Here is a 67379-nt window from a genome sequence, read left to right on the forward strand (position 1 = left end):
GTGGCCGAGGATGATGAAGGCACCACAGGCTGCCTGGTTCATGCCCCTCCCCACGCACAGGTGTCCTGGGGGCCCCACTCCCCCACAACCCTTATGAGGTGTAAGTAACCATTGCTTTGAAAAGTTGCAGGAAAGCACAGTTACTTTGCTTGGAAAATAAACCCACTGAGGTGGACTTGGAGTGAGCCGTGCGGTCTGCTCTGTTGAGCCGGGTCCAGTGTTTGGGTTGGGCTGGAGTCACAGGCCTGCATGTGCTGGGCGAGCAAGGGTGGTCCCTGTCTGCTTTCACTTCCTCTCCTGTGACTTGGACACCAGACTTGGGTGGGGCAGGCCAGCAGGTGGGAGCTGCTTGGAGGCTGGGGGCCCTGGCTGTTCACAGGGAGTCATGGGTGGCACGCAGGTACCCAATGCTACTGCAACTGTTACTGCTGACTTGTAGGATCAAAAGCTCACTCAAACTTCATTTCCCACTTCCAGAGCCACGTCTCAAAGTGTTCTAACATGTGGAAAACACCTGGGGGCTCCCCCAACGCAACACCCCCTGCACCTGGGTTTGCTGTGGGTGTGTGGAGCGAACCCACAACAATGCCCCCCTCAACCTTGCTGGGTGCTGCAGAGGGGCCCGGTGCCTGGGTGCTGTGCTCCTGGTGTGTAGGCGAGGCTAGGGTTCGCCCACCTGTTCAACATCTGGGGCAAAACGGGGGATTTTCCCGAGACCAGCAGAGTGACGTCATGCCGGGGAAAGGGTTTGCAGGTGGCTGGCTGGCGGCATGTGTCTGTGGCCTCGTCTGCCCCGCCCCCTGGACACACTGCTGCTGGCGGAGGGTGACACAACCCTCCCCGTTCCCTGTCACTCTGTTCCCGCTTATCTCTCTCCCGCCTTTTCGGCGCCACCACCTTCTTGGAAATGAGTTTAGGGCAAAGGGGTGGGGGCTCAGACCACTGCCTCCCCCGGCAGGCCCCATAAAAGTGACTGTCACTGACCCAGACACCAGAGCCAGCCCTAGACCCGACAGCAGGACAGCCAGACGACAGACAGCCCAATGGCACTGAGCGCGCAGACTCAGGCTGCCTGCCTCCTGCTCCTTGTTCTCACTGGCCTGACCAGCGGCTCGGTTCTCCAGCAGCAGGTGAGAGCCTCCGGGACCTGGATCCTGGCAGGACACTGGGGCAGGATAGGGAGCTGCCGGGCGCAGCTGGAGAGCCCCCGGCACCGGGCAGAGCTCAGGACAGCTCAGGGTGACTGGCAGCTGCTTAAGGTATGCAGCATGGAGTTGCATGCGCATTTAAGTGCCACTGTATACACAGTGGGGATAGGCAATGAGCGAGGGAGATGGGAGAGAAGGTTTAGGCTCTGGCGGTGCTGAAGTCCTGGTCAAGGAATTAGTCAATGAACAATAAAACAAAAAAATCATTGTTTTGTGAATGCTATTCACGTACAACATGGAAGATGGTGGTAGATACCCGTGGGTGCAATCAAGGGGCTGGCAGACAAGCGAGAGTGCTTTTGGGGGAATCGGTGCTGACCTTGCTTTGGAGGATGGGAGACCCAAGCACACTGGGCCAGAGGACGCACGGTGTACTGGATGGTGATGAAGGGCTGGGGGTCGGGGGGGCTGGGGACAGATCACGCTACATCCGGTGGGCGACTGTGCGGCACGGATTCTTCTCGGAGGGCGGGGATAGGCGTGCAGGAGTCCAGAACCGACTGGCATTGTTAGAGGCCACTCTGCTATGTGGCGAACAGATTGGATGCAGGGGGCAAGAGGCAGGGAGACTGGCTAGGAGGCTGGCGCTGGTATCTGGGCAAGGGAGAGTGATGTCCCAAGGAAGAACAGATCTGGGCTGTTTTTAAGAATAAGACTGGGGTGGGGGAGGGGACTGGCACTGTGGCATAATAGGTTAAGCCTCGGCTTATGGCACCAGCATCCCACGTGGGCACTGGTTCAAGTCCCAGCTGCTCCTCTTCCTATCCAGCTCTCTGCTCTGGCCTGGGAAAGTGGTAGAAGATGGTCCAAGTCCTTGGGCCCCTGCACCCCCATGGGAGACCCGGAAGAAGCTCCTGGCTCCTGGCTTCGGATTGGCCCAGCTCTAGCCATTTTTGTGGCCATTTGGGGAGTGAACCAGCAGACATAAGATCTCTCTCTCTGTCTCTCCCTCTCTCTGTCTATAACTCTGCCTCTCAAATAAATAAATCTTAAAAAAGAAAAAAAAAAGAATAAGAAGAATAAGGCTGCCCTGAAGCAAGGCATAAAGAGCAAGACCGGGAGATGCCGCCTCGGGGCCAGCTGAGCCGTGGCTCCGAGCACTGGGGCGGCACAGGCTGGCAGGGCAAATGCAGGCGCTCTGCTGCCACCCTCAGTACCCCCTCTCTTTCCAGACACAGCAGCTCGCAGCCCGCCAGCCGCAGGACACAACCGGAGCCCAGACCAGCTTGATGGTGAGAACACGCGGACCCCCTGCCCGGCCCCCCAGCCCCTCCCTCCCACCCCACGCAGGCCCGGTGCCCGCTCACTCTCCTCCCTCCCGCCCCACAGCCTGCTGCCCACAGCCTCAGCCGGCGAGACACCCACTTCCCCATCTGCATCTTCTGCTGCAGCTGCTGTAGGAATTCAAAATGTGGGATCTGCTGCAAGACCTAGAGCCTGCCCGCCTGCCCGCCCGGCCCCGGCCCCCCTCCGCCCTTATTTATTCCTGCCGCCTTCCACATTTGTCTGGCAATAAAATGGATGGTTCTTTTATTTTCCACATCAGAATCTGAGGTTCTTTCTTCCTGCCAAATGCCTCCGCCAGGGGCTTTTTGTCCCCTGCCTGTTGGGCTGGGCAGGGTCGCTGCGACCTGGCGGTTGCTGGAAAGCTTGCTGAAGCCAATTCTGAATTCCCCGTCTTCCCCTACTTCAAGAGACCCTGAATTTAGATGAAACTTAAAGTTGCGTCTCTTTGAAGACAACTCAAACACCTACTAAGCCCTCTTATTAAGGGATTGGGGGGGGGGGGAACACACCTTCTAGGGCTTGACAAAGTGGAAACTACTAAGGTATTAGCTGAGAGACCGGCGCTGTGGTGTAGCAGGTGAAGCCGCCACCTTCAGTGTTGACATCCCACATGGGTCTTCCATCCGCTTGTTCACTTCCCAAATGGCCGCAATGGCTGGAACTTAGCCGATCTGAAGCCAGGAGTCAGGAGCTTCTTCCACGTCTCTCAAAGGGGTGCAGAGGCCCAAGCACTTGGTTCACCGTCTACTGCTTTCCCAGACCATAGCAGAGAGCTAGACCAGAAGTGGAGCAGACGGGACTCAAACCAGCACCCCTGTGGGATATTGGCCCCGCAGGTGGAGGCGTAGCTCCCTGTGCCACAGCATATTTCAAAGCAACTGTAGATACAACACACAGAAACTTGAAGACTCTTTGGGGTCCTGAGTTTTTTCAGAGTGTAAAGGACTCCTGAGACCAAGAGATCTGGGAGCCAGCGGCCACCGGGAACCCAAGAGCCACTGTAAACCAATGAGGCATTGGCTTTCCCACGGGAGATTTCAGGTTGTTTTCTGTCTGCAAGGATGCCCTTTGTGTGTGAAGTGCATGGGAGCACTGTCCACCTTCACAAGGAATTCAGTCCCCTCCATTTTCCTTTTCAAACATTTTTATTAATTTAACTTGAAGGGGGGAGTGGAAAGAGAAAGAGATCTCCCATCTGCTGGTTTGCTCCCCAAATGCCTTAATTTTAGGCAAAATATCCCGATTATTAAGATATTGGCAAGTGTTAAAAGGAATCTGAGTTTTTAAATCAACATTCTGCGAGCCAAAATAAACACAACGGGGAGCCAGATCACCCCTGCCCACTACCAACTTTTGCCTTCTGTCTCAGAAGCCGCTGCAGGCTGGTGGTGTGGGAGGAGCTGTGGGGAGCTTGGCCGCCTATCAGCTCCGCCCTCTTGCGATTGGCTTCTCCCCATCTGAAGCCCCGCCTCCTCAGCTATAAAAGCAGAGACAAGCCCTCCCCAGCCTTGAGCTCATCTGGCTGTTGAGCTACTCAGCGCAGGGGTGAACTCGAAAGTGTTCCGGAAACTGGCAAATGCCTCTTAAATGTGAGGGGGTTTGTACGGAGCGGGGAGGGGGGGACCCAAAATGGCTGATTGCGTTTAATGACAACAGGTGCTCTTCTCATTTTCCCAAGCAGGCCGTCCAGGGTGAGGGTGGGCGTGGTCCTAGAGATGTTGAGGCTGTGAAGCAGAGGGACTTGAACTTCAGCACTTGAACTTCACCTCTTGGCGAGCCCGTTCAGCTGCAGATCGCTGGGTCTGGTGGCCAGAGTTCCTGGGCGAGCAGGAGTGGGCTGGGGCCCTAGAACCCCTATTTCCAATAGGCTCGCAAGTGATGCCACCGCCACTGCTGCTGGCTCAGGTTGTGTCCTGCGGGGTGAAGCCTCCAGCCCCGACAGAGGGCGGCCAGTGGCCAGCTCCACTCCAGACAGCACTGGGCTGGGAGTGGGCTGGAGAGCGTCATTGTCCCAACAGAGCAGTTTTGCTTCCTCACTCTGCACATTGCTTTAGCTAAACCTGGAGTCCTAGCTGAACACCAGGATGCTTCACTAAACACTCGGGAAGTTCCGGATTGAGCTGAGTCCCTCAGCCCACAACCGCAGAATGCCATCTCTTACGGAGGTGGTCAGGCTCCAACGAAGCCTAGTCCAAGGTGAAAACGTGGACAGAGACGCAGACAGGTGGAAGCCGCGTCGATGTGAAGAACCAGAGACAGGGAGCTCCCACCTGCTGGCTCAAGTGCCTGCAGCCACCAGGGGATGGAGACCTCAGCTCAGGCGCCCTGCAGCTGTGGCAGGAACGCAACCACTTGAGCCATCCCTCTGCCTCCCAGGCTCTGTCTGGGTTTGCAGGGTGCTGGGATTGGGAGCTGGAGCCAGGAGTGGAGCCCAGGCACTCTGAGACCCAGGCATCCTAGCTGGTGTCTTAACCACTGGGCTCACGCTTTTTCTTTTAAAAAATTATTTATGCATTTATTTATTTGAAAGACAAAGAGAGAGAGAGAGAGAGAGAGAGAGAGAAAGACATAGAGAGATAGACACAGAGAGAATATCTTCCATCTGATGGCTCACTCCCCCAGTGCCTGCAACAGCCAAGGCTGGGCCAGGCTGAAGCCAGGAGCCCAGAACTCCATCTGGGTCTCCCACATGGGTGGCAGGGACCCAAGCACTTGGGCCATCTTCTGCTGCCTTCCCAGGCACATTAGCAGGAAGCTGGATCAGAAATGGACTAGGCAGGACTCAAACCAGCACTATCAGCACTCAGATATGGGGTGCATGCCTCCCAGATGGCAGCTGAACCCTGTTCCTGCACCGCCCGCTCACCCGCCTTGACCTGGCTTTGAAGCCACCAGTGTGCAGCCTTAGCAAAACAACACCCCAGCCTTCTCTAAAGATCAGGTGATCTGGCTGGGTCAGCCAGCAGCTGTGCCCTGTGGGCAGAGCACCGCCCCTTCCCCTCCCCTTCTCCACCTGTCTCCCTCTCATGGGTGGAGACCAAGCCTGCAGCACTCAGCGGGGGTTGTCAGGGTTCTCTGTGCATCTCTCTGTGCACCTGGGACAGCCTTAGGCCACACCCACAGACTGCACAGGTGCACAAGCCCCATGGGGCCGGGGTTGATGCTTAGGGCTGTGACATAGGAACCCCAGGAGCTTGGTGTCCCCTCCGAAGTCCATGCACCAGGCCCCTCTCTTCTCGGGGACCCAGGCGTTCAAGCCCCACCCCACTCTCAATGGGCCTTTGTCCCTGGCTGGGAAAGGCACGGGCAGAGTCTGACATCATGAAGCAGAGGTGGGGGTGGGACTCCCCCCACACTCCAGCCTCCCGCCCCCCCCCCCGGCTGACTCCCCACTCCCTCGTTGCAGGGATTTCCCCGCCCCTCACCCCTGGGTTCTCCCTTGGGAGAAAGGACCCTGGCTCTCCACTGCTCGGGTCTGAAGGAGGCTGAACAGCTGCTGGGCAGAACACTGCTACCCTTGGTCACCCCTCCTCCAGCACCAAGGGCCACCTCATAGAGGCCATGGCCACTGGGCAGGACACTGTGCACGTGAGGGTCCTCACCCAGGCCAGCACAACCATCTGCATAGCAAGTGCTGCTCTAGGGGACACAAGGAGCCCAGGACGGAAAGGCAGACAGACAGACAGACAGGTTTCTGCTGTGGCCCTGTCCTCTGAGACCCCATGGGCTGATGGGAAAGCAAGGAGCCACATAGCACACCCAGAGGGCAAATCAGCGAGCATGCTGAGGGCCAGGGAGAGGAGGGCGCCGAGATCAAGGGGTTTGGCTTGGCAAGGTGGGCGGGAAGTCTTCCGGGAAGAGGTGGCATCCATGCTACTGAGCCCACAGGGTGAGCAGGCTGTGGCCGGCGTCAGAGTTGGGAGCAAGACGGGGAGGGGTGGGGCAGCTTTCCAGGACAGGATGTAAGACCAACACCTCCAGCCACCTGCTGCTTGTTGGCGAAGCTTAACTCTGTGCCTGGAGCTGGTTCCGAGCAGAGATGGATGGAGAATAGGGCAGACGAAGCCTGGGCCCGTGTAGGGAGTGAGTGCTCAGGGTCAGCTCAGGTATCAGGAAGCTTCCAGAAGAAACTAGACCCGGATGACCGGGGGACTGGGGCTACAGAGAGGGCAGAGGTGACATGGAGGCTGACGGTGAGAAAGATTAGCCTCACCTCCTCCTCCTGCCCACACCAGCCTCTCCTGGCCTCTCAGGATCCAGGTTGCACCTAATATCGCCACCAAAATGCACTGAAGACAATGCCGCCCGTCCTTGAGGCTGGAACTTCCAGGGAAATTAGGCCACGCCCCCACCAAGGCCCAGAATCAGGGTGCACGGTGATGAAGAAAGGGGAGCAAGCAAGGCAGCCACCCCCCATCCCCTCCAGGAAGGAGCGAGTGGAACCCAGGCATCAGGCTGCCCGGTCCGAGCCCTGCGGTGACAAGGGCCCCTTTGTGCCCCCTCCCCCAGGGGCAGGGAGGAGCTGGGCCCTGGAGGCAGGCGGCCCCTGGCACCCAGAGGGAGGGGAGGGGCCAGCAAGTGGGGGCCTAGACCCTGGGAGGCCAGGAGACTGGGAGCTGGGCCTGCGGAGCAGAGGGTGCAGAAGGCAGAGCATCCAAGTGAGTACTGCAGTGGAGACGGCCAGGGCGTGCGGGGGAGGGCAGAGCAGCCTGGGGGCAGGACGAGAGGCCGGGAGCTCGGGTGGCGGCGGTGCCCAAGGCTCGTGCAAGGCGAGGCGCTCCTGGCTGCAGTGGGTCACTGCAAGTGGCCACTCCTTTAGGACGGGGGACGGTGTTGCTTGCCAGTGCTTTGGTGGGGAACAGAGGTGGGACTTAGAAAGAAGCCACAGAGAGAAAGAATAGGCAGACCGTCCTGGGCACCCCTCCTGGCTGCAGGGTCCAGAGGAGTGGCTCCCCTGGGGCTCCCAAGTTTGGGGCCGATGGGGTGGCAGTGCTGTGGGGCTGGACGAAGCGCAGAAGGGTGCCCAGGTGATCGGTCACCTGGATGGGGGCCGGGGTCCGGGGTGTGTGGGTGAGCAAGCTGCTGCACCTGGGCGCACGCCAGCTGCGTTCGCTCACGCGTGCATGCACGCCTGCCCAAGCACCTTCCTTGTGTGTCTCCAGCAGCGCCTCTCGGCTTTTGTCCACTACACTGTGCTAAAGAAACCCTGGAGCTGTTTTTCCTCACGCGGTCGCGCCTCTGAAATCCCACCCTGGCAACCACAGGCTGTGGTCCTTAGAGAGCCAGAAGTCATGTTGACAGATTGTTTCAGGCGCCGCCCCCAGAGCGGTTTTTACCGCATTCTACGGAATGCATGGTCTCCGCGTTCTTTTCACCTGCGTGCCCGGGTCTCAGGCTCGTCCTCGCCTGTGCCCGTCTCCTGTACCCTGCTGATACGGGTGCCGTGCTGGCAGCTGCTGTGTGGTCTGGGTGGATCCGTCTAGAGTCACGCCCCGATGCGGGGCAGGGCGGGGAGTGGCTGCAGGTCCCTGAGTGGGAGCGATGCACGCGTACAGGGCCATGTGTGTGCCTGAGTGCTGGGCCCAGGTCTGGGCAGGTGTGTGGTGGACAGGAAGACGGACAGGCCAGGGCTGCCTCTGAGACCAAGGGAGCCACGGGCCCAAGGCGGCTGGGTGTGTATGCCTGGCCCCGTCCCGCGTCTGCACGAGTCGCTGATGTGTGCGCCTGCTCCTTCTGGGGGGTCAGGATCTGTCACATTTCCTAGCAGCGTCTGCGTGTGCCTGAGCACGCGTCAGCATCTGTGGGACGAGGGTCGCACAGGCTGGGAGAAGCAGCCACTTGGAAATCCTGGCTCCAACCCCGCAGCGCGACCCACAGGGCGGCGGGGGGCCAGGGGCTCACTATCCTGCTGCCGGCCGCAGTCCATCCTGGCCCCACGCGTGCCGACCCCTCTCTTAGTTCCCACCTACCCGAGAAGCCCCCCAGCACGAGGCACCCTCTCCCAGAGGAAACAGGGCTCTTTTGTGCGGGGTGCCGGCCTCTGGTGAGGGTGGGGACACCAGCGGCCGCCTGTGGGGTGGGAGAAGGCGGCAGGAATTCCCGCGGCATGTTGGGAATGCTGATGCCGTGAAACCCAGTCATTGATGGGCTGGGTCCCTGCCTGCCACCCCCAGGCCTCGGCCGGGGGACATCTGCTCCCTCGCCCCACTCACGGCACAGCCCTGCCTCGCTCGCCCTGCAGCCTCTCCCCTTCCCTCCCCACGGTTCATCCCACATCTACTTGGGGGGGTTGAGGAACGTCAAGGTCGTGTGGGACGGTCCCAAGTTTCCTCGGGGCAGCAGAGACCTCGAGGGCAGCCTGGCATCAGGCCACAGGCCAGGGGGCACTGAATGCTTAGGCCCCGCCCCCTTGCACCTGTCTGACTTTTGTTCCAGGTTGACATTCCCTACTCAGGGAAGCTGAGGCGTGGGGCAGGTACCAGCCTGCACTCTGTCCTTAACTTTCATCGACGGTGGTGGCGATCTGGACGCACATTGTCACGGCCACAGGGAGACCAGAGAACTTGCTGGTTGAGACTGTAGACCTGCCGCGGGGCAGGTTGCGTGATCTCGCTGGACCTCAGCTGTAACAGGAGATTCATCGTTGCACCTGTCTCAAAGAGCTCATACGGGCTTGCACAGCAGAGCCAGGCACGGAGGCCGGGCACGTGGCCAGCGCCGTGGCAGTGTTTGCAATTATAAATAGCAGCAACACACATCTGGTCGGGGCCCCTTCCCGAAGCCTATGCAGAGCGCCCCTGCCTACTTTGCTGACCTTGAACCCTGTCTTCTCCCTCTCCAGCTGTCACTCACTTGCCGTACACAATGATATTCCTCACGGCGCTGCCCCTGTTTTGGATTATGATTTCAGGTAATGACTCAGGAGTGCCCGGGACCCTCGGCTGCGGCCCACCCTGAGCAGGCTGGGGGGGGGGGATGTCTGTGGCTCTCAGGACCCCCAGAGCAGTGGGAGAGGGAGTGACGCGTGGGACGGGTCCTTCAGCTGCCGTGGTCCTGCCTGCCCACAGCCTCCCGTGGGGGTCACTGGGGTGCCTGGATGCCCTCGTCCATCTCCGCCTTCGAGGGCACCTGTGTCTCCATCCCCTGCCGCTTCGACTTCCCCGATGAGCTGCGGCCCGCCGTGGTGCATGGCGTCTGGTACTTCAACAGCCCCTACCCCAAGAACTACCCGCCGGTGGTCTTCAAGTCCCGCACGCAAGTCGTCCACGAGAGCTTCCAGGGCCGCAGCCGCCTGCTGGGGGACCTGGGCCTGCGCAACTGCACCCTGCTCCTCAGCACCCTCAGCCCCGAGCTGGGCGGCAAGTACTACTTCCGCGGGGACCTGGGGGGCTACAACCAGTACACCTTCTCAGAGCACAGCGTGCTGGACATCATCAGTGAGTGCCCCCCCCCCGGGCCTGGGGCGGCGCTGGGGAGGGCCGGGGCGCAGCAGGCAGTCCCCCCCCCCAACCCCTTCCCCAGGAGGCCTGGGCGGCAGGTGTGGGAGGCGTGGCCGAGACCTGGGTGCAAACCTCAGTGCCCACACGGATCATGCACCCGACAGAAATGAGCAAAGCGGGGGCCAAAATAGTCGCGCTGCCCTCAGCGGATAGCAGGTGCTGTTGGAGGCCGCGGGGCCCCTCTGGGGCAGGGGCGGGGCTGGGGGACCTGGGGCAGCTGACTCCTCTGGGCCTTGGTGTTCTCTTCTGTACAATGGGAATGCGGACGGCACTTAAAGTGGGCGAGGGCAGAGCTGGCCACGCCAGCCATGCCGGCACAGAAGGCAGGACCCCGCCTCCCCGCGCCCCCCCCCCCCCGCCGGCATCCTGCACTTCCAAGAGAAAGCGAAGCGCAGACTTTTCAGTGCAATCTCATTCTTAAGTCTCAGATGCTGATTGAATGGGACACAGCTCCGGCCAGACTTGGCAGTGGGCACAGGGCCCATGGCCATTGCAGCCCTGCCCTCCGCCTGATTTCTCCAGAGGCCCTCCTGGCTGGAGCCCTTAGGTTCAGGTCCCCCAGCAGCATGGGGGCTATGAGGAGCATGACTAGAGCCCTGGGGTAGGAGATCACACAGGTACACACACACAGCACACACACAGCACTCACACATACACACACACAACACACAGCACTCACACAGCACACACAAACTATACACACAGCACACACACAGAGCGCATACACAGCATGCACACTACATACACAGACACACATAGACCATACATGCACACACACAGTACACACATAGACCATAGCACACACACAGCACACATACACTACATATACAGCACACACATAGACCACACACACAAACTATGCACACAGAACACACACAGAGCACACACACTATGCACATAGATCACACATGTGCACACAAACTACACACACACCACACACATAGACCACACACGCACACACTACACACACATACTACACATACTACACACACAGACCACACACACACAAACTACACACATAGACCACAGTGCATGCACACACAAACTACACACACAGCACACCCACATACTGCACACATAGATCACACATGAACTACACACACACTACACACGTAGAACACACACAGCACACAGACCACACACGGACACACACCGCATACGTACACACACTACCACACACATGTACATACTACACACACGGCGCACACATACATTAGCACACACAGCACACATACAAACTACACACACAACCACACACATTATACACACACAGCCTACACACAGACCACAGCACACACACAACCATACACATTACACACACTACACACAGTACACACACAGCGCACATACACACACTACACACACATAGATCACAACATACACATAAACTACACAGAGCACAACACACACACTACACACACAGCACACAAACTACACAAACAGACCACAGCGCACACACACTACATACATACATAGACCACAGCCACACACATTCACACATATAGCACACACACAGCATACACACACAAACTATACACACAGACTGCACACACAAACTACACATGCACACATACAAACTATACACAGACCACAGCGCGCATACTCCACACACACACATAGACCACAGCCACATACATTCACACACAGCACACACATATAGTACACACACAAACTATACACACAGGCCTCACACACATGGAGACTGTAGCCATATATACACACATTCACACACACACAAACTATAGCCACACACACATTCACACACACACACACTACACATATGTGGTGACTTTAAAAGTTCATGGAAATTGAATTAAAAGATAAGTTTATTTGGGTGCACTTTTTAAAAAAAGATTTATTTTGATTTATTTGAGAGGCAGAGTTACAGAGAGGCATAGAGAGAGGGAGAGAGCTCTTCTATCCACTGGTTCGCTGCCCAAATGGCTGCAATGGCCAGAGCTGAGCTGATCCGAAGCCAGGAGCCAGGAGCTTCCTCTGGGCCTCCCACATGGATGCAGGGGCCCAAGCACTTGGGCCATCTTCCGCCACCTTCCCAGTCACATTAGCAGGGAGCTGGATCAAAAGTGGAACATTCAGACTTAAACCAGTGCCCATATGGGATGCTGGCCCTGCAGGTCAGGGCTTTAACCCACTGCACCACAGTGCTGGCCTCTTGGGTACACTTAAAAACAAAAAAAAGTTTATTATTTGAAAGGTAGAGTTACAGAGAGAGGAAGAGACAGAGAGAGAGGTCTTCCATCTGCTGGTTCACTCCCCAGATGGCCGCAACAGCTCCGAGCAGGGCCAGGCCAAAGCCAGGAGCTGGGAATTCCATCCAGGTTTCCTGTATGAGTGACCGGGACCAAGCAGTTGGGCCTCCTCCGCTGCTTTCCCAGGCGCATGAGCAGGGCGCTGGATCGGAACTCTGTACCCATCCAGGATGCTGGTGCTGCAGGCGGCGGCCGAGCCCGCTGTGCCCCACCCGGCCTGTTGGGTCCACGTGGTTGTGGAATCCACGCCTAAAGGTGCATTTCTCACCAATGTCTCTGAAGACCTCTGTATGCACAGCTTCCAGAACAAATTTTTGCACCAAAATAAACATCTGATTCCACGTCCCACGACCAGTTTGAAGGATGGCAGTGCACCGGAGACACACACGCACACTCACATGCCCGGCCAGAAGGACGGGAAGCAGGAAGGTTCCTTAGGGGATCACGTAATGTCTGGGGCGCAGGTGCTGACCGAGAGTGACAGGTGTGACGGCTGGGTTCTCGCTGCACCGGCTGTGGTCTCAGTTTCTTCATCCGCAGAATGAGCAAAGCGACAGCCGCTGCGACCCCTGAGACACTTGGTGTCACTTTGGTCATTACTGCTTCCTGCCTGGGTCTGTGGAGGGCTTCCAGGGGGGGGGGGGGGGCTTGTGTTGGAAGGGAATTCGGTACCCAGGGGCGGGGAGGGGACAAGGTGCCAGGCATGGAGTTGGGCAAGGCGAGGCTGCCCGGGAGCCCCAAGCCGCTTCCTTCAACCCTGCTTTTCTCCCAGACACCCCCAACATCGTCGTGCCCCCCGAGGTGGTGGCGGGCACGGAAGTGGAGGTGAGCTGCATGGTGCCGGACAACTGCCCAGAGCTGCGGCCAGAGCTGAGCTGGCTGGGCCACGAGGGCCTGGGGGAGCCGGCCGTGCTGGGGCGGCTGCGGGAAGACGAAGGCACCTGGGTCCAGGTGTCGCTGCTCCACTTCGTGCCCACCAGGGAGGCCAACGGCCACCGGCTGGGCTGCCAGGCCGCCTTCCCCAACACCACCCTGCAGTTCGAGGGCTACGCCAGCCTGGACGTCAAGTGTGAGCCCGGGTGCGGGCCGGGGCGGGGCCTGGGGCGGGGGCGGGGGCGGGGTCAGAGAGCTCGGGCGGCGCCTGCAGGCTGACCCCGCGCGTGTCCGCGGACCCCAGACCCTCCTGTGATTGTGGAGATGAACTCCTCGGTGGAGGCCATCGAGGGCTCGCACGTCAGCCTGGTCTGTGGGGCGGACAGCAACCCGCTGCCGCTGCTCACCTGGATGCGGGACGGGACGGTGCTGCGGGAGGCGGTGGCCGAGAGCCTGTACTTGGAGCTGGAGGAGGTGACGCCGGCGGAGGACGGCGTCTACGCCTGCCTGGCAGAGAACACCTACGGCCAGGACAACCGCACCGTGGAGCTCAGCGTGATGTGTGAGACGCTGGCGGGGGGCCTGCACCTGCGGGGCGAGGGGGAGGGAGAGGAGGGGAGCCGGGCCCCACGGTGGGGGGGGGGCGGGAAGTAGACGTCTGCAGGGCCTGGGAATCTGCATTTTAATGAGCCCCCTGGGGTGGGCGTTTAGCTTAGCAGTTAAGGTGCCTTCTGAGACACCCACTTGCCTTCTTCCATCCCTGGCTCCGGCGCCTGACTCCAGCTTCCCGCCAAGGCAGTGCCTGGGGGACAGCAAGGATGCCTCAAGTAGTTGGACCCCTGCCACCCACGTGGGAGAGCGGGGTTGAGCTCCTGGCTCCCGGCTTCAGCCCAGCCCATCCCCAAATGTTGCAGGCACAGTTGAAGAGTGAACTGGAGGTTGAGAGTTCTGTGCCGGGGGGGCCCCAACAAAAAAAAATGCAAAATAAGCCCCTTGTCACTCAAGTGGGAGGGTGGAGGGAACTCCAGGCCTGGCCCAGGCCCATCTGGTCCCCGTGAACATTATGGGGCCTGGGGTGGGGCCATCAGAACCAGAATCTGGGCCAGGAACCTGGGAGAGGCCACCCCTCCATCCCTGCATCCATTCACAGATGTTGATCCAAAGTGCTTAGGCTGGGGATAACAGCAGTGGCAGATCCTGGTGCAACACCTAAACTCTCCCCTGAGGTGACCCCCTCACCTCCCCCACCCCCCACCCCCCACCGAAGCCTTCCCTCCCCGCTCTAATTAGAACTCACCGCCCCTTTATTTCTGTTACTACCTTTATTTCTGTTACCCCCATGTTGCAAAGCGTGTGTTTTGCCGATGTCTGCAGCGTCTCCCCACCGTGCCTACGTCTCAGCAGATTCCCAGTGCAAGGTGTCTGGCGCGTAACAAATCTTCCCAGGCAGACGAATCAATTAATTCACAGGCTTTTATTGGGGTTCCGCTCCCGGGCGAGGTTCCCCGGTCCCAACAGAGCAATGAGTGGGGGCCGGGGAAGTCGCGCGTCAGAGATTGGGAGGGCTCCTTTTATAGATACAGGGCGTGGGGGTTAAAGGTAGAGGCGGGTCTGATCCTCACTGGTTGACCTTTAGGCACCCGCGGGGACCTTGACAAGGACTTTTCTTCCCCGGAAGTATAGGCCTTCCCTCCTTGCGGCTCCACCCAGGGAGTGTTCCACAATCACCCCTGAGAGGTTGGGACTCTTACTAAACCCATTTCCCAGATGAGAAAGGTGTGGCACAGAGAGGTTCAGACGTGAGGGCACACAGAGCTGGGGAGGGCGAGTCCCAGGATCCATAGAGGAGCGCTCTGTCTGCAGAGCCCACGTGCTTGTAAGCAAGAGAGCCAGGCCTCAGCCGACCGGAGCCACCCTGAACTGCCGTGGCCGTCACACGTGGGGGTGGCAGCTGGCTGGCACAAAAGGCCCCTCCTGGTTTCCGCCATCAGCCCCTGTCCTGTCTCCCCTACAGATGCACCCTGGAAGCCGACAGTGAACGGGACGATGGTGGCCGTGGAGGGGGAGACGGTCTCCATCCTGTGCTCCACCCAGAGCAACCCAGACCCCATCCTGACCATCTTCAAGGAGAAGCAGATCCTGGCCACCGTCATCTACGAGAGCGAGCTGCAGCTGGAGCTGCCGGCGGTCACCCCCGAGGATGACGGCGAGTACTGGTGCGTGGCCGAGAACCAGTTCGGCCAGAGGGCCACCGCCTTCAACCTGTCCGTGGAGTGTGAGTACCCCCCACCGGCAGCCCACTCCCCCCTGGGACACGGGAACTCCCCCGTGCACGCCGACCCCTGTGGCTTCCTCGTGAGTCCACAGCCAGAAACTGACGGTCCTGTGTGTGAGAAAGTGCGGGGTGCACTTTGGGTAGGGAGAGTTCTGGATCCTGCGGCCACTGGCCGTGTGCATTAGCTTCAACACTGACCCAGAGAGCTGGCCCTTGTGCTATGCACCGGGCACTAGTGGACGCCTTGTACAGGGACCCACTCATTCCTGATGTCCTTGCGAGAGGGCTTCTATTACTACCTGTAGTTTTCAGAGAAGGAACTTGACGCCCAGAGAGTTTGTGCCACTTGGCCAAGATCACACAGCATTTGAGAGTCAAATCTGGGCAGTCTTCAGCTGTGTGTTACACTAAAGAAGCAGTTGTTTGCTTTTTAAAGACATCTGTTTATTTGATAAACAAAGTGATGGGGGAGGGGGAGAGACAGAGAGAGAGAGAGATCTTCCACCCACTGGCTTACTCCTCAAATGGTCACAATGGCCAAGGCTGGGCCAGGCCAAAGCCAGGAGCCAGGAACCAGGAACTCCATCCTGGTTTCCCACATGGGTGGCAGGGGCCAAAGGAGTTGGGCCATCTTCTTCTATCTTCCCCGGACTCATTAGCAGGGCTCTGGATCAGAAGTGGAGCATCCAGGACTCGAACCAGCGAGAAGGGAGGCTGGTGTCACAGGTGGTGTCTTAAGCCAGCGTGCCACACTGCCAGCTCTGGGGAGCAGCTGTTGTGTGCAGGGGGCAGTGCACTGTGTGTGCGTGGTGGGGAGAGGGACACAGAGCTTATGGGAAGAGACAGCACGGCCAGCAAGAACAGAGGGCGGCCGCTGTCTTGGACTTGAGCTTGTCACCGCTCTGTGACCAGTGCCTGTCTTGCATCCCCTCTGCTGTCCCATCAGCTGGGCTCCGGGTTACAGCAGCCAAGTCCCAGCCTGGACTCCCCCTCCTCAAGCGACTTGCTCTGCAAGGTCACCTCCGGGCTTGCATTTCCCCTGCTTCCTCCTGGCCTGGCCTCTGATCCACAAGCTTCACCTCTGGAGCCCTGCATGGGCCACCTGCCGTGGCTCCCCTGGCACGAGTCGGCTGCACGGCCCGCGGCGGCCAGATCCGGGTTATTCCTGGGCTGCCGACTTCCACGCAGAACTGTGGCCGCCCACTCCTCCACTCACCTATAAACCGAGCGAGCTACACCCCCCCCACCCCCCCACCCCGTCTTGGTTCCTTGGCAGCGCCAATGCCATCATGGCGGATGGCTGTGTGCGGCTCCGCCCACTCCATCCCTGCCCCCCCCACTTCCCCCTGCTGCGGCACCCTTCCCCCACTCTACCCTAAACCTGTGGTTCTGTTGCTTTCTTATGCTTATTTACTTATTTGTTTGAAAGGCAGAGAGACAGAGACAGAGTGCTTGCAGCATCTGGTTCACTCCCCAAATGCCCACGCCAGCCTGGGTTGGACCAGGTCACAGCCGGGAGCCTGGAGCTCCATCTGGGTCTCTCCCATGGGTGGCCAAGTCCTTGAGCCAACACCGGTGCCGCCCAGGGTGCCCATCAGCAGGACGCTGGAGTGGGGGTGGAGCTACTCTGATGCGGGGTACAGGGGTACAGTCAGAGCCCCCTGCGGATCTGCTGGCAGTGCCTGGCTGCGCTCACTGTGTCACAGACACAGCACATTTTCAGGCAAGTCACAGACCCCGCCAAGGCCCCAGGAGCAGAGGCAGCACGCGGCGCCTGCCCTGGGCTTGCAGTTTTGATCTTGCAGCATCCCTGGCCTGTGGCCTCATCGTCCTCCCCTTAACTGAGGGGGGAGGGGCAGCCGCTCCCCAGGCCGTGCAGGCCACAACCGAGAGCTTTCCAGATTCCCTACCCCTATCCACACACACACCCCCCCCCCCCGCCCCCAAATCCCCAGCTGCTTCCCCTCCCCCACACTGCCTGACACCCAGGCACTTAATTAATCCACTTCCTAGAAAACAAACAGGTTTGGTGCCTGAGGACTGCAGGGGCCCACCCCCCCCACCCCCGTGGCCCCGCCCCACCTGTGGCCCCGCCCCGCCTGTGGCCCCTCGTGCTTCTCTGGGCCTCTGCACAGCTTGCTCCAGGGGCTCTAAGTCATCTGCTGTTTCTACCGGGTGCACTGTAAATGCTACATTGTTCTTGGTTACGGCACCATGGCTTTGGGGTTCACTGTGCTGGGAGGTGCCCAAGCTGGGCCCCCAGCCTGCCTGTCAGCCCCAGGGCCCTGCACCGTGCACAGAGGATGTGCAGGGGACTAGTCCGAGCTCCTTGTGTGTGCTGACCTATTTTGTTCTCACAGCCACGAGACGGGGGGAGGGGACTACTCTCCCTCCCCCGCTCCCCGCCCCGTTTCACAGAAGGGAACTGAAGCTTTCCTGGTGCCTGGTACCAGATGTAGCTGAACGGACCTGGCTCTGAGCTCTGGTTCTGCCCCCAACCTGGGTGCACGAGCCAGTGGTCTCCCCTTTGCTGAGCCCAGTCCCTTCCTCTGAGGGGCGTGGATGGCAGTATCTCCTCTCAGAGCTGGCTTGGGTGGGGTGCTCAGTGTGTTCCGTGTGCACCCCTCTTCCTGCTCCCATCCTCCCTAGCCCCTGCTTGTACAGGTGAGAATTCCATCTTCCGGGCGCCAGGAGGTGTAGTGGCCGCAGACAGCCAGCAGGTGGCAGAGCTGGGCTTCACCACAGCCTCTCTGCGCGCAGTGCACGGTGTCTGGTGTCTGGCTGCGTGGGCCTGCCAGGTTGCTGTGACTGAGTTTCTGTCCACAGATAACGGTGTTGGCTTTCCCCCGGGATGCCCGCGTGGCCTCTGGAAGGTTTTGAGGAACAGAATCTGTGGATGTGTTCCTTGGTGAGCCCTGTGGCGAGCGGAATGCTTGCCTGTCTCGGCTGCATTTGCAGCCCAGCCCTGTGTTTAGCAGACTCTGAGCTGTGCACAGGGAGGTTCCAGCTGGGAGCACCCTACTGTGGCTGCAGATGTCCCTCAGTGTCCTCAGGAAATGGGGTCCGGGACCCCCCGTGGCTCCCAAAACTTGCAGGTGCTCAAATCCCTGTCATAACATCATGGTGTTTGCATATTACCCACCCACGTCTTCCTGTAAGCTTTGCTTGAGAATTATTTTTGTTTATCTATTTATTTGAAAAGCAGGGTGATGCAGAGAGAGAGAAAGAGATCTTTCATCTGCTGCTTCATTTTCCAAATGGCCCCAAATGGCTGAAGCCAGGAGCCTAAAATTCCATCTGGGTCTCCCCTGGGGGTGGCAGGGGCTCAAGCACTTGGGCCATTTTCCCCTGCTTTGCCAGGCACGTCAGCAGGGGCCTGGGTCCAAAGTGGAGCAGCTGGGATTTGAACCGGTGCTCTGATATGGGGAGCCGGTGTTGCATGTGGAGGCTTAACCCACTGCACCACAGTGCCAGCCGCTTCCTGTACGCTTTCAATCACTTCTAGATTACCGATAAAGCCTGGTGCAAGGTCAGCGCCCTGTTATCAGTTGTCACAGTGTGGCCTCTAGGGACCAGTAAGAACAAACCCGGATGTTTCAGAACAGATGAGGTTTTTTTCGATCCCTGGCTGGTTGAATCTAGGGTACAGAGCTTGCAGACACGAGGGGCTCCCTGGCCCATTCCTCTTTCTGGAACATTCACTCTTGCTGGAAACTGCAAACAGGGGTTGTGGCTGGGCCGAGGGTCTTCTGCCCCAGTGTGAGCAGGTTTTGCCTTCCAAGTGTGATAAAACGACCTCGGTGGGAGGTGGCGTTTGCTGCTGGTGGCAGTGGTGAGCCCTGTGACGGGGGCGGGGGCTCCAGGGAGGAAGCAGGGAGCTCTGGGGGTGGGGACCGCAAGTTGGGGCAAGGGCTGGAGGCCAGGAAGCAGGCGGCCGCCTGGCTCTGTGTGTGACACTCGGAGAGTGGGGAGAATCCAGGGGCTCGTCCCTTCCTGCTGTGGGGGGCAGAGTGGAGACAGAGCGAGACTCCCTGTGCAGAGCCCAGTTCGGGGACAAGTGCATGGGCGAGTCAGGACCAGGCCTGGGGCTAGCCAGGGGAGAGAGGGGGAGAGCAGTGAGTGCACTGGGTCCCTGTGGACCCCAGCATCTGCCTTTTGTTCTAAGTGACTCAGGGAGCTCCTGGAGGAGGGCTCTGGGCAGGGGGCACCCATGCTGTGCCTTAGGTCTCATGGGCAAACAAGAAGAGAGAGAGAGAGAGAGAGAGAGAGAGAGGACACGGAGCGGGCAGGCTCTCAGCTCTGTGACTCAGGGTTTCCACGTGGCCAAACCCGCAGCTGGAGTTACCCCAAAGTAAATCCCACAGGAAGTGCCCCAAAGCGGCTGTTGGGGTTCCAAAGGAAGAAGTACTGAGCACGGGGTTGGGGGGCTGGTGTTAAAAGCCACGTGTTTGGGGAACTTACCCAGCGAGTGGGCTGCAGCACCCACTGGAGTCACACCCCCCCCCCGAGGGTCCCCAGCGAGGCAGTCAGAACCACGGAGTGGACATGGGGGTTAAGGGATTTGGCTCAGGGCCCAAAGCCAGTTTCTCTCAGTGTTTTGAGTAGCAGCTAGGTTTCTCGCTCAGGCAGAGGACGGAGTGGGAGGCCCCGGGGTGGGGTGGGGGGCTACATGCAGCCCCCGCAGCTGGCCCTCCTCTCACTCTGCCTTCGGTTCGGCCCCACAGTTGCCCCCGTGATCCTCCTGGAGTCGCACTGTGCTGCGGCCCGCGACACGGTGCAGTGCCTGTGCGTGGTTAAAGCCAACCCGGAGCCGTCCGTGGCCTTCGAGCTGCCCTCACGCAACGTGACCGTGAACGAGACGGAGCGGGAGTTCGTGTACTCGGAGCGCAGCGGCCTCCTGCTCACCAGCATCCTCACGCTGCGGGGGCAGGCCCAGGCCCCGCCCCGGGTCATTTGCACCTCCAGGAACCTGTACGGCACCAAGAGCCTGGAGCTGCCGTTCCAGGGAGCCCGTGAGTGCTGCAGCCTGGGGGTGGGGGCCATGGGAGGGATGTGGCCCACCCAAGCCTCACCGGACCAGCTGCTCAGCGTGGCCAGGTGCCACCTGCAGGGAATGGCCCAAGATGCCCCTGCTGGCTGCTGAGAAGAGGCTGCCCTGAGATGGCCTGCCTCTGATGAGCCTGCTCCTGGGCCGGCCAGCAGCCAGAGGGGTCACACACGGAGCTGGGAGCCTCCACGCTAGGCAGCCAGGGCAGGATGTGCCAGTTGTAGTGCATTTTGGCCATCACAGCCCAGCACGTGTCCTGCTACCAGTGGCCCTGAGGCCCCCGGGTCTTCTCCATCCTCAGACCGGCTGATGTGGGCCAAGATTGGGCCTGTGGGAGCCGTGGTCGCCTTTGCCATCTTAATCGCCATCGTCTGCTACGTCACCCAGACCCGCAGGAAGTGAGTGCCTGCCGGGGCTGATCTGGGAGGGGGCTTGGAGGCCGGGAGGTGGCAGGAAGAGGGGGGCTCCTGGTGGACGGGGGCTCTAGCTGATGCAGCCAGTGTGGGTCAGGAGCCACTCAGGGCACGGTGCACAGGTCGTCGGTGACCCCGGGCATGCTCAGCGTGACAGGAGAGCCCAGTGTCGGTCCCACAGCCCAAACCACAGTCCCCAGCACCCCGAGGGGCTGTCCCCTTTGCTCTTCGTGGCACACATGTATCAGCTGTCTCCTTGACAGATTTCTGCCCCCCGTGTGCACCACAGCGTGTGTTGGGGGGACCTGGGGAATTGAGGCTGGGGTTCCACGAAGCAGCAGAGCCCGGGGGGGGGGGCGGGAGGGGGCTCATCTTCGGCCAGGGCTTCATTTCAGAGAGAGGGAGCTATGTTGGGGTCCCTTGGGCCCAACTCCTAAGGTAGATGGGGCACAGAGAGGGCGGGCAGAGGGAGGCCTGGGGCTGCCCCGGAGGCTGATGGGTGCTCTCTCGCAGGAAGAATGTGACGGAGAGCCCCAGCTTCTCGGCGGGGGACAACCCTCCCGTCCTGTTCAGCAGCGACTTCCGCATCTCTGGGGCCCCCGAGAAGTATGAGGTGAGGGCCCGAGCACCGTGGCTCCAGGCTGGCCAGGGACCTGGACATCAGGGACACCCAAGGGCAGAAGGGGAGAGGCAGGAGGCGTGGGGGGCTGGGTGGCCTTGGACGTGTGGGAGGAGGCGCCAGGCTGAGGCCGCGGAGTAGGTGATGGGCTGTGGGGTCCACGGCAGCCCCCGTGGTCCCTGCCTGCACCTGTGACTGCGTTTCCTTCTCCAATAGTCCAGAGAGGTCTCCACCCTGGAGAGTCACTAGCGCCCCGGGAGGTAGGTTCCGGGGGCCTCAGTGTGCCAGCCCCTGGGCCCTCAGCGGGCCCCGGGGTTGGCGTGCATGTGTGTGTGTCCCAGTCAGGCGTCCACGGCGGTCTCTGGGGAAGTCTGGCCTGTCCAGCAGTCCTAGCCTTGTCTCTCATGTCCCACCGCTGCTCCCGCCCGTCTGTGGCCTCCGTCTTGTGTGTGTGTCCTGTGGCAGGGGGAGGGAGAGGATGGAGAGGACGCTGGGGAGGCCAGAGTCGGAGCTGCAGGATCCCCCAGACTTGGGGAAAGGCGTGCCACAGCAGGTGTTTCCCAGTGTTGGGGGGAGCCCCCACTGAGTGCGTTTCCACCGGGCAGGTGCCATGGGCTGACTTGTGTGACCCCTCCCCTCCCACACCCCAGAACTGCTGGAGAAATCTGAGAGCTGCGTGCAGCTTCCAAGTTGGGCAGTGGGGAGATGGCGTGCCCCGGGCAGGATCCCGCTTCCCGGGCGTCCCAGGCTCGGCCCGGCGACCCTGCGAGCGATGATCGATCAAGCGCGCCTGCGCGGCTCAATCGATCGATCGGTGTCTCCTCACAGAGCGAGAAGCGCCTGGGAGCTGAGAGGAGGCTGCTGGGCCTGCGTGGGGAGCCCCCGGAGCTGGGCCTGAGCTACTCCCACTCGGACCTGGGCAAACGGCCCACCAAGGACAGCTACACCCTGACGGAGGAGCTGGCCGAGTACGCCGAGATCCGGGTCAAGTGAGGAAGCTGGGGGCGTGCCTGTGTGGCTACCCCCCACCCCTCAGGACCCTCGCTGGCCCCCGCTGGCTGCGGGCTCCCTTCCTCCCCAGAGTAGTGGGGGATGGGGCAGGAAGGGGACGGGGCAGGGGACAGAGAGGTCCTGGGGGCCCGGCCTCCCTCCCCCACCCCCGCCAGCCCCATCTCCCCCCACATCGCGGCTCCCCTCTAACCCCCTTTAACCTCAGTGTCTGGAGGGGAGCTCTGTCTGTCCGTGTTATTTATTGCTCCCCCTGCCCGGTCTCCTGCCCCATCCCCCACCCAGGCCCCAGGGCCTGTACCAAAGGGACATGAAATAAATGCCCCGATGACAAATGCCAGTCTGGGGCCTGATGATTTCCACCTGGGCTCTGGGGAGCCTGCCGTGAGCCCAGGCTGTCTCCCCACCGCCGTCTGCTGGGCCCTGTGCAGGGCAAGGGCTCAAGGATCCCAGCCCAAGGCCAAGGTCAACCCTGAGCCCGCAGCTGTGGCCTGGGTCAGTCCTGACTCCTGGGTGGCTTCCCATGAATGGTTCCTGCAGTCAGACCAATGACCACACTGGGCTCAGCTCACTTTTAGTGTGTGGAGAGGGAGACGGAGTGATTGCTTTGAAAGGCAGAGCATCAGAGAGAGAAAGAGAGAGAGAGAGAGACCTTCCATCCGCTGGTTCATTCCCTGAATGGTTGCAACAGCCAGGTCTGGGCCAGGCTGAAGCTGGATGCTGAAGCCGGGGGCCTGGAACTCCATCCGGGTCTCCCACGTGGGTGGCAGGGGCCCAAGCACTTGGACCATCCTCCGCTGCTTTGCCAGGTGCATTAGCAGAGAGCTGGAGCAGAGTGGAGCCGCCGGGATGCTGGCGTCACAATTGGCAGCGTAATCCACTGTACCACCATGCCGGTCCCGAGCCTGCCCTTTCTGAAGGCGCCGTCTCCACTGTTCTTCCATGCTGGGCGGGCCCCGCCCCGGCCCCACACCGCCCTGCCCCCACACCCACACTCACCTCACCCCCGCCCACTGCCAGCACCTGCTGGTCCCTGCAGGTCGGGGGTGCGAAGCCCAGACCCGTGTCTCCTGAGCCCGTGTTGCTTGCACTGCCATCCCTCACCTTCACGCTGATCTCTGTTGCTCCACTGAGTGCAAGAAACATTCATTAGGCGCCAGCTGTGTACCGAGCCCCTCCAGGAAGCTCAGGCTATCCCGAAAAGATACCCCCTAGGACAACACTGTGAAGATGAGAAGATGGGCAGCTCAGAGAAGCCAGGTGATTCTCCCAGGGTGCTGGGCCAGGCCCCGGACCCCCACCTGTCCGGGATTCACAGAGGGCCAGACCTCTTTAACTAACGTCTGTTGAGCACGCACGACTCCCCCCCCCCCCCCCCCCCGGCTCATGTGGCTTCATTGCCACTCCCCTTCCCTACTGGCCAGGACACTGCTTCTCCAAGTGCGGTCCCAGTCCCAGTCCCAGCCGGCAGCAGTGGCAGCACCGGGAGGTTGTCAGGAAAGCCAGCCTGAGTCCCCACCCTGAGGCAGGAACCAGACAGGGCTGCGGTGGGGGGGGGGGGGGGGGAGGCACCTGTGTCTCCACGAGCCCTGCAGGAGACTCTGGCTGGTGCACGCTGATCTGCACGGGGAGCCTGCAGCTGCTGAGGTGCAGCGGCGTTAAGTCGCTTCCTTGAAGTCCCCCCAGCTGCTAACTGCAGAGCCCAGAGCTGAGCCCCACCTGTGCTCAAAGACCACGCTCTGACCTCTGTGCCACAGTCTGCTGCACTGCTGATCTATGTATTTATTTGGAAGGCAGTGAGAGAGAGAGAGAGAGAGAGAGAGAGAGAGAGAGAGAGATTTCATTTGCTGGTTCACTCTCCAAATGGCAGCAATGGCCGGGCTGCGTCAAGCCGAAGCCAGGAGCCTGGATCTCCATACAGGTCTCCCATATGGGTGCAGGGGCCCAAGAACCTGGGCCATCTTCTGCTGCTTTCCCAGGTCCGTTAGCAGGGAGCTGGGTCAGAAGTGGAGTAGCCAGGACGCAAACCAGCAGACTAATAGGGGATGCTCGCGTCACGGGCTGTGGTTCAACTTACTGTGTCATAGTGTGTGCCTCTGTTTTGATTTTATTGATTTGAAAGGTAGAGAGACAGAGACAGATGTCTTCCATCCACTGATTCACTCCCCAGATGCCCACGACAGCTGGGGCTGGGCCAGGCCAAAACCCGGAGCCCTGAACTCATCCTGGGTCTCCCTCATGGGTAGCAGGGACCCAAGCACTCGAACCATCACTGCCACCTCCCAGGGTGTGCATCGGCAGGAAGCTGGAATCAGAAGAAGAGCAGAGACTTGGACCCAGGCAGTCCTGTACGTGAGGCGAGTGGCCCAAGCGGCGCCTCTTTGTGCTGACTGCCTACCCTCTCCCTTGGTTTTTGACGAAGGCAGAGGATACAGGGCAGGAGTCAGGGCATGCCATCTTGCAGAGCTACAGGTGGAATGAGCAATCTCACAGTCACACCACACTGCAGCTGGTGGCACCTGCTCCCACGGGGAGCACAGGGTGGAAGTGGCCTGGGGGAGCGGCCCTGTGGAAGGCAAGCCACATCTGCTCAGGCCGGAGAAGCCAGCGATGCGACTGGACAGGTGGGATGGACGTTCCGCCCAGATCCGCTTGCTCGTTCGCTCACGGGCCCGCCCCTAGCAACAGAGCCTGGCTCCAGCAGGTCTGGCCTGGTGGGGATCCCGGGTGAGGACTTCGGCCCGAGGAGCACGGGCAGTGTCAATAGCCAGGGCTCGGCAAGTAACCTCTGGGGCCCAAAGTGCAGCCCGAGTGCCACGCCGGGCACAAGATGCTCCTGGGGCGTTACCGTGTATGTACGCCTCATTTATTCTGTGCCGGGCCAAAGCAAACCTGGCGGCACACACCATAGGCGACTTTTCTTCTTTTTTTAATAAAAGCTTAGGATAAGGCTAAGTAAAAAAAAAATGTTAAAGGTGAATCAAGTGAACTGATGTAAGTAAATATTAAATAAACACACAGACAGGACAGAAGTCCGGACGGGTTGTAGGCAAACCTCAAGCTTGGGAAACGATGAAGCCCTTTGATTTAAACGCCGTGGCTTGGGAGGGGCCGGCACTCAAAGAGGACATCGAGTAGGACCCGGATGCAGCTTCGCACTCTGGTCCTTTGTCCACCCAGCTCCTGGGCCCCAGCAGAACCCAGCTTGTATCACAGGGCACCGCTGTGTGCCGGGTCCAGGCGGGACCCAGACAGCCAGAGTCTCAGCTGCTACGCAGCAGCGCTCAGGACGGTCAGGCGAGCAAGAGACCGGCCGCTCCCACCCAACAGCGCTGGGGAGAGGCGGGCCGGGCAAGGCTGCTCTGCTGGACAGAGGCCAGTGGGGAGCATTCGTGGGACAGGAAGGGAGCTGTGGGCCTGAGGGCAGTGAGGGGGCAGCCGCAGGAACGTTCTAGAAAGACCCACTGGCAGCTGCGTGGGCAGTGGGCACAGGTGAGCAGCAGAGACAGGGGCAGGTCGTGGCTGTATCCAAGAGACAGGAAGTAGAGATGGGGAGCGGGAAGAGGGGGCCGTGGAGGAGGGACCGGGGGACTCACGGACCCTGGTGGGGCAGAGTCGAAGGATCCTTAGGTGCTGAAGAAAGCAGAGGGCCAGGGTTGCCGCACACAAGCGTGACCTGGGTCCCCAGAGACAAGAAAGACTGGTGGCCCCCTCCTCTGAGGATCGCCCAGCTGGGGAAGGGTGCCCCCACCCACCCACGCTGAGAGGTGGGGGGAGGTCTGGTGGTGCTGGGGTCAGGGGGCGTGGTCTCGAGGTCCCAGCTGCAGGAAGTGGGACCTCCAGGCGCCTGGCCATGGCCACGACACAGGGGCCCCGTGGCCCTCCCTTCCTGCTCACCAGCCGGCCATGGCCCCAGCGCTGTGCCTGGGGCAGGCAGCTCTATTATCCTCACTGATGAAAGCTCTCCAGGGCTGCACTGGCTCCTCCCAGGCCTCCACCAGGCTGAGCCAGCCCAAAGCTGGGAGCTACTGCCGGCTCAGGAGTAGCCCAGCCTGCTCCCCCTGACAGCAGGGAAATGGCTGTTCAGTCTTTGTCAAGTTCAAGGTGCGGCCGGCAGAGTGAGTAGCAATGCGGCCTCTTTCTGCAGGGGGCACATTCCAGGCAGCCACAGGTTCCCAGCAAGGGTGACCTGGTTGCACCCCCAGGGAGCTGGTCACACTGCCCTCTGAGGGGGACCTGAGGGGTGGGCACGGCTGACCCATGGCAGAGCCGGAGTTGGACTTGGGTCCGACCGCACACGTCTGCTTTGCTGGCGGTGCTGCAGAGCGAGTTGTGTGTGTGTCAGGAAGGCCCGAGTGGAGTTCCCACCTTTTAGCTCTGGGCCGCGGGGTGGGGTGCATCATGCACTGTTTTCCCACTGAGGAGGTGGGCGCCAAGTCATCCCCTCTCAGGAGTCCGGCTGCCCCGGGCTCGCCTCCCTGACACAGACCCTGGACTGTGCGCCGGTCTGCTGTCTGGCCTTCCTGTCACAAGACTGTGAGTCCAGGCATGCCTTCTAGGTGACGATAGCGGGGACTGAAGTCCCTGTCGGGCCCCTGCCTGAGACCTACGGGACCTGGTCCCTTGGCCAGCAGCGTCCATGAGATCACAGGTGTTTTGTTTTGTTTTTATTTTTTGACAGGCAGAGTGGACAGTGAGAGAGAAAGACAGAGAGAAAGGTCTTCCTTTGCCATTGGTTCACCCTTCAATGGCCGCACCGCGCCTATCCGAAGCCAGGAGCCAGGTGCTTCTCCTGGTCTCCCATGGGGTGTAGGGCCCAAGCACTTGGGCCATCCTCCACTGCACTCCCGGGCCACAGCAGAGAGCTGGCCTGGAAGAGGGGCAACCGGGATAGAATCCGGTGCCCCAACCGGGACTAGAAGCTGGTGTGCTGGCGCCGCAAGGCGGAGGATTAGCCTAGTGAGCCGCGGCGCCGGCAATTTTTTTCTTATTATTTGAAATAAATGTAGATTCACGGGCAGGTGCAAAGGTAGGACAGCTGCAGCCAGTTTCCCTGACGGTGACGTCACAGGTTCTGTTATGGCCAGAATCAGAATCAGGGATTAGACACGGATGCAAAGTGTGTGCACGGTTCTGTCCCATGTGTAGCTGTAGTTCCCCACCACGTCACGAAACAGACTGTCCCCCTTCCACAGGGCTCTCACCCCACCCCACCCCTTGCCCTGGCGGCCATCTCTTCTCCACGCCTGTCATGTCATTGCAAGTGTGTCACGTGGTCTGTGACCCTTAGGGAAGGACCTGTCACTCAATAGAACGTCTTGCAGAATCATCCACCTTGCTCGGGGTATCGCCACCGGGCCCAGGAGATCCTTCAAATACCGGTGGGTTCCACATCCGTGGATCTGACCAATCACGGGCCAAGCTTATAGGAAGAAAGTTCGTATCTGTACTAGATGTGTGCCGACTAGTCTTCTTGTCATTATCCCCTGGCCGATCCAGTCCAACAACTATTTACATTGCTTAGGGGTTATGAGTAACCTAGCGATGGCTTCTACTATAGGCATGGATGTGGTAGGTGCTATGCAAATACTACACCATTTTACACAAGGGACTTGATTCTGTAGATTTTGGTATCTTTGCGGGGTGGGGGGAGGCGAGAATTAATCCCCTATGGCCCCCAGGGGATGACTGCGCTCCATGGTGCGGTGGTGTCACAATTTGTTTAACCACTCACCTGTTGAAGAACCCGATGCTCGTTACAGTTTTTGGCTACTGCGAATAAAGCCGCTATGTATGAGTGATTGTGTGCTGGTTTTTGGGTGGACACACATTTTTATTTTTCGGAGGTTAAAATGCCCAGGAGTGTAAGTGCAGGCCGTGAGGTGGGGATGAGTATACATTGTGTTAAACAGTTTTTCAAATGAGAGAGACAGAGACAGATATACAGAACTCCCATCCACTGGTTCACTCCCCAGATGCCTGCAAGGGCTGGGGCTGGGCCGAGCCAGAGCTGGGAGCTGGAAACACAGTCCTCTATTCCTAGTTTTCAAATAAGCAGATGCTTAATTTATTAAATGCTTTAGTGCACTGCTATGATACACATGGTAGGATCATGGCACTTTCTTTGTCTTGTAATATAGCAGATTGCTTGATTGTTGCTAATGTGTCGGACCAGCCTTGCATCTCTGGACTAAGCCCCACTTGGCCATTTGTGTCATTTGCTTTTACTGAATTCTACTTGTTGATATTTTATAAGGGATTTTACATCTATCTGCAGGAGGAATATTGGTCTGTAGTCCTCACTGTGTACTGATTTTGCCTCTTCTCGTTTCCGGGTGGTACTAACGTCACAGAATGATTCGGGAAGCATCCGCACATGGGAATGGTGCCAGTTCTTCTACACGCTGAGCAGAATTCTCCAGTGAAAACATTTGGGTCCAGAGATTTCCTTTATGGGCCTTTAGATGACCTTGGTGGTTACAGTGCTCTTGTGGTAGTTTGTGCTTTTGAAGGAATTGACCAGTTTTAGCCAAGCTGTCAAGTATGTGTGTGTGGAGTTGTCTGTAGTAGTCTGTGATTGTCTCTTGCTGTGCCTGCAAGATCTGTAGTAGCATCTTTCATTGTTTTTTCTGTTGTTGTTGCTTTTTTTTTTTTTTTTTTTGGACAGGCAGAGTTAGACATTGAGAGAGAGAGACAGAGAGAGAGTTCTAGACAGTGAGAGAGAGAGAGAAAGACAGAGAGAAAGGTCTTCCTTCTGTTGGTTCATCCCCCAGATGGCCGCTACGGCCGGTGCACTGTGCCAATCCGAAGCCAGGAGCCAGGTGCTTCCTCCTGGTCTCCCATGTGGGTGCAGGGCCCAAGCACTTGGGCCATCCTCCACTGCCTTCCCGGGCCACAGCAGAGAGCTGGACTGGAAGAGGAGCAACCGGGACAGAACCAGCGCCCCAACTGGGACTAGAACCTGGGGTGCTGGTGCTGCAGGTGGAGGACCAGCCAAGTGAGCCGTGGCACCAGCCCACATCTTTCATTCTTGATATTAGAAACTTGTCTCCTTTTTTTAAAAAAATTTATTTATTTTCGGTTGATTTAAAAAGGAGAGAGAGGGAGGGAGAGGGAGAGAGAGGGAGAGAGGGAGAGAGGGAGAGAGGGAGGGAGGGAGGGAGAGAGGGAGAGAGGGGGAGAGAGAGAGAGAGAGAAAGAGGAAGAGAAAGAGAAAGAGAAAGAGAAAGAGAAAGAGAAAGAGAAAGAGAAAGAGAAAGAGAAAGAGAAAGAGAAAGAGAAAGAGAAAGTCTTCCAACCACTAGTTCACTCCTCAAATGCCCACAATAGACAACAGCCAGAGCTGACACAAGCCAAAGCCGGGAGCCTGGAACTCAGTCCTCATTATCGACCTGGGTGGCAGGGACCCAAGGACATGACATCTCCTGCCTCCCAGGGTGCACATCGCAGGAACCTGGATGAAAGTGGGGAAGCCAGGACTCCAGCCAAGGACTCAAATATGGCATAAGGACATCCCAAGTGGCATGTAATCTTTTTATTATTATTGTTATTATTTGAAAGGCAGAGTCAGAGAGAGAGAAAGAGAGAGAGAGAGAGTCTTCCATCCACTGTTTCACTCCCCAAATGGCCACAACACTCAGGACTGGGCCAGGCTGAAGTCAGGAGCCTGAACTCCGTCCGGGTCTCCCACATGGGCAGCAGGGGACCATGCACTTGGGTCATCTTCAGTTGCCTTCCCAGATGCATTAGCAGGGAGCTGCATGCGAAGTGGAGCGTCAGGGACTCAAACCGGCGCCCATCTGGGCTCTCTACCACTGTGCTGAACACCTCTCCCTGTCTTCGTTCCACTTGCCAGTTCTGCTACATGGTTGTCAACGTTACTGATCTCACTGAACAGAAGATTCATTTTCTATTTGTTTTCATTTTCATCAATCTCTGCCTTTGTTTTTATTATGTTCCTCTTTATGCTTACTTTTTGTTATTTTACTTGTATTTTTCTAGTTCCTGGAATATTATATTATTGATTTGAACTTTTCCCTTTTTTTTCAAAATTTAAAAGATTTTTAGTTTATTTGAAGAGCAGAGAAAGAGAGCGAGAGAGCGAGGCGAGAAGAGAGAGAGAGAGAAAGAGTACTTTGGTCCATTGGTTCATTCTCTTCTTCTTTTTTTTTTTTTTTTTTGACAGGCAGAGTGGACAGTGAGAGAGAGAGACAGAGAGAAAGGTCTTCCTTTTGCCGTTGGTTCACCCTCCAATGGCCGCCGCGGCTGGCGCGCTGCGGCCGGCGCACCGCGCCGATCTGATGGCAGGAGCCAGGAGCCAGGTGCTTCTCCTGGTCTCCCATGGGGTGCAGGGCCCAAGCACCTGGGCCATCCTCCACTGCACTCCCTGGCCACAGCAGAGGGCTGGCCTGGAAGAGGGGCAACTGGGACAGAATCCGGCTCCCCGACCGGGACTAGAACCCTGTGTGCCGGCGCCGCTAGGTGGAGGATTAGCCTAGTGAGCCACGGCGCCGGCCTGGTTCATTCTCTAAATGCCTTCAACGGCCAGTGCTGCGCCAGGTCAAAGCCAGGATCCTGGAACTCAGTCTGGGTCTCCCACATGAAAGTACAGGTACCTGGACCATCACCTGCTGCCCCCCAGGGTGCACATTAGCAGGAAGCTGGAATCAGAGAAGCAGCTGGGATTTGGACCCAGGTACATAGACAGGGGATTGGGTGTCCCAGGTGGCAGCTTCATCTCGACACTAGAGGAGCATTTCTTCACGCTGTGAATGTCCCTCCTGTGCTTTATCTGTGTCCCACAGATCTGATAAGTTTTATGTTCATTTGCATTCAGTTCAATGCATTTTTTTTCCTTAAGGTTTTCTCTTTGATCCATGCATTGTTTAGTTTGCAAGTATTTAGAGACTTTTCCTGTTATCTTTTTATTACTGGTATCTAGCTTGGTTCCATTGTGGTTAGAGAATCCACTCTGTATGATTTCAGTTATGTCACAGTTTTGAGGCATGTTTTTGGTCCTGGATGTGAATTATGGTTTATCTTGGTTTGTGTTCCATAGATGCTTGAAAAGCGTGTATTACGTTTGATCAGATCCTACTGGTTGATGGTGTTAAGTTCTGATATATCTTTCCTGATTTTCTGTCTAGTTATTCTATCAACTGTTGAGAGAGAAGTGTGGAAATTCCCAACTATAATTGTGATTTTGTCTATTTCTCCTTTTGTTTCTATTATTTTTCCATTCACATGTTTTGCATTTCTGCTGTTGGACACACACATATTTAGAATTGTGTTCTCTTTCCACGTTGCATAATGTCCCTTCCTGGCCTTGGTAACTCTCTTTGCTCTGAAGTCTACTTTATCTCTAACATAACTAGTTCTAGTTTCTTTTGACTAACATTTGCATGCATATCTTTTCTATTATTTTAATTTCAAGTACACTGTATTATTATATTTGAAGTTATTTTATTAAAGATGCCATATGATTGGGTATATTTATCCATTCTTTCCATCTCTGTCTTTTAATTTGTGTATTTAGACCATTTACATTTAATGTAACTAATTACATGCCATGGCTTCTGCCTGCCATTTTATGTTTTATTTTCTTTTTGTTCTCTCTGTTTTTAATTTGTTTTATTTTTCCAGTTTCTTGAGCAATTTTTTAGAAGTTCTTTTAGCCATTCTCCTAAGGTGGACCTCTGTTGGACAAAAATTTATAATTTTCCTTTATTTGTGAATGTCTATATTTTTCCTTAATTCTAGAAGTATATTTTCACTAGATACAGGATTCCAGTTGATAGTTCTTTTCTTTAAGCACTTGAAAAATATCATGTCACCTTCTCAATGATTTCCATAGTTTTTTTTTTTTTTTTTTTTTTACAGGCAGAGTGGACAGTGAGAGAGAGAGACAGAGAGAAAGGTCTTCCTTTGCTGTTGGTTCACCCTTCAATGGCCGCACCGCGCTGATCCGAAGACAGGAGCCAGGTGTTTATCCTGGTCTCCCATGGGGTGCAGGACCCAAGCACTTGAGCCATCCTCCACTGCACTCCCTGGCCACAGCAGAGAGCTGGCCTGGAAGAGGGGCAACCGGGACAGAATCCGGTGCCCCGACAGGGACTAGAACCCGGTGTGCCAGCGCCGCAGGTGGAGGATTAGCCTAGCGAGCCTCGGCGCCGGCCCCATAGTTTTTTTAAATGAGAAATTCATTGTTATTTAAATGATTTTCCCCTATAGAGCTCCTTTCAGAATTTTTCTTTGTCTTGATTTCTTAGAATTTTGACTGAGTCTTGGCATGAACGTCTTTGAGTTTATTTAGGGTCCACTCAGCCTCTTGAATCTGTACGTGTATTGTGTGTGTGTGTGTGTGTGTGTGTGTGTGTTGTGAAATTAAGGAAATTTCTAGCCGTTAATTCTTCAAACTTTTTTCAGCCCCATCCTCTATCTCTTCTTCTTCTGATACTACAGCAACATCATGTTGGATCTTTTATTACGGTCACAGATGACCCTGAGGCTCTGTCCATTTCCTTCCTTCCTTCCTTCCTTCCTTCCTTCCTTCCTTCCTTCCTTCCTTCCTTCCTTCCTTCCTTCCTTCCTTCCTTCTATAAATAAAGGGGTTTATTGAGCCATACAAGTGCTAGCCAGAAGCAGTAAGGGCCAGGTCTTGGGAGAAGTTCCTGCACTACCAGCAGCAGCCTAGGCAGCAGTTGGAGAACATCTGCCGGATTGAGAGAAGAGCACGTTTTTTATGACAAAGTTTCACAATCATTTACTTGCTCAGTGCCCTGGAAGCTAGAAGTCCAAGATCTTGACGTCAGTAGGTAGATACTCCTTTTTATTTTTTGTTTTAAAATTTTCATTTTATTTCTTTCTTTTAAAGATTTTATTTATTTATTTGGGAGGCAGAGTTACAGACAGTGAGAGGGAGAGACAGAGAGAAAGGTCTTCCATCCACTGGTTCACTCCCCAAATGGCTGCAACGGCCGGAGCTGTGCCGATCCGAAGCCAGGAGCCAGGTGCTTCTTCCTGGTCTCCCATGCGGGTGCAGGGGCCCAAACACCTGGGCCATCTTCCACTGCTTTCCCAGGCCATAACAGAGAGCTGGATGGGAAGAGGAGCAGCTGGGACTAGAACCGGGGCCCATATGGGATGCTGGCGCCTCAGGTGGAGGAGTAACCTACTGCACCACGGCGCCAGCCCCTCATTTTTTTCAAAGAGACAGACAAACAGATCTTTGATCCACTGGTTTAATCACCAAATGCCTGCAACAGCCAGGGCAGAACAAGGCCAAAGCCAGGAGTCTGGAATTCAACCGGATCTCCCACATGGGTAACAGGGATCCAAGTACCCGAGCCATCATCGGCTGGCTTTAGTGTGTCATCAGCAGGATGCTGGATCAGATGCAGATGTGGGACTCAAATCAGGCCATTCAATATAGGATGTGGGCATCCCAAGCGTTGTCTTCGCTGCTGTACCAAGCACCCCACTGCCACCCCTGCCACCAAGGGCAACCTGTACTGGCTACAGAGAGGTTAGGCAGGACAACATGAAGTAGGCAAAGTTTGCAGGGGGACAGTCTGCAGGGAGAGTTTTTGCTTCTGTATTGCTTAGGGTTAATAACCCCCAAAATGTATGCATAACCAGGGCATCACGTCCTGGTGGTTGTGCACCAATGGATTGAAGTCAAGGTTTCAACATAAATAGTTCTTTTGTTGGTTTTACTGACAGCTGCTAACTGATCAACTTCTCCTATCTATTCCCACCCATCTGCTGGCCTTTGAAAGGAGATTTATGACATTTATGAATTTTTAGCTCCCTTTTTACTGAGATCTTTCTCAGAGGGCATTACTGATGAGTGGCTTGCCTCGCCCTTACCATGTTCAATCAGCATTCATGTCCAGGAAGCATCCTGTATCACTGTGAAGGTGGCCTCCCAGAGAGGAGGGAAAGCTATAGGGAACTGTGGGGAGGTGGTTTTAACCTAACTGTAGAAAACAAGGGGGTGGTAGAGAGAAAAGAGCGAGAGCGAGAGAGGGAGAGTGAGCCAACCTGCCAGCCCACTCCCCAAATATCTGCAGTGTCCAGGGCTGCTCCAAAGGCTGAAGGTGGGAGCCGGGAACTTAATCCAGGTCCCCAGTGTGGGTGACAGGAACCCATCAGTGTCACCTCCTAGAGTCCGCATCAGCTTGGAAGTCCAAGGAGGCAGCTTCTGAAAAAGTATAGGTAGGCAGGTCAATCTGTTAAGCAAGGATAATGTTGGCTGCGATGTTCCACTGATTTACATAGTTGGGGAAAACAAAAGGTCTAGTATTTAAAGTTACAGCAGGGGCCGGGGTTGTGGCGCAGCAGGTTAAAGCCCTGGCTTGAAGCACCGGCATCCCATATGGGCGCCAGTTCTAGTCCCGGCTGCTCCTTTTCCGATCCAGCTCTCTGCTGTGGCCTGGGAAAGCAGTGGAGGATGGCCCAAGTCCTTGGGCCCCTGCACCCATGTGGGAGACCTGGAAGAAGCTCCTGGCTTCTGGCTCTGGATCAGCTCAGCTCTGGCCATTGAGGTCATCTGGGGAGTGAATCAGCGGATGGAAGACCTCTCTCTCTGTCTCTACCCCTCTCTGTAACTCTGTCTTTCAAATAAATAAAATAAATCTAAAAAACTAAAAAAAGTTTACAGCAATTAAAAGAATGAAAGCTAGAATTTTTTTTTTTTTTTTGACAGGCAGAGTGGACAGTGAGAGAGAGACAGAAAGGTCTTCCTTTTACCGTTGGTTCACCCTCCAATGGCCGCCGCGGCCGGCGCACCGCACTGACCTGAAGCCGGGAGCCAGGTGCTTTTCCTGGTCTCCCATGGGGTGCAGGGCCCAAGCACTTGGGCCATCCTCCATTGCACTCCCTGGCCACAGCAGAGAGCTGGCCTGGAAGAGGGGCAACCGGGACAGAATCTGGCGCCCCGACCGGGACTAGAACCCGGTGTGCCGGCGCCGCTAGGTGGAGGATTAGCCTAGTGAGCCGCGGCACCGGCCTGAAAGCTAGAATTATTAAACCAGTTGTAACTTTTCTTCTAAATAATGAACCACTTTCAATTAGCAATCAGCTAAATGAATCATGTAGAAGATAAGTTTTTTTTTCTTTTTTGCATCTTTATTTATATTTATTTATTTGAAAGAGTGAGTGAGAGAGAGAGTGAGAGAGAGAGATCTTCCATCACTGGTTCACTCCCCAAAAGCCGCCATGGGTGGGACTGGTCCAGGCTGGAATCAGGAGCCTGGAACTCCACCTGGGTCTCCCGTGTGGGTGCAGGGGCCCAAGCACTCAGGTCGTCTTCCATGCTTTCCTAGTGCATCAGCAGGGAGCTGCGTTGCAAGCAGAGCAGCCAGGACTTGCACTGGCGCCCATTTGGGATGCCCACTGCACCACCTGCCTGCTCCAAAGTCCTCATACATCTTGCAGCCAGTGGGCATTCTGGCTGATTTTTTCTACTCATGTCTACTTCTCCTTGCAGAACGGTTCATCAGGTAGTGTTGATTTTTGTGTATATTCTCCCTTTTTCTGTTAATGAATAATCTAAATCAATTTCGTTAACCAGAGCTTTCTAGCAGTATTTTTGGCAGTGTCTTGTTGCCTTTTACCCAATGATGGCAGCAAGGATTCTAATCATATTCCTGCTCATGTGACCCCCCAACACTAGGAGTGAGAAAGCTACTTATGGAGCCGGCACTGTGGGAAAGCGGGTAAAGCCACCACCTGCAGTTCTGGCATCCCATGTGGGCGCTGGTTCGAGACCCGGCTGCTCCACTTCCATTGCAGCTCTCTGCTATGGCCTGGGAAAGCAGTAGAAGATAGCCCAAGTCCTTGGGCCCCTGCACCCACGTGGGAGACCCGGAAGAAGCTCCTGGCTCCTGGCTCTGGATCAGCTCAGCTCTGGCCATTGAGGTCATCTGGGGAGCAAACCAGCAGATGGAAGACCTCTCTCTCTCTCTCTCTCTCTGTCTCTGTCTCTGCCTCTCTCTAACTCTGCCTTTCAAATAAATAAATAAATCTTAAAAAAAATAGAAAGCTACTTGTGCTTTGGCCTTGCTCTTATTGGTAATTTATCAGCATGCTCCTTTTGTTTCTCCACTTGATGGACTCTGAATTTTTGTGTAAAAATAAAATGAAAGGCATTGTTCTGTTTGCCAGCTGTGGAGAATTCTGTTGGCCCATGTTTCTGAGGTGGGTCCGTTTTTCAGTCTGTGTTCTCTGGACTGTTCAGAACAGGTCATTTCTGTTGTTCTAGCTCAGTCTCACTAATTTTCCCCTTCTATATTCTCCATTCTGTTGTTGAGATCATCCATTAGGGCCTTTATTTTGGTTATTGTGTTTTTAGCTCTAAAATTTCCATTTGATTCTTCTCTATATTTTCTATTCATTTACTGAGGTTTTTTTTGTCTTTAAAGATTTATTTATTTATTTATTTGAGAGGTAGAGTTATAGGGAGAGAGAGAGAGAGAGAGGGCTTCCAACTGCTGGTTCACTCTCCAAATGGCTGCAAAGGCCAGAGCTGGGCAGATCCAAAGCCAGGAGCCAGGAGCTTCTTCCAGGTCTCCCATGTGGGTGCAGGGGCCCAAGGACTTGGACCATCTTCTACAGCTTTCCCAGGCCATCAGCAGGCAGCTGGATTGGAAGTGGAGAAGCTGGGACTTGAATGGGCACCTTTGTGGGATGCCAGTGCCACAGGTGGAGGCTTAGCCTACTATACCACAGCACTGTCCCATGAGGGTTTCTATTTTTGTCATTTGTTTCAAGTGTGTTTATAATTTCTCATTGAAGCATTTTTATAACAGCTGCTTTAAAATCTTTATCAAATAATTCTGACATGTGTATCATCATGGTGTTTGTTCTTTTTTTTTTTTTTTCCAATTCAACTTGAGACTTCCTGGCTCTTGGTAAGGACATTTTGAGTATTACCAGAATCTGGTCCTTACTTAAGCCTTGTGTTTTCATAGACCTCCTGTGTGGAGCATGAACAAGATTGACCAAGGTGACTCCATTTTGAGACTCCATTTTGAACTCTGGCTAAGCCAAGAGACATCAGTGAAAGACTTGTCCATCAGTCACACAGAGCCAGGACCGTGTTCCAAGAAACAGCTTGAAGGTGAGAGACACCAAACACAAGAGAGAGAGAGAGAAACGAATCTGACATTGCAGAAAGACAGCACCACGTGCAGTTGCCTTGTTAGGAGAGAACGTCTCCCAGATACGTGCGTCGGGCGCCCAGGACACCTCCCTTCAAGCGGCTCCGGTGACACGGGGGAGGGCGACGCCTCTTTCCTCCCAGATGGAGGCATGAGGCGGGGGCTCTCCCCTCAGCCTCCCTTCACACCTGAGGGTAGGTGCGGGCTCCTTGTCACCGCCAGGCGGACGTGGCAATCCCAGCGGGCCACCAGCTATGCACTATGACTACCTGGCCCGGGGCGGGGAGGGGCCCTCATTCCTAGTCCTCCTGTGATTCCGCGGCACTGGGGGCGGAGCTGCTTCGTGCTGAGCCGTGGCCGAAGTCCTGTTCCTCCTCCGGGCCTCCTCTGACACCGAGGCCGTGAGGAAGAGGAGGAGGAGGGCCTCGTTCCTGCATCGGGTGCTGGTGCGTGCCAGGCTCCCCGTGTGGTGGGGAGGAAGGGTCCAGCTGCAACTCTGCCCTCGCTGGAGCCACTTCCGCCGAGTCTGGGGAGGGGTCTCGGGTTCCTTGATGCACTCCCCTGGGTGAGAACCCAGGCTCCGCGCCTCAGCCTTTGCTGACAGGGGCGGCGGCGATGAGGCCCCCAATTTTTCCGTGGTGTTTGGCTGGGGCGGGGCAGTTGCTGACTGCGCGTTCTGACTTTCCCGGGTGCCTTTTTCTTTCTGGAAAAGCAGAGAGTGCCTGGAACTTTTTTCCTACAGTTGTCAGCTTCCCCTATATCCAGTCTAGGATGTAGGAAGCAAAGAACACTCACCACCATCCCATTCCTTGGGTCCCAGGAGCCCCGACCAGTCTGTCTTCCCTCCACCTTCAGAGTCTTCGTGTGTTTCTTTTTTTTATTACTATATACCGCAGTTTGAATTATGCTTAGAAGAAATGGAGGACCTGCAGCTGGCCCTCTGCACTCTGTTCTGCAGGTTCTCAGCCCCATCTGACCTTGGATGGAAATGGTAGCCAGGTCTGCAGGGGCCGCGTCCGTCCTGAACCTGTGCATCTTTTTTTCTTCTCTTTATTCCCTAAGCGATAGCTATTCGGCCGGCGCTCAGCGTGTACCACTGCGCTCAGCAGGATAAGCAGTCTGGAGACGCTTTAAAGCGTGCAGGAGGATATGCATGGGTTGTAGGCAAATACTATGACATTTTAAAGAAGGGGATTAGCGTCTGCGAATACTGGTTTCGGCGAGGGGTGCCGAGCTCGAATCCTCCACGGATCCTGCCGGCCGCAGGTGCACCCCCTCCATCTTCCCAGACGCCACCGCGCGGTGAAGTAGTTCCTCGCTGCGCTTCTGTCCCTACGGTCACGCCTCTGAGCGCAGTGTGACATCCGAGGGGAGACTTCTCAGAAGTTTTCTCGTCATCTGTGGGATTTGCATGGCTGTGACCCGAGACCTGCACTGAGCAGGCCTGATGTGTGCTGAGGTTTCAGTCCCAAGATCGCGCCGCCAACAGCATTCGCACACCCCGTGTCCTTCCCCCGCGGTAACTCTGCTCTCCCTTCAGCCCTCGGGGGACGTCAGGGGCCCGGGCCCCACCAATCACGCCTCTGACAGGAGGGAGTGGGGAAGACAGGAACACGTGACGTCACTCAACTGCAGACCCACGGGCGCTTCAAAAAGTTCATGGAGAATGGAGTTAAAAATAACTTTATTTTGGTGTGAAGCAATTTTGAAATCTAAGCACACATGGAGTCTTCAATAACACCATGAAAAGGGCATTTTATGAAAAAACTATGCTTGGGGTTTTTTTTACACCAAAAGAAACTTACCTTTTTATTTTGTGGTCCCCCCCCCCCAGAAATACTTGGAGGGACCCTCATATTTGCAAGCCGACCTGTGTTGTTTGTGGCGGATTGGCGGCTCTGATCAGCTTGCTGGAGTCACTCACGTTTCCTGAGACATGAGTGCAGGGGAGAAGCCAGCTCTGAAAATACTCCAATGGGGAAAACGCACCCACAGGAGTGAGAATGGCCTCTAGGTCTGGGAGAGTTCCTTCAGTCTGGCTTGAGGTCCACAGCGCCCCCCCTCCCCATCACGAAGCCTGCCAGCCACTGTCACAGCCGCATAGAGGAAGGGGGTGTGGCCGCAGAGGGTGAAATCCAGCCCTGGAAACCTCGCTGTACTTCTCCTTTCACTCTCAGATGCTGCTCGGCTCCCCAAAGAGGGAAGACACAAGGAAACAGGTAAAAACCATTATTTTCTCTTTTTTTTTACCCCCCCCCCCACACACACACTCAACACACCAAGTGTGGAGCAGCTGCGCTGTGCCAGGCACAGCTCCCAGAGCTGGAGACACACAGCGGGGACCCCCTGTTCTCTTCCTCGCCTGTGTTACAACAAAGGTCGGAGGCAGAGCCCCCCCCCCAGGCTTGGCGAGTCTGCTGAGGCGAGGGTAGATCAGCGGACACCGAGGAGGGGAGAGGAGCCGGGAAGGTCAGCTCCAGGATCCCGGGAAGGTCAGCTCCAGGATCCCGTGGAGCCTGGGTAGGTGTGTGCCAAGCAGGCTCTGGGGCTGGCCAGCATGCCCTGGTGCCAGCCGACCGCTGTCCCCCCACCTGCACACCTCACCCTGCTTCCTCAGCCTTCCAGTTCTCGGACCTGGCACCCCACTCCGGGGCTCCCTCTGTCCCTCGGGGTGGGTGCGGAGCCCCTCTCCCACTCTTACTGGGGTTCTCAGGCCAGGGGCGCTAACGAGGGGTGGCTGGTGGGCGCTGGCAGGGGACAATGGCCCAGGGAATGGGATCTAGCCCTTGCCACAGCCCTGCTGGGAGCCCCAGGGGATCTCAAAGTGTGTCCCTGAGACCTGTGAGCCTGTAGCTTTGTCAGGAGCTTTGTAGAAGGGGTAAAATGGATCCCGTAGTCAAAACCCCTGTGTGCGGAGGTGTAAGACAAGGCAGAGAGACAGAGAGTGGGCTCCTATCCACTGGTTCACCCCCCGGACGCCTGTACTGGCAGGGCTTGGGACAGGCTGAAGCCGGGAGCCAGCAACTCCTTCCGGGTCTCCCGTGTGGATGGCAGGAGCTCAGGTTGCTCCATCCATCAGCGCTGCCCCCCCCCCCCCCAGGGCGAGTGTTTGCAGGAAGCTGGAGTCAGGAGCCGGAAGTGGGTATCAACCCCAGCGCACAATGCGGGCTGTGGTATTTAGCCAGCATGTTAATCACGGGACCAAGCGCCTGCCCCTTTCTTAACTTTTGAACCCAGCTTTTGGTAAGAGCATGTGACCTCGAAGACATTTTTGTACATAATGCTGCTAACACCTGCCAAGCCAAGTGCAGCTCATCCCTGGAGACTGCCCCAGCATCAGTCTCTCTGCCTCTAATCTATGCCGACCCCGGGCCAGCCCCTTGGTCTGGGGGCAGATCCCCACCTCCCCCACACTGGGTGTTGGACACCTAGCAGCCTACAGTGCGAGCCTGGCGGCCTAGGGTGGGAACGGCCAGAGAGAGGGGTGCCCATGCATGGGAAATGTTGGCAGGCGGCTGGTGCAGGGCTGGGGCTCTGCTGACACGGGAGACACACTCTGCTGGCACGTCCTGCTGGCTCCCCGGGGACCGGCACAGAGGGCCCAACCATGTAAATGGGACTTAAATTTAACTCTATGTAAATGTGACTGTGAAAAGGCTAACATGGTGGCAGGCAAGCCCAGCATGAGAGAGAGAGAGAGAGAGAGAGAGAGAGAGAGGGGCAAGGGTCATAAATGGGTGACCCTTGGGCCGCCTGCAGATGGCAGAGATTTTACGTAACAGCATAATAGACTTGAAAAGAGATTTATTTTATTTATTTGAAAGTAAGAGTGACAAAGAGAGGACACACACACACACACACACACACGGGGCCCGGGAGGGGAGGGAGAGAGAGATCTTCTATCTGCTGATTCACTCCCCAGATGGCCACAGTGCTGAGGCTGGGTCAAGCCGAAGCCAGGAGTCTGAAGCTGCATCCTGGTCTCCTGCGTGCAGAGCAGGGCCCCACGCACCTGGGCTGGGCAGGTGCCCGGGCAGGCAGCTGGGGCTTGCTCCAACTGGTGCTGCAATGCGGGACACCAGGGTTGCAGACGGCAGCTCACCCTGTTGCAGCACAGCTCCCAGCAGGGATTCAACCCCGGGAACTCCGGCTGTTGAACCCTCACTGTTTTCCACTGGGTCTGCTTTAGCAGGAAGCCGGAGTCAGGAGCTGGAGCTGAGTACTGGACCCAGGCACTCTGATGCGGACATGGACGTCTTCTCTGCAGGGCCCAGTGCTTGCCCCTCTAAATTTCCTTTCATTCCCTTTTTTCCAATGAACTTGTAAAGTCCACAGGTGTGTTTCCCACAAGCCCCTGGCCCACTTTCTCCTAAGGCTTCCCCGCTCCCTCTCCACGCTCTCCTGGACATACCACGTTCTTGGTTTTAGAATGCGTTTTCGCCTGGTTCCTCCAGCTGGGGCCTGACGGCGTCTCTCCCTTGTGTAAGATCTTTCATCAGTAGCCCCAGAGAGAGAGCTGCACGATACCCAGTGACTGGCATGCAGGTGCCCAGCCGTCTGGTGCCGCTCAAGGTGTGAGAGCTGGCCGAGAAGTGTAGAAAACCCACAGAAGGTGAATGGATGGATGGCGGGGGCGGGGGGGGGGGGAGGAGAGGAGGGAGTTCCGAGAGGAAAGGCAGGCCCAGACGGAGGCTCCGTGAGCGTCCAGTGTCCCACATGCCTGTAAGACAGCCGGATGTCATCCTCCGGGGCTCGGGGAAGAGGCGCCGGGGTCCAGGGGCTGAGAGCAAGCAGCCTGCCTGCTCAGACAAACTCTTCCCTGCCCAGGGTGCCCTCGGCCGGCAGTGCCATGCAGCCCCGCAGCCCCTGGCTCGTGCTCCTGGGTAAGGCTGGCCCCTGGGCTCTGGGGCGTCGGCGGGGGGGGGGGGGCTGCAGCAGGAGGAAATGCGGGGCAGGGCGGGGCGGGTGTGGGTGGACATGCTCAGATGTACACCAGGGCACTGCAGAAAGTTAGTGGAAAATGCAATTGAAAGATAAGTTTGTTTGGTGACAAAAGATAGTTGAAATCCATGCCTAGCAGGGGATATTCAAAAAGTTCATGGAAAATGTGCATTATGACAAAACTAGGCATGGGTTTTCAATTTCCAAAAGATTTAGTTTTTTCTTTTTTTTAAAAGGCTTTATTTATTTATTTGAAAGTCAGAGTTTCAGAGAGAGAGAGATCATCTGCTGGTTCACTCCCCAGTTGGCTGCAATGGCCGGAGCTGGTGAGACCAAAGCCAGGAGCCAGGAGCTTCTTCTGGGTCTCTCACACAGGTGCAGGGGCCAAAGCACTTGGGCCATCCTCCACTGCTTTTCCCAGGGAGCTGAATCAGAAGTGGAGCAGCCGGGACACGAACCGGTGGCCGTATGTGATGCTAGTATTGCAGGCAGTGGCTTTTCCTGCTATGCCACAACACTGGCCCCAATTTATTTATTTAAAAAGAGAGTCACACACACACACACACACACAGAGAAGAGAGAGAGAGAGAGAGAGAGAGAGAGAGAGAGAGAGAGAGAGAGAGATGGAGAGAGAGAAAAAAATCTTTAATTTGCTGGTTCACTTTGCAAATGGCTGCATTGGCCAGGGCTAGGCCAGGACAAAACCAGGAGCCAGGAACTCCATTCACGTCCTTCACATGGACCATCGTCCTCTGCTTTTCCAGGCGCCTTAGCAAAGACCTAGCAGTGCAGCCAGGTGCTCCGGATAGAAGCTGCCGGTGCCACAGGCCCAGCCTGCTGTGCCACAACGCTAGTCCCTTCCTCCTCCTCCTCCTCCTCCTCCTCCTCCTCCTCCTCCTCCTCCTCTTCTTCTTCTTCTTCTTCTTCTTCTTCCTTTTTTTTTCTTTTGCACCAAAGTAAACTTACCTTTTTGTTCCATTTTTCCACGGACCTTTTGAAGTCCCCTTGTACACATGTTTCTCCCTGGGGCCTTGCTGTGTGTGTCTGTCCTTGTCTCTCCCTCTGACTTCAGAAGGGGCTCCTCATTCCTTGGAGAGCTGTCAGCCCCCGAGTCCCCCTGGATAACACTTTCTAATCACTGTGCTAATTACAGTGTGTGTGGCTTCCTGCAACCCCACTGACTGGCGGTTTGAGCACCCAAAAACCCTCTACGCCTGGGAAGGAGCCTGTGTCTGGATCCCCTGCTCCTACACCATCCCAAAATTCAACTCGGAGCTGGGGAACTTCACCCTCTACCACAACCCCGAGTATGACAACGTCACCAAGAGCTACAGGGGGACGGTCCTGTATAACCACACGCAGACGGAGGAGCTGCAGGTTCGCCAGGGAAGGGTACATTTCCTGGGAGACAAACGGAGAAACTGCACCGTGAGCATCCGACCGGTGTCTGTGACAGACAGCGGGCAGCTGGGGTTCAGGATGACGTCCGGCACCGACAAGTGGATGGAGAAGATGAGCCTCAATGTGTCTGGTGAGGCCTGGGGGAGGGGCGAGGGGGGAGGCGGAGATGCCTCGGGCCTGGGCAGGGGCACAGGCCACGCTGCCTGCGGAGGGGACATGCGTCCTGCCTGTCCCTTAGCTCCTGCCCGCCCTCGGATCCAGGGTGCAGGTGGCCAGACCTTACGATCTTTCAGGAGAACGTGGAAATATGGATTCTTAAAAAAATACTTATTTATTTATTTATTTTAAAAGCAGAGAGAGAGAGAGAGAGAAAGAGAGAGAGAGCAATCTTCTGTCCACTGGTTTACTCCCCAAATGACTGCCACGGCTGGGACTGGTCCAGGCTGAGGCCAGGATCCTAGAGCTCCCTCTGAATCTCCCATGTGGGTGGCAGGGGCCCAAGCAAGGACTTGACACTCAGATACGGATTTTTTTTTTGTGGGTGATTCTAAGCAGCCCCAGGTTTGGGGGTGAGACACGTTGCTTCTGACCCAACATGGTCCAGCTTAGAGGCCCTGAGCCTGGCCGCACACAGGCCCACCCCACTCCAGGAAGGCTGTGCCAGGAGGTATCCCATGTTGAAGCCATTAAGCAAAGCTAACAAAAACACGATGAGCTAAGCTGATGGAGCGCACATAAGGGTGGCGGGGGGAAGGATCTTCCCAGAAACGACTTAGAGAGCAAACACTGGGAGGTGAGAATGAGACAAGCGGAGCATCTCCAGAGAGAGAGCTCTGGGATTCAGGGCAGGGAGAGCAGGCCCAGGGAGAGGGGGGTGGACTGGCCAGGGAGGCCCCAGGGAGCGCTCAGCGGCCCCCGCCTCCAGCAGGTGCCTGCTCTTTTGCAGAAAAGCCCCTTTCACCTCACATCCAGCCCCCTCCAGAACTCCGCGAGTCCCACCAAGTCACTCTGACCTGCTCGCTGAATTTCTCCTGCCCCGAGGACCCGATGGAACTGCGGTGGTCCCTGGAGGGCACTGTGACCTCCTCCACCATCCTCTCCACCGCGTCGGTCCTCACCCAGAGCTGGCTCACATTTGAGCCGCAGTGGACTCACCACGGGCAGAACCTCTCCTGCCAGCTCTGGAACTCCACGGCGAGACAGGCGCTCTCTGAGAAGACGGTGCAGCTGGACGTGAAGCGTGAGTGACCCCCGGGCTCCCTGGGGAAGGACCCAGCTGGGCTGGCCCGGGCAGAGCTGCGGTCCCCTTTCCAGTAGCCTCCTTGTCGGGTTGGGTGTTTCAGCGACCAGTTTGACTTGGGCCTCTGCATTGCCCTAACTGAGGAAGACAATCGATTCATTCTTAAGCCAAGGCACATTTTCGGGGACTTCATGGAGAATTTTCACACCATTATTTTGTGCCTCATTCATTCATTCACTCATTCATTCAATAAATATCTACTGCTAACCTACAGGTACGGCCGGGCCTTATCATGAAAGCTGCCAGTTAGGGAGAGAGAAGGGAGACGCACAGCAATGAACAAAGTTCCTGACTGCATGGAGCTGGCACTGCAGTGGGGGAGAGATGAGAAATGGGGGCTGGGGCTGTGGCAGAATGGCTTGGGCCACTGCCAACATCCCATACAGGCCCCAGTTCAAGTCCCAGCTGCTCCACTTCCCATCCAGCTTCCTGCTAATACTCCTGGGGATGCAGCAGAGGATGGCCCAGGTCCTTGGGCCCCTGCACCCACACGGGAGACCCGGAAGAAGCTCCTGGCTCCTGGCTTTGCAGCCATTTGGAGAGTGAACCAGTGGATGGAAGATCTCTCTCTATCTCTCCATTTCTCTCTCTCCCTGTAACTCTGCTTTCCAAATAAAAAAAAAAAATCCTTAAAAAAGAAAGCAACAAGAAATAAATTTTATAAAATTATTTTTATTTATTTGGGAGAGAGAGCATTCCCTACTGCTAGTTCACTCCCCAAATGCCCACAACAACGATGGCTGGGTCAAAGCCGGGAGCCAGTAACTCAATGGAATTTTCCCATATGGGTGACAGGGGCCCAAGAACTTGAACCACTGTCTGCTACCTCCCAAGGTGGACATCAGCCACAGCCAGGACTCGACCCTCAGTACTCCACGATGGGATGTGGCTCTCCCGAAGGGTGTCTCACTCACTGTGCCCAATGCCTGCCCCAAGAAGCAATTAGCAAAGAGTCAGGGCAGGGAGTGACGCATGTATTAGAAACGAGAAAGCAGAGTTAGGGTGGGGGTGAGGGGTGGAGACCTCCCTGAGGAAGGTGAACACTTGACCTTAGCGGGGAAGGAAGCAAGGCAGGTGATGCATCCTAGGGAGAAGGCAGAGCAAGTACAGAGGCCTTGAGGGGGGGACATGGGGTGCCCAAGACAGAGCCAGGGGGCCAGAGAGGCTGGCCATTGCTTCTGGGGGCCAGGTCAGAGAGGGAGAGGAACCCGAGACCACTGGGCAGTGGGCCAGGTTTTTAGATTTTATTCCCAGTGTGGAGTCCCTGGGATGTGTCCCAGCAGGGAGCGGCGAGCCCTGTTCGGCGCATCAGGAAGCCTGCTGGCTGCCCCAGCGGAGACTGTAGGGGGAAGGGGGAAGCAGGGAGGCGAGTGAGGAGGCTGTGACAGTCGCCAGAGCCAACAGCCCAGCCCTCTCCTGTGCAAAAGGGCGACCGTGCACCTGCAGGCCCCCTGCCCCGGGAGAATGACCCCTTCCCCACTGCCCCTCTGCCCCCTGCAGACGTCCCGAAGTTGGAGATCATCGAGGTCAGTCCCAGTGGAGCCTCTGTCCTGGAGGGGGCATCTGTGAGCATGGTGTGCCAGGTCACCAGCAGCAACCCAGAACACCAGGGTATATCCTGGCTCAAGGATGGGGTTCCGCTGAGTGTGGCTCCCAGGCTGGCTCTGCCCAAGGTGACCAAGGAGATGAGTGGCAAGTACTGCTGCCAGGCCTCCAATGAGCTGGGCCGAGGAAGGTCGGAAGAAGTGATCCTCACTGTGTTGTGTGAGCCTCTTTGGAGCTGGGGCGAGGGCAGGCAGGAGGTTGGTGTGGGTGGCGGAGGGGCCGGGGGATTGGGGGCAGGGTGGGGGAGAAGGCCCAGGCTCTTGAGAGGTGGGCGGTGCTTGCAGGGGTCAGAGGGCTCTCCTCACCCCCCCCCCCACCACCCCTGCCCCTTCTTCCAGATGCACCGGAACCTTCCAGGGTTCAGATCCACCCTTTGCCAGCTAGGGAGGGAAGACAAGTAGAGTTGAGTTGTATCTCACGGGCCAATCCTCCTCCCACCAATTACACCTGGTTTCACAATGAGAGAGAGCTGCTGGGAAGCACAGAAGAGAAACTGCAGATCCCAAGCGCCCTCCTCTCGCACGCTGGGAAGTATTCCTGCGTGGCAGAGAACAGCCTGGGGCCGGGGCAGGCTGGCCCGGGTGCTGAGCTGGACGTCCAGTGTGAGTAGCCGCAGGGCCTCCGGCTTTAGGGAGAGAAGGGGAAGTAGGGGGACAGGAGAAGGCAGCTGGGGTGCAGGGATTCGAGGAGGGGCCAGCAGCAGCCGGGGTATGGAAAAGTAGGATTCAAAGATAAATTTCTTTGGAAATCCATGCACAGTTTTATTCCATTTTTTTTTTCACAAGTTTTGCAAGTACTTGCACACTCCCAGAACTTAACAACAAGGCCTGGCTCACGGCGGGTGCTCAGTAGATGTTTGTTGAATGAATGAACTGCAAGAGGCAGGAGCTCTGTCAAGGCTGAGCCCAGAAGGGGTTCTGGAACCTTCCAGAAGAGCTGGGGCAAAGGTCCCATCAGTCTGCAGCGTCAGGGCCTCTTTTGCACAGTGCATTTTTTTTTTAAGATTTATTTTATTTATCCGAAAGACAGAGAGAGAGGGCTTCCATCTGCTGGTTCGCTCCCCAAATGGCTGCAACAGCCAGGTCTGGGCCAGGCCAAAGCCAGGAGCCTAGAACTCCATCTGGGTCTCCCATGTGGGTGCCGGAGCCCAAGCACTTGGGCCGTCTTCTGCTGCTTTCCCAGGCGCATTAGCAGGGAGCTGGATCAGAAGTGGAGCGGCCAGGACTCAAACTGGTGCCCATGTGGGATGCCGGCGCTGCAGGCCAAGGTTTTAACCCAGTGTGCCACAGCGCCGACCCCATCACAGTGAATCTTGTCACTGAGTTGACCACAGGACAAAGAGACTCGGCAGGCTCGGTCGTTGGCGGCTGAGCCGTCACGTGGGCAGCATCCGGGTGTCTAAGCAGCCGGGTGCGTGCTGCCAGCGGCGGTGTTGACTGTTGGCTTCATGCCTCACTCCTCGCAACGATTCCACAAGCTCAGGACCCCCTGTGACAGAGGAGTGAGCTGAGGTCATGCAGCTCTCCGCGGCAGGGTCGTGGCACTGGGCTCCCACCTGCTGTATGGTCCTGCCTCAAACTATGGCCTGGAAAAGAGCCCAGGGCAGAGTTCTGATCCTCACAATAGCTAAAGGGACACACGAGACTTCCTGGGCTCCATTCAGGGCCTGTATGACTGCGGGGGGCCAGACGGGGGCTGGAGGACGCGAGGGAAGCAGGCAGGAAAGGGGCTGTGGTCAAGCTGGCCGGTCCTTGCCCACCTCTCTGGTTTGCTCCCAGATCCGCCCAAGGAAGTGACCACAGTGATTCAAAACCCCACACCCATCCGCGAAGGAGACAGCGTGACTCTCTCCTGCATCTACAACTCCAGCAACCCCAGCGTTTTCCGTTACGAGTGGAAGCCCTTGGGTTCCTGGAAGGAGCCATCGCCTGGGGTACTGAACATTCACAATGTGGCCTGGAACGCTGAGCCCGTCGCCTGTGCTGCCTGTAACACCTGGTGCTCCTGGGCTCCTTCGGTCAACCTGGATGTCCAGTGTGAGTGACCGGGCAGGGGTCCCTGGCAGGTGGCCCATGCAGGATATGGGGAGTGAAGGGAGGGACGGCCTGGGCCAGAGTCCATGACGCAGTTGAGAGAGGAGAACCCAGCCTCCGGGCTGTGGGCAGGGGGCTGCAGGGGGCAGCAGGAGGGAGAGGCAGCCGAGGGGTCAGCCTGAGGCCCTCGCCCTGCAGATGCCCCCAGAGGTGTGAAGATCTCGCCGTCGGTGCAGTCCGAGGTTCCCGCTGGCAGCCGCTTCACCCTCCGATGCGACTTCTCCGGAAGCCGCCCTACAGGAGTGCACTTCTCTTGGAGGAAAAACGGGAGCCCTCTGCAGGCAGGGCAAGAGCTGAGCTTCGATTCCATCACCCCCGAAGACGCCGGCAACTACAGCTGCTCGGTCAACAACTCTGTCGGCCGGCGTTCGTCAGAGCCCTGGACGCTGCGAGTGCTGTGTGAGTGGCTGGAGCTGGAGGCCTAGGGCGGGGAGCAGCAGGTGCCCAGCTGCCTGCGTCCTCACCTCGCTTCCTTTCCAGATGCGCCACGCAGGCTGCAGGTGTCCATGGTCCCAGGGGACACGGTGATGGAGGGCAGCAAGGTGGCCTTGACCTGTGAGAGCGACGCCAACCCTCCCGTGTCCCAGTACGCTTGGTTTGACTGGAACAACCAAAACCTGCAGCACTGGGACAAGACGCTGACACTGGAGCCCACCACGGTGGAACACTCAGGCGCCTACCGCTGCCGGGGAAGCAACCGGCTGGGCATGGGCGAGTCACCCCCCAGCACCCTCACCGTCTACTGTAAGACCCCTGCCCTCCCCCAGGCTCCCTGCTGGCCCTGGCTACTGGAACCCCAGGCCATGCCCTGGGAGCACCTGGCCGCTGCTCCCCTGCCTCCTCCCCCGTCCTGTGGTCCAGCCCAGCCTGCCCACACCGCCTCGTCCAGAGCTCTCGGCGGCCACTGCTGTCCCGCGGCACACTTCATGCCTCTCTCTTTCTCTCCTGGCTGCTCCTGCCCCTGGGGTCCCTCGCAGGCGGCCCCCACCTCACAGACACCTCACGCTCCTCCTGGGTCCTCTCTCTCTCTCTCTCTCTCTCTCTCTCTCTCTCTCTCTCCCTTGATCGGCTCCTTGCTTTTATCTTTTGTAGTGGGTGTGTGTGTGTGTGTGTGTGTGTGTGGATTCTTTTTTAAGATTTTATTTATTTATTTATTTGAAAGAGTTACAGTGAGAGGGAGAGACATAGAGAAAGGTCTTTCATCCACTGGTTCACTCCCCAAACGGCCCCAAAGGCCAGAGTTGTGCCAGTCCAAAGGCGGGAGCCTCCTCTAGGTCTCCCGCATGGGTGCAGGGCCCCAAGGACATGGGCCAACTTCTACTGCTTTCCCAGGCCGCAGCACAGAGCTGGATCGGAAGAGAAGCAGCCGGGACTAGAACTGGTGCCCATATGGGATGCAGGCCTGGGCTCTAACCCCCTGCACCACAGCACCGGTCCCTTTAGTAGTTTTTTTTTTTTTTAAACGGATAATACAAGTGCATGGTGAAAGAAAAAACAAAACTAAGAAAAGCAGATTTAGTAAGGGTAGAAAGTGGAAAGACAGATGCCTGTCGCTCTGGATCCCTGAGAGCTCCACTCACTCCTAGGGGATGCCCCTCCCCACACCCTACTGTGCGCAGGGGCAGAGGCACTCTGTGCGCGGGGGTGTGCAGGAGCTGCCCTCATCTCTTCCATCGTTCCTCTTAGCAAGTGCAGTAGGGCTCCTGTTTTGCCTTGAGCTTTGTCCCTTGCAGTAATGACGCCGCTTGGACACTGCTGTATCCGTGCAGGCACAGGAAGTCTAAAGAGTCTGGAGACAAACAGAAAACACATCATTTATTTATTGCACCTCTGCAGAGGAGTGATTGCAGTCATGGCTTTGAATTTAGTGTTTGTTTTTTTTTTTTAAAGGTTTATTTATTTATTTTGAAAGTCTCAGAGTTACAGAGAGAGAGGGAGAGACAGAGAGGGATCTTCCATCCGCTGGTTCACTTCCCCAGATGGTTACAATGGCCAGGGCTGGGCCAGGCCAAAGCTGGGAGCCAGGAGCTTCTTCCGGGTCCCCCACATGGGTGCAGGGGCTCAGGCACTTGGGCCATCTTCTGTTGCTTTCCCCAGGTGCATTAGCAGGGAACTGGATCAGAACTGAAGCAGCTGATACTTGAACCAGCACCCATATGGCATGCCGGTGTCGTAGGCCGCAGCTTAACCACTATGCCACAATGCCAGTGCCAGTGGCTTTAAATTTAGAAGCTCATTCCCCACAAAGCTGGAGTCCAAAGCGGATTGTCTGACTGTGTTGTCCAGCAATGTAACTGATGCATAAAACCAACACATACGGGTCTCCACGTTGGAGACAGCCGGAGACGCACCTCTCATGCCAAGGGCTACACTGGGTCCTCCTGTTTGGAGCTGCACATCTCATCTACCCAGAGCTGAGGTGCTCAGCCTCTCTTTGTGGACATGGCTACAAGGGCAGGTGCACTGCTAATGCCGATGGTGCGGCTACATGCCCCAGAGAGTGGCGCCCACTGATGAGTGTGCAGTCTCCACGTGTGGTGTGTCCCAGGGCTCCTCCATCTTCTACATGGAGCTCCAGTGGGCAGGAGCCGGCTTCCTGCTTTCTCTGCTTCCTTCTCTTGCACACGGAGAAGTCGGCAGGCAGGACGGCTGAGGCTGGCGGCAGAGGGAAGTCAGCCTGGCCCGCTGAATGATTGAGCCTGCCCCTCTCCCCACCAGATAGTCCAGAGACCATCGGCAGGCGCGCGGCCGTGGGAATCGGGTCCTGCCTAGCTCTCCTCGTCCTGGCCATCTGGGTGGTCAAACTCCGACAAAAGTGAGCGCCCCCCCTACCACCCACCTTCTTTGTGGTCCCTTGGCGGATGTTGGTCCAGTTCTCCATCCCGAAGCCCCCAGCCTGCTGAGACCACTGGGTCCTGATCCCCCTCACTGAATGTGTCCTTGTTTCTTAGCTGGAAGAGGATTCGGAGCCAGCAGGGGCTTCAGGAAAATTTCAGCGGTCAGAGCTTCTTTGTCAGGAATCCAAAGGTAGGATGGCAGAGAGAGGCCGCAGGCAGGGCGGGCCTGCAAGTCAGGTGAGGCGGAGTGAAGCGAAGGGGAGTGAGGCGGGGTGCCGTGCCCAGGGGGCGGGACCTGTGCAGCAGGCACGAGGGTCGGAGCCCAGACCCTGTCTCTCTCCCAGGTCAGAAGAGCCCCCCTCTCCAATGGCCCCCACTCCCTGGGGTGCTACAACCCGGTGATGGAGCACAGCATTAGCTACGCCACCTTGCGCTTCCCCGAGATGGACACGCCGAGCACAGGGTACTGAGGGTACCGGGGGTGGGGAGGGGAGGAAAAGGGGGCATCCCACCTTCCCTCTTGGCGGTGGGCCAGATTCTTGTCTCCCACACGAGGACGAGGACGAGGTTGGCGGAGAAACACGATTTATTTGCATGCAAAGCCAAAGTTTGCACTCAAGAATGCGCTGCCTTTAAGAAGGGTCAGGGTCTCCCCTTTATATAATCTAGAGGCATGGGAGGGTGGGGCCTGGGGCTCATTGACTATTCATAGAGGGGGCGGGGTTTCATGTACAGTTTGAGTGCTGCCCACTTCCTTGCCTTTTCTTGGAAATCTTCAAAAGCGTCCTGGCTCAGGTGCTGCTGCAGGACCCTCAGACGGAGAAGCCTGGCACTGAGGCTTCTGCAGGAAGTGGGATCTATTTATGCTGCCTTAGGGCCCAGCGGACTCCTATCCAAAAAATCTGAGCCTAGGCTGGCGCCGCGGCTCACTAGGCTAATCCTCTGCCTGCGGTGCTGGCACTCCAGGTTCTAGTCCCGGTCGGGGCACCGGATTCTGTCCCGGTTGCTCCTCTTCTTGTCCAGCTCTCTGCTGTGGCCCGGCAAGGCAGTGGAGGATGGCCCAAGTGCTTGGGCCCTGCACCCCATGGGAGACCAGAAGGAAGCACCTGGCTCCTGGTTTCGGATTGGCACAGCGCCAGCCATAGCGGCCACTTGGGGGGTGAACCAGTGGAAGGAAGACCTTTCTCCCTGTCTCTCTCTCACTGTCTAACTCTGCCTGTCAAAAAAAAAAAAAAAAAAAATCTGAGCCCCGAGCAAAGCTGGAATCGCCTTACATACAACCTTAGTTCCTTTGACTCCCTTACATGGTTACGTGCATTCTGATTGGGTGCTTTAAGGCTATAGGGTCGCTGTCAGGTAGCTATATGGTTGCTCAAGCCTGCACAGTCGCTGGCTAGGCCACGGTGCCCTGCGTTGTCCTGGGAGGGTCCTCTTAACCTTCCCTTGTGAAAGCCCCTACATCAGCGCAGCCGTGGTCATTTTATTATAAGGAGATTATCATGAGCTAAATGTCCTGGCAGGGATGTGGCCATGTTGGTTATTTTTGGCCAGCGCTGGTTCCTGGCTGCGGTGTCACAGAAGCTGTGGTTCTCTGTTGCATGCAAAGCCGGGGGGCTCGGGCGGTGCAGGGGGGCACCGGGGAGTGGAGGTTGGGGTGCTGCCAGGGATCTGGGGGAAAGAGAAGGAGAGAAAGCTCATGGGAATGGTTCACTCTGGTCATGCACCTGCCGTCCCTCTCAGAGACGCAGGGACAGCAGAGGTGCAGAGGCCGCCCCTAAGCAGCGAGGACACAGTCACGTATTCGGTGGTGCAGAAGCGCCGAGTGGTAAGCTACAGGGGACAGGGCGGGGGCGGTGGAGGGGTGGGTCTGGCTGCAGCCTTGAGGCCTTAGGCAAATGTCAGCGGGGGCCAGGAGTGGGCGTGGGTGTCAAGAGCTGATGTCTCAGGCCATTTCCTGTTACTGTAACCGAATACCCGAATACCCGAGACTGCATCATTCGTAAAGGAGAGAGGCTCACGGGCGTCAGAGGCTGATGGCCACATCTGCTGAGATCCTTCTTGCCGGGCTGGAGCGGGGTTAGGAGGGCTTGGCTTTATGGCCAAGCCCCTCCCCCACCAACCCCATAGCCTGCTCATGCATTCATTCCTGGGGAGCCCCCAAGGCCCAGTCAGCTCCCAAACTTTCCACCTCCAAAGGTGGTTTACACTGAATCTGGGACTCTGCTTCCAGCTCATGGAGTTTGGGAATGTGAACGAAACCTTGGCTGTGGTTTGGGCAGAGGGTTGGTCGGGCCAGGCAGGTAGGTGCCTCGAGCAGCTGGAGTCTACATAAGAAGACTCCCGGGCGGAGTCAGGGAGAGATGGGGAGGTGAACGCTCGCGCGGGAGCTGACGCACAGACCGGGCTCACTGCCATGTGGCTCTCTTAGGCTGACTACGAGAACGTGACTCCGGATTTTCCAGAAGACGAGGGGATCCATTACTCGGAGCTGGTTCAGTTTGGGACTGGGGTGCGACCGCAGGCCCAGGAAGAAGTGGAATACGTGACCCTCAAGCAATGACACTGGACCAGTGGTAGTGGAGGCGCCCGGGGTGGCAGCTGCCGTGGACGTCCCAGAGCTCCGCCCCCCACTGTGGACACTCAGCTGCTAAGTCACATGGCCTCCTCCCAACACACACATGCACACATGCTAGTGCACATACATGCATGCACACATGTTCGTGCACACAGAACACACATTATCATGCACACACGCTGGTGCATGTACATGCATTCATGTGCTCACACACACATTCTCATGCACACACAATGCTCACACATATACACACGCTAGTGCTTAGACACACATGCTGGTACACAGACATGCGTACACACGTGCACACACACACACACAGTCACTGCAGGGAGCATTGTGCCTGGCCAGAGCTGGTTTTCCTTCCCAGCACAGCTAACCCAGGCCCTCACCTGCTCCTTTCCCACTCTCCTTCCCACCCAGAAGCTCACCTGGGTTGTCCAACTGCACTGCCACCTGCCACCGTCCGTCACCTCCCCTCGTCTCTCCCCAGACGGCTGTGTCCCTGCTGGGCTCAGCTTGTCACTGGGTTTCCTGTCCCCCTCCCCTGCTCCCGGCTCTGACGTCCCCACTCACTAGTATCACGCCCAACTTTTGCCTCTGGGCTTTGGGCCTGGGAGAGGACTGAATGAGTGCAAAGAGGCCCCGCGCGAGCTGGCTTCTCTCGACGCCTGTCTGCGAGCAGGCTGGGCGCTCCGGGCAGAGGAGAGGACCCGCAGCCGCCGCCGCCGTGTGCAGGGCTCTGGCGTCTGAGCGGCCACACTGGTGTGAGCGCGCCTGGGACGGACAGACAGCTGTTCAATAAAACCAGCGCAGACCCCACTTCCAAGAAGCTGGGAGCTCTTTCTAGTCTGCGGTGTCAGAGCGCGGAGCAGGGGCGGGGAAGGCACTGCAGGGCTCAGGGAGAAGGAAAGGGAGTCGGCAGGATGCAGGGGCCGGCGCTGTGGTGCTGCCGTTTAACCTGCCACTTGCGGTGCCTGCATTCCACACCGAGTCCCGGCTTCCCTCCAATGAGCACCCTGGAAGGGAGCAGATGATGGCTCAAGGACACAGTCCCTATCACCCACAGGGGAGACCCAGATAGAATTTCTGGCTTCTGGCTCCAGCCTGGCCCAGCCCTGGGTGTGTGGGCATTTATTGAACCTGCAGACGGGAGATCTGTTGTTTTTTTTTTTTTTCTCTCTCTCTCTCTCTGCCTTTCAAATAAATAAAATAAACATTTTTAAAAAGTCAGCAGACCGGGAGCCGCGCTGTGTCATAGCAAGTAAAGCTGCCGCCTGCAGTGCCGGCATCCCATATGGGCACCGGTTCGAGTCCCGGTTGCTCCACTTCTGATCCAGCTCTCTGCTATGGCCTGGGAAAGCAGTGGAGGATGGCCCAAGTCCCTGGACCCTGCACCCACCTGGGAGACCCAGAAGAAGCTCCTGGCTCCTGGCTTCGGATCGGCACAGCTGCAGCCATCTGGGGAGTGAACCAGCGGATAGAAGACCTCTCCTTCTCTCTCTCTGCCTCTGCCTCTCTCTAGCTCTGCCTTTCAAATAAATAAATCTTTTTTTTTTTTTAAAGGTAGCAGACGGGAGAGTCCAGTGCCTGTAGGAGATTGCACTGGCTTTGCACTTTTCAGGAGTTTGAATCTGTTTCTGGTTTATTTATTTGAGGGAGAGGGAGAGATAGGGGCTGATGCCTTCTCTCGCTCTCGCTCTGTCTCTCTCTCTCTCCCCCCTCCCTCTCTCTCTCCCCCTCTCCCTCTCCCTCTCCCTCCCTCTCTCCTTTTATTTGCATTTCTTGAAAACCATGGATAAAAGGGAAACTGAGTCACTATTCCCAGCCTGCTCCGAGTGAACCAGCCAGGTCTCACACCCCACAGCAGCCTTGGGAAGCCTCTCAGTTTTTGCCGTTCCTTGTCAGCCCCGCTCCATGTGTCTGCTGATTCAGATCCCGTTCTGAGCTCCCGGCCACCCCCCCACTTCTCAGGTCTGGTCTCCAGCGCCTTGCCCGCTTCTGCCAGGAGGCAGGAGCTCCTCCCCGGAGGTGAGGGACACGCGGCCAACCAATCCCAGGGCTGGGAGCACACAATCCCGGCACCTGGACGTGTCCCCGAAGTGCCGCCTTCCCTTCTTCCCCACCCCTCTCGCCTCTGCTCACTGCCAGCATGGTGGTTCCTGGAACTATGGCAGAGGGAGGCACTGGCTTCCCCAGCAACCCACTCGGTCCCCAGTTGGATTTTGTGGGCCCACCATCAACTTTCCCAGAAGAAGGTGAGACGTCGAGAGCTTGGAGTTTCGGTATTCAAAGGAAGGTCTGTTGTCACTCAACCACTCAGTCACTCATTCATTCATTCAGCAAGCATATACTGGGCACTTGAATGCATCTATCACAGGGACAGCAGTTCTGAATGGAAAAAGATGGGTGCCAATCTTGGGCATGTCTGGTCTGGTCTAGGGACCCAAAGGTGTTGGCTTGTTGTCCCCTCGAGGGAGCTGAAGGCAGCCCCAGGGCTTAGGAGGCCTGGATCAGGCTCCCTAGCAACTGTCAGGTGCCTCCCATGCCGTCCCTGAGCCCAGCTGCTGACATAAACCCCTCTTCATGACCCAGTGACCACGAGCTGCGACTGTCAACAGGCGCTGCTGAGGCGTGAAGAGCAGGTGGCCAGGCAGCTCCGGGCCAGGGACTCCAGAACACGGGCAGCCCCCCGCCCAGCCCCAGACCTCCCCGTGCCCCCAGGGCCTGGGCTGCCTGAGTGCCCGCCATGCAACCTGCAATGAGTGGGCAGAGCGGCCCGGCCGGTGGCACCGCGCAGAGGAGCTGACAGACAGACGTGCCGGCGCAGCTGTGGATGTCTGAACAGACTCGGGGCAAGAGGAACGCAGAGGTAGAGGAGGGGCTGGGGAGGAGGGGTCAGGACGGCCAGCTAAGATGGCGACGCTGCGTAGAGACCCCGAGGACAGGGTGCTGCAAAGGGACCTCCAAGAGCTCATGGGTTACGACGCCCACATTCCACATCAGAGCTCCTGGCTCGACGCTCGGCTCCAGCTCCCCGATGCTGGCAGGGTCCCTGCCACCCACATGGGAGACCCCGGATGGAGTTCCCTGCTCCCCGCTGCGGGCCTGGCCATCGTGGGCATTTGGAAAGAGAACCAGCAGGTGGGAGCTCTCTCAAGAGAATGAATGCTTTGTAAACTCATGGGAAAGAGTGGAATGGACAGGCAGACTACTTGGATGCCAACAGCCATGAAGTCCATGCGGCTTCTTCATAACAGGTGTTGTTGGCCAGAGGCAGCAGCGAGACAGACAGACGGAGACGGACAGACGCACACAGACCCAGGGACAGAGAAAGCAGAGGACTTTTTCCCCTTTCTTTTTCATCTGTCCAGACAGACAGGCACACAGGGAGAGCTCCGATCGGCGGGCTCAGTCCCCCAAACACAGACGCCTGCACCAGCCAGGACTCACCCCAGAGCTCCAAGGGGGTGGCAGTCATGGGAGCCCTCACCTGGTGCCTCCCAGGGTCTGTGTTACTCTGGTATCTAACCACTAGGCTACATGATCATCTCCGGGACCTTTATTTTCTTTAAGATTTATTTTATGTATTTGAAAGAGTTACAGAGAGAGAGAGAGAGAGAGAGAGAGAGAGGTCTTCCATCCCCTTCTTCACTCCCCAAATTGAGCTGGTCTGAAGCTGGGAGCCAGGAATTTCTTCCAGGTCTCCCACGTGAGTGCAGGGGCCCAAGGACTTCAGCCATTCTCTGCTGCTTTCCCAGGCCATAGCAGGCAGCTGGATCAGAAGTGGAGCAGCTGGGATTCGAACTGGTGCCCATATGGGATGCCGGCGCTGCGGGCTGGGGCTTTAACCCTCTGGGGCCTTTTTAAATCTTGCCTAGGAGAGCTTCCTGGGTGCTCAGGGGACCCCACAAGGAGGTGAAAGAGCTGTTGGTCCCCAGGGGCTGAGAGAAGAAAGTTAAGCTGCCACTGGGAGGGGTCCCCTGTGCTCCAGTGAGTGCCACCCGTGACCTCACCCAGGCACCCCAGGGAGGAGTGCACTGGGACGTCCATACAGCCCAGTGGGCGCACAGCAGAGACCACTACATGCTCACTCCAGCACCAGCCACGAGGGCGCTTGCGTGTCCCTGGCCTGCCTCCTCCTTCCCGCCCTCGTGGGTCATAACCCCAGAGGAGGGGGGATGGAGGTGCCCCGTCTCCCTGACGATGCCCGCTGCTCCTTCGAGCAGAGGGAGGTCCTGGTCCCACAGCAGAGAGTTAGCTGCGAGGGAGCCCAGGCTCAGGGGGAAGAGGAGCGGGGCTGGGCACAGGCAGACAGCCGAGTTGCAGCTGTGCCCCTTCGTGCCAGCCAACCGCTCCCCGGAGACCCCGCCTCCTTCCCTTGGCCCTCCCCAGTGGCCCCATTGCTGCCTCAGACCCTCGCTTCCTGCTGTCTGGCCTCAGCTCCCGCTGGGACGCCCCATTAGCTGCTCACCCAAGCTGCCAGTGCCGGGGCTAATGGCCCTGCCTCCCTGCCTCCCCGCCCTCCCCACCCTTCCGGCAATGTCCTGCTGCAGCCCCGCGGGCACACTTTGAGCCTCAGAGACATCTGGCCGTGCCTCCAGGTGAGTCCCTCCGTCTGTGGCTCCTGTTGTCACCAACGGTTGTGCCCCAGAGCCCTGCTCCTCTGGCCAGGTGCCCCCGGGGGCCCGCTAAGGTCACTCCCATGACCCTTATTGGACTGGCCCAGGGCACTCCCTCTGCCCATCCCTCCATCTCGCCCGGAGCCCGGCTTCTCTTTTCCTCGGCTCGGGGTTGTCACCAGCCCTCCTGCCTCCAGCCTGGACAGCCACGGAGAGGCAGGGTGGGGAAGGGGAGCAGCCCCTCCTCTTGCCAGGGCATGGGGGGGAAGGCAGTGAACTCAGGACTCCCACCCCTCCCCCAGGAAAGCACGCACTGCGGGGCCGGCGGGTCCTGAGGTCTCTCCCGCCCTTCTCTCCCCAGTCCCCTCGCTCCGTCGGGATCGCACCGTACCCTCGTCGCCCTGTTGCACCCTGAAACTGCTCTTGTGTAAGCCGTGATATGGTGGCCCTGGGGCCGAGGATCAAGGCCTAGAGGTGCTCGCTCCCCACCCAGGCTCCCGGCCCCCGCCCCCCCGCCTCCGGGCCCCCAGCCGCCCCACTGGCCTCCATCCGAGGGACCAAGGGACGCGGCGCCGCCCAGCCACGAGCGGAGGACACAGCGCGTCGCGCCCAGCAGGAGCCGTGGAGGCGGCAGCCAGGGCCCATGCAGCTGCCCCCCCAGCTCTCCTTCGCCCTCTACGTGGTGGCCTTTGCGCTCGGCTTCCCACTCAACGTCCTGGCCATCCGCAGCGCTGCGTCCCAGGCCCGGCGCCGCCTCACCCCCAGCCTGGTCTACGCCCTCCACCTGGGCTGCTCGGATCTCCTGCTGGCCATCTCCCTGCCCCTGAAGGCCATGGAGGCCCTGGCCTCAGGGGCCTGGCCGCTGCCCGCCGCCATCTGCCCCGCCTTCGCCCTGCTCCACTTCTCCCCGATCTACGCCGGAGGCGGCTTCCTGGCGGCGCTGAGTGCGGGCCGCTACCTGGGCGCTGCCTTCCCCTTGGGCTACCAAGCCTTTCGCAGGCCACGCTACTCCTGGGGCGTGTGTGCGGCCATCTGGGCCCTCGTCCTCTGTCACCTGGGGCTGGTCTTCTGCCTGGAGGCGCCAGGAGGCTGGCTGGACAACAGCACCAGCTCCCTGGGCATCAACACCCCGGTCAACGGCTCCCCGGTGTGCATGGAAGCTTGGGACCCAGCAGCGGCCGGCCCCGCCCGCCTCAGCCTCTCTCTCCTGCTCTTCTTTCTACCCTTGGCCATCACAGCCTTCTGCTACGTGGGCTGCCTCCGGGCACTGGCCCACTCGGGCCTGAGCCACAGACGGAAGCTGAGAGCAGCCTGGGTGGCCGGCGGGGCCCTGCTCACGCTGTTGCTCTGCTTGGGACCCTACAATGCCTCCAACGTGGCCGGCTTCCTGCGGCCCGACATGGGAAGCCACTGGCGGAAGCTGGGGCTCATCACAGGGGCCTGGAGTGTGGTCCTCAACCCACTGGTGACCGGCTACCTGGGAAGGGGTCCCGGCCGGGGGACAGTGTGTCTGGCGCGAGCGCAAGGAGGAACATTGCGGAAGTAGCAGCCCCTGCTGGGGGCGGGAGAGCCTGGTTGCTTCCCCACGCCCCCGCTGGGAGCTGGCCCCCAGAAACTGCAGGGCGGCCTCGCCCAGAGCCGGTCCCCCAAGCCACTGGAGAGGACGCCGACCCAGCAGGGAGAGAAGATGGCAGGCCAGGAGCTGGGTGGCAGGACCGAGGTAAGCTCACCTCTGCTGGGGCCGGGGGCAGAGGCCCGGTTCCCGAGGGAAGGGGGAGGGAGGCTTGTTTCTGATCTCCAGGACAAGGGAGGTGCCGCATCCCTGGAGAGGCCCTTTGAGAAGCAGCCCCAGGCTCGATGAGGACTCTGCTATACCATCTTGACGTCACTAGGGGGCAGCACGAGAGCTGTGAACAGGAAGTTGGTGGGAAAGGTTTCCTTGGGGGAGGGAACAAGGTAGACAGAGTTGCACCAATCCAGGAGGCGGGTCTCCAGCAGGTGTCTCATTCACCTGCACACACCCTCTGGCTTAGCCAGGGACTGCTGAACAGGTGCGCAGGTTGTTGGCCACCCGAGGGTGCCACGCAGGGAGAGCAAACCCTCCCAATTCCAGCCTGCGCTTTGCCCGGCAAGCCGGGTTCTGCCTTGCCACCGCCCGACGCGGACAGACACCGCCGTCATGAAACAGCACGGAAGGGGATGCCTGGCCCTCGTTCGCACAGGGCCCAGCGGGAGGCAGCACAGTACCTGGGCCAGGTGGACCATCACCTTCACTCTGCGCGGGGAAGGAGCTCGCCTGAGGCCATGGCAAGGAGCCGGTGGGAGCAGGACTGGATCCGTCCCCACCAGCTGGGGGGGGGGGGGCATCTGGAACATGGGCAACACCATCACGCAAAGGTCAAGGTGGCACTCAAACCCGTGGGAGGGACAGCGGAGAGACAGGCACCTGTCCGTCTGTGATGAGGAGCCACAGTGGAGGACCCAGAGTCAGGAGGGTGAGCCCAGGAATGCAGAAGCAGAGCAGAGGGGAGCTGTGTGGTGGGCGGTCATGAGCCCGTTTATACCAATCATCTCTTTTTAATGTCTCGAAGGGCAAGGGGCTACGTTTTATTGGATGCTATGTCTCCTGCACCTTGAAGGGAGACTGGCACATAGTAGGTGCTCAGGAAATCTGGTTGGATGAATGAATGCTCATAAGAGCCCCCCAAAAAAGGTTTATTACCCTTACTTTGTAAGTGTGGGAACAGGTCGGCCAAAGAAGCTGACTGACTTTGTGTGGAAGCCAGCAAGCTCCGGACCTGGGCAGGGGTCACCCCTGAGAAGTTCAGTAACAGCAGCCGTGCTGCCGCCGGTCCCAGTGCTGGGGGCAGCTCCGTCTTCCCACCGCTCCCGAGCACCTGCCGGCGGCTGGGCCACCGTTCCCGGGTACCTGGGCCTCCTTCTACTTAGGCCAGAAGCCAGGTCCTCCCAAGAGCCCACAAAGGCCTGCGTGTTCTGCCCCCACCCTCCTCTCCACCCCATGAGCCCCAAATCTTCCACCACATCCCCCCGCACCTCTGCACCTGCCGTTCCCTCTGCCTGAAATGGTTTCTCCAGGGGCTCTTTGCTTCTTTAGTGTTAATATCTTCAATTTGCTATTTATTTATTTAGAGAGACACAGGGACACAGAGAGTGACTTCCCGTCTGTGGAAGTCCCACTCCCCAAAGGCCCACACAGCAGGGTTTGAGCCAAGGCTGATGCTGGGAGCTGTGCGTTCCATCCGGGCCTCCCCCAGAGTTGGCTGGAACCAGGTTACTTGAGCCATCACAGGGTCTCCTAGGCTCTCCCAAGGTCTGCATTGGCAGGAACCTGGAGCTGGGGACGAGAGCTGGGTGTCAAACCCAGGTACTCCAACATGGGACGCGAGTGTCCCAATTGGCAGCTTAGCCACCAGGACAAACACCTGCCATTATTATTCATACTCGTCTCATTGTAACTACCTGCAACCCTCGGAGACAAGCCCAGAGCAGCACCGGGGGCTCCAGCAGCCAGCATCTCAGCGCTCGCCGCCTCAAGCCAGGCTCCGTGCCAGCGCCTGATGCACGTCAGCATTCTCACCTCTGAGATGGGTTCTGGAACCATCCCTGTTTGCAGGTGTGAACGCAGGACACAGAGTATTGAGTAGAAAGCTAGGAAGAGACCGCGCTGGCCGGGAACCCAGGCCCCTGGCTCCGGAGTCCAGCCCTCCATCACCGCCTCACGCCTCCTGCAAGGCCAACGCACAAGAAGTGGACAAGATCCAAGGGGAGGGCAGGGCAGGCGGGGCCGAGGCCGGCGTGGACCTGGCTCGGACACCCTGGCTGCAGCTGCCCGAGGAGGCAGACGCACAGTCGTGGAATTTGCTCCTCTTTGCATACTGGCGCAGCCCTGGTAACAGAGCTCAAGGCATCTTTTGTGCCATTGATCCATAGCGGGTGACGTCACAAGCCCTGCCAGGTCTTTAGCGTTTGTGCCAGATAACCCTGGCTGCCCGTGCTCACTCCGGCGGAGGAGACGGCCAGCTCTCGGGCTCTCAGATCGACAGGTGAGCGTGGCGGCGTGGGGCAGAGGGAGGGGTTTGGTGTGAAGGAGCACTCTGCTACTTTTTGCACTGGCGGAAGGGGCAGGAGTCTGGGCAGGTGACCCCGCTGGGGTGTGGACCCATAGAGGGTGGGGGTGGCGGCTGATGGGGCAGATGCTCCAGGGGCTATGCCCCAGCAGAGCAGCGCCCGTGTCTCTCTCTCACCAGCGGCCATGTCCTTCTTTCCCGGCAATCACTGGCTGTTCTTCTCCGTATACCTGTTCGCCTTCCTCGTGGGGCTCCCGCTCAACCTGCTGGCCCTGGTGATCTTTGTGGGCAAGCTGCGGCGCCACCCGGTGGCCGTGGACCTGCTCCTGCTCAACCTGACGCTCTCCGACCTGCTCCTGCTGCTCTTCCTGCCCTTCCGCATGGTGGAGGCGGCCAGCGGCATGGGCTGGCCCCTGCCCTTCATCCTCTGCCCCCTCTCGGGCTTCCTCTTCTTCACCACCATCTATCTCACCTCCCTGTTCCTGACCACCGTGAGCGTCGAGCGCTTCCTGAGCGTGGCCTACCCGCTGTGGTACAGGACGCGGCCCCGGCTGGGCCAGGCCGCTCTGGTCAGTGGGCTCTGCTGGTTCCTGGCCGCGGCGCACTGCAGCGTGGTCTACATCACCGAGTACTCCGGGAACGCCTCGCGCAGCCAGGGCACCAACGGCACCTGCTACCTGGAATTCCAGGAGGACCAGCTGGCCGTCCTCCTGCCCGTGCGCCTGGAGATGGCTGTGGTCCTCTTTGGGGTGCCCCTGCTCATCACCAGCTACTGCTACAGCCGCCTGGTGTGGCTCCTCAGCCGGGGAGCCAGCCGGAGCCGGCGCCGGCGGGTGGTGGGGCTCGTGGCTGCCACACTGCTCAACTTCCTCGTCTGCTTTGGGCCCTACAACGTGTCCCATCTCGTGGGCTACGTGCAGGGCGAGAGCCCGCCGTGGAGGAGCTACGTGCTACTACTCAGCACCCTGAACTCCTGCGTCGACCCGCTCGTGTACTACTTCTCGTCGTCTCGCTTCCAGGCCGACTTCCAGCAACTGCTGAGGAGGCTGGCGGGGGGCTGGAGCCCTTGCAGGCAGGAGTGCACCGTGGAACTGAAGGTCCAGGCTGCAGGGGGCGGGCAGGTGCAGGACTGTCCATTGTAGCCGGTGGGTGGGGTGCGGGGGCTCCAGGAAGTCTGTGGGTGCGGGCCCAGAAGTCTGGGCTGCAGCTAGGTCCTCTGGGGGCAGACCAGGTGCAGTGTGGGGTTCACACCCCAGGGCGGTCCCTGGCTCAAAGGGGGGCAGGACTTTGCATGGCAGGTGGGAGTGGGGGCAGAGTAGGCACCCAGCCTTTCTGAGGGTGTGCTTGCCGAAGGCCAGCGCCCACTCACCTCTCTTCCCCAGTGGCTATGGGGAGAAGCCACCACGGGGAGCGATGGCTTGGAGAACCATGAGTCCCCCTAACGCAGCAGGCTAGGTGAGGGAGGCATTCAGAGCAGGGCTCAGGGCAGGACAGAGCTGCCGGAGTGTGGGGGGAGCCACCCCTCTGAGCTGCCCCTCCCCACGCAGGCAGGCAGTGGGCAGCCAGGGCTCCAGCCTTGCCACGCGTGGGCTTGTCCATGAATGCTCAGTACAGTCAGGCCTCCAGGAACATTTATGAACAGGGACAGGCGAGAAATTACCCCAATAAATTTGGTAGCAAACAAAAAAGGAGCGGTCTCTCCTTATTCTCCCGTGGTGGGTGGAGGGAGGAACACGTGCGCCCTGAAGGGAAAGAGTTAAACCAGCAGCACCCTGAGCCAAGAGAATAAAAATAGCAGCTGGCCTGGCCTGGCCTGGCCCCTCGGCTCATCTCGTCCTTGTCTTCTACCCCTGCAAAACCGCAAGGTGGGTACTAGCGCTGCCGCTGTCTGCCAGATGGGGCCACGGCTCGGGAAGGCAACGCCTCTTCCCTGAGGTCCTGGAGCCAGTGAGTGCGGCAGCAGGACTGGAACTCGGGTTTAGCCGACTCCAGAACCCAGGACCCTAACCCACCCCACTGTCCACCGTCAGCCCAGGTCATCTGCAGGGAGCTGGCCCAGTCCAATCTCCAGAGCCGGAGGCAGCCCCAGGGCCCACGACCGTGAACAGGCCACGGCGAGGGAGCAGCTCTGCCACAGCTCACGTCTGGGCTGACGGGGCCCCGGGAGGAGACTGGAGATTTCAGCCGTCGAGTGTGGCCGGAAGCCCAGGGAAGTCACCCAAGAAGTTACTGAGAAACTGGCAAAGATGGCTCCATCTGTTTGGTAGGACGTTAGAAATCAGCCTGTGTGGGTGTGAGACGGGCAGAAGAAACCAGCACCTACTGTGGAAGCCCCAGAAGCCCAGCATTGTGCACTTCAGAGTCCTGCCCAGACCCTGCTAACCTCCCCGGTGGTCCCGCCCTTCCCCCCAAGGGAAGCTCCCAGGAGAATTCTCTCTCCTCAGGACCAAAGGGGGCAATACAACCGTCTCAGGGCGCCAGCAAACCTGGGGAGGACTTTGCTAATTTACTCTCCACAAGACCCTTTATCCTAAAGGAGAAGGGGCAGGGGGTAAGGAGCCTCCCTTAAAAACCCGGAGTCTAAACAAAGACGGTGCACTCAGCCCTCTGCTCTCTGCTGAGCCGCCCGCCCAACCCGCCCAGGAGTATTCTAGCCATCAACCATGCGACCTCGCTCCCCCCAACTCCGAGTGACTGGGTGCTCTCTCCCTGTCCCTTCCGTTCTGGCGGATGCCCTGTCCCCCAAAAAATCTTATCACTCCGCTCTCTGTCTCATGCCTAAAATTCGTTCTTGCGTGAAGACAAGAACTCACGCTTTTTCTCCGGTGACAAATCTTCAGCCTGTGCGTGCAGGGTTGAGCCGACGGCCCCTCAGCCTGTGCGCGTGTGCCTGGCGGCACCCACGACACAAGTGACTCTGCTTCCACTGGATTCTGCGAAGGAGGCCGGAAGGAGAGCGGGTCAAGGCCCCCAGGAGGCAGAAGCGGGTCCAGGGCAGACAGAACTTGGGGGCCAGCAAAGTTCTTTCCAAGAAGCACCAAAGAGAGGAAGCAGAGCATCAGCGCAGGGAGAGACTCCTGGGCAGGAGACCCGGAAGTGGGAGATAAGATTTGGGGGGGGGGGGTCGGAATTAGGTAAAGGGTGAGGAAGCACTTCTCCCAGCTTCCTGTCTGACAATGGGACGCCCTTGCTTTAGAAAAGGGGGCTGTGACGGTCGCACGTTCCCCTCACTCCGGTGCTGTAGTTCATCTTGTCAGGACTGTCACAGCCAGCAAGGACCTGGCAGCCGTAGCCCCCCGAGCCCGCTGCTCCCCCCGGGGTGATGTTGGTGAAGCTCCTCCCCGTCTCGCTCCTTTGCTCGCTGAGACGCGTTCCTCGTGCGTGTGTCTCACCGGGTTGCTTCCGGTTCGGGATAATCCAACAGTGCAGCTCTGTACCTTGATAGGGAGGTTCTTGTGTGCACCCATGAACTTTTATTTCTCCGGGTCCACTGCCCAGCAGGAGGCTGGCTCAGTCACCTGGGAATCCTGTGCCTCACCCTTTAAGATAACGGCTAACTCTGGCCAGGGGGCGCTGTGCCACTTCCTCGTCCCTCCAGGGATGTGTGAGAGAGCCCCTGGCGGTGCGCTGTGGTACTACAGCCCGCCCGGCGCTTGGTGCTGTCAAGGCTTTTCTTTGAGCCCTTCTGGGAGATGTACAGTGTTCTGTGTTTCTCATTGGGTTGGAAAGGCGAGGGGGTGGGAGAGATCTTCCATCTGCTGGTTCATTTCCCAAATGCCCACAAGAGCCAGGCTGCCCAGAACGCAATACGGCCACCCTCGGGGGTGGCAGGGACCCAAGTCCTCGAGGGGTCTTCTACGGCTCCCAGGGTGTGCGGTAGCAGGAAGTAGAGTTAGAAGCAGAGCGGGAACTCACCCTGTACCTGGGCGTGTGGACACCTCAGGGGACCTTAGCCACCAAGCCCAGTGCACACCTGGGTGTGTGGACAGCTCAGGGGACCTTAGCCACCAAGCCCAGTGCACACCTGGGTGTGTGGACAGCTCAGGGGACCTTAGCCACTGAGCCAGCCCACTGTGCACCTGGGTGGTGTTCTCCTCTACCGCCCACCTCCATCGGCAGCGAGCCCTGCTGCTTCTGCGCACAACGCATCCCGTGCAGACCCATGGCAGCCGCTCTCCCTCACCCTGCACCACTGCAGAGGCTGCTAACCTCACCTAACCTCGCCTTCCTTCTTATCCTGCCCTCTGTTGCTTCCTCCCA

At 57.9% G+C, this 67379-nt stretch overlaps 5 protein-coding genes across 11 annotated transcripts; all 5 read left to right on the top strand.

Moving 5' to 3' along the window:
- The first annotated feature begins 958 nt into the window (after window positions 1-958).
- Window positions 959-2748, top strand: HAMP (hepcidin antimicrobial peptide). Its single transcript, XM_008249495.4, has 3 exons — window positions 959-1130; window positions 2381-2440; window positions 2538-2748. Exons 1-3 carry the CDS (start codon window positions 1044-1046, stop codon window positions 2640-2642), a joined length of 252 nt encoding a protein of 83 aa, XP_008247717.2. The 5' UTR covers window positions 959-1043; the 3' UTR covers window positions 2643-2748.
- Window positions 2749-7017: 4269 nt separating this feature from the next.
- Window positions 7018-22839, top strand: MAG (myelin associated glycoprotein). 2 transcript variants are annotated; one of them, XM_051836126.2, is made up of 11 exons: window positions 7018-7153; window positions 9337-9405; window positions 9563-9931; window positions 13037-13333; window positions 13442-13699; window positions 15152-15412; window positions 20137-20424; window positions 20761-20857; window positions 21386-21485; window positions 21708-21751; window positions 22320-22457. In XM_051836126.2, the coding sequence occupies exons 2-10, from the start codon at window positions 9360-9362 to the stop codon at window positions 21738-21740; spliced, it is 1749 nt and encodes a 582-aa protein (XP_051692086.1). In that variant the 5' UTR covers window positions 7018-7153; window positions 9337-9359; the 3' UTR covers window positions 21741-21751; window positions 22320-22457. The 2 variants fall into 2 exon arrangements, with proteins under 2 accessions (XP_051692086.1, XP_051692085.1); XM_051836125.2 differs by lacking the exon at window positions 21708-21751 and having other exon boundaries at window positions 7019-7153; window positions 22320-22839.
- Window positions 22840-37474: 14635 nt separating this feature from the next.
- Window positions 37475-55956, top strand: CD22 (CD22 molecule). Of its 6 annotated transcripts, none has more exons than XM_070063207.1 (17): window positions 37475-37854; window positions 39495-39879; window positions 41850-41995; window positions 42148-42272; window positions 42488-42543; window positions 43755-44132; window positions 44949-45242; window positions 46803-47066; window positions 47246-47509; window positions 48686-48943; window positions 49139-49399; window positions 49481-49744; window positions 51719-51815; window positions 51952-52027; window positions 52182-52300; window positions 53578-53662; window positions 54266-55956. In XM_070063207.1, the coding sequence occupies exons 5-17, from the start codon at window positions 42510-42512 to the stop codon at window positions 54395-54397; spliced, it is 2526 nt and encodes an 841-aa protein (XP_069919308.1). In that variant the 5' UTR covers window positions 37475-37854; window positions 39495-39879; window positions 41850-41995; window positions 42148-42272; window positions 42488-42509; the 3' UTR covers window positions 54398-55956. The 6 variants fall into 6 exon arrangements, with proteins under 6 accessions (XP_069919308.1, XP_069919306.1, XP_069919307.1 ...); XM_070063205.1 differs by lacking the exon at window positions 41850-41995 and having other exon boundaries at window positions 39495-39657; window positions 39838-39879; XM_070063206.1 differs by lacking the exon at window positions 41850-41995 and having other exon boundaries at window positions 39838-39879.
- A 3662-nt stretch (window positions 55957-59618) lies between these two features.
- Window positions 59619-60582, top strand: FFAR1 (free fatty acid receptor 1). Its single transcript, XM_008249584.4, has one exon. It carries the CDS (start codon window positions 59675-59677, stop codon window positions 60575-60577), a length of 903 nt encoding a protein of 300 aa, XP_008247806.2. The 5' UTR covers window positions 59619-59674; the 3' UTR covers window positions 60578-60582.
- A 2677-nt stretch (window positions 60583-63259) lies between these two features.
- FFAR3 (free fatty acid receptor 3) lies at window positions 63260-64991 on the top strand. Its single transcript, XM_017338154.3, has one exon. The coding sequence runs from the start codon at window positions 63260-63262 to the stop codon at window positions 64259-64261; it is 1002 nt and encodes a 333-aa protein (XP_017193643.3). The 3' UTR covers window positions 64262-64991.
- Window positions 64992-67379: the final 2388 nt, after the last annotated feature.

This window comes from Oryctolagus cuniculus, chromosome 18 (assembly GCF_964237555.1).
Source record: "Oryctolagus cuniculus chromosome 18, mOryCun1.1, whole genome shotgun sequence".
In the NCBI taxonomy this organism is placed as follows: domain Eukaryota; kingdom Metazoa; phylum Chordata; class Mammalia; order Lagomorpha; family Leporidae; genus Oryctolagus; species Oryctolagus cuniculus.

What these genes read in the sequence shown, in the direction of transcription:
- HAMP (XM_008249495.4), top strand. Translation starts at nt 1,044, where the DNA reads ATGGCACTGAGCGCGCAGACTCAGGCTGCCTGCCTCCTGCTCCTTGTT. An exon ending in GCTCGGTTCTCCAGCAGCAG is followed by an intron (nt 1,131 to 2,380) that starts GTGAGAGCCTCC and finishes CTCTCTTTCCAG; the next exon opens with ACACAGCAGCTCGCAGCCCG. An exon ending in GAGCCCAGACCAGCTTGATG is followed by an intron (nt 2,441 to 2,537) that starts GTGAGAACACGC and finishes CCCGCCCCACAG; the next exon opens with CCTGCTGCCCACAGCCTCAG.
- MAG (XM_051836125.2), top strand. Translation starts at nt 9,360, where the DNA reads ATGATATTCCTCACGGCGCTGCCCCTGTTTTGGATTATGATTTCAG. An exon ending in CAGCGTGCTGGACATCATCA is followed by an intron (nt 9,932 to 13,036) that starts GTGAGTGCCCCC and finishes CTTTTCTCCCAG; the next exon opens with ACACCCCCAACATCGTCGTG. An exon ending in GTCACCCAGACCCGCAGGAA is followed by an intron (nt 20,858 to 21,385) that starts GTGAGTGCCTGC and finishes GCTCTCTCGCAG; the next exon opens with GAAGAATGTGACGGAGAGCC.
- CD22 (XM_070063207.1), top strand. Translation starts at nt 42,510, where the DNA reads ATGCAGCCCCGCAGCCCCTGGCTCGTGCTCCTGG. An exon ending in TCTTTGTCAGGAATCCAAAG is followed by an intron (nt 52,028 to 52,181) that starts GTAGGATGGCAG and finishes TCTCTCTCCCAG; the next exon opens with GTCAGAAGAGCCCCCCTCTC. An exon ending in ATGGACACGCCGAGCACAGG is followed by an intron (nt 52,301 to 53,577) that starts GTACTGAGGGTA and finishes CGTCCCTCTCAG; the next exon opens with AGACGCAGGGACAGCAGAGG.
- FFAR1 (XM_008249584.4), top strand. Translation starts at nt 59,675, where the DNA reads ATGCAGCTGCCCCCCCAGCTCTCCTTCGCCCTCTACGTGGTGGCCTTT.
- FFAR3 (XM_017338154.3), top strand. Translation starts at nt 63,260, where the DNA reads ATGCCCCAGCAGAGCAGCGCCCGTGTCTCTCTCTCACCAGCGGCCATG.